General features: G+C 46.7%; 4 protein-coding genes across 4 annotated transcripts; 3 read left to right on the top strand and 1 right to left on the bottom strand.

Annotated features, from left to right (window-relative positions):
* The first annotated feature begins 11856 nt into the window (after positions 1 to 11856).
* On the top strand, positions 11857 to 12711 carry LOC101778845. Its single transcript, XM_004954782.1, has one exon. It carries the CDS (start codon positions 11857 to 11859, stop codon positions 12709 to 12711), a length of 855 nt encoding a protein of 284 aa, XP_004954839.1.
* Positions 12712 to 32892: 20181 nt separating this feature from the next.
* LOC101778447 lies at positions 32893 to 34636 on the top strand. Its single transcript, XM_022823690.1, has 2 exons — positions 32893 to 33951; positions 34047 to 34636. Exon 1 carries the CDS (start codon positions 32970 to 32972, stop codon positions 33747 to 33749), a length of 780 nt encoding a protein of 259 aa, XP_022679425.1. The 5' UTR covers positions 32893 to 32969; the 3' UTR covers positions 33750 to 33951; positions 34047 to 34636.
* Positions 34637 to 37351: 2715 nt separating this feature from the next.
* On the bottom strand, positions 37352 to 41281 carry LOC101779237. Its single transcript, XM_004952273.2, has 5 exons — positions 40879 to 41281; positions 40554 to 40778; positions 38367 to 38392; positions 38003 to 38289; positions 37352 to 37705 (listed from the first exon to the last, which is right to left on the bottom strand). Exons 1-4 carry the CDS (start codon positions 41236 to 41238, stop codon positions 38064 to 38066), a joined length of 837 nt encoding a protein of 278 aa, XP_004952330.1. The 5' UTR covers positions 41239 to 41281; the 3' UTR covers positions 37352 to 37705; positions 38003 to 38063.
* A 5331-nt stretch (positions 41282 to 46612) lies between these two features.
* Positions 46613 to 48527, top strand: LOC101778828. Its single transcript, XM_004952272.2, has one exon. It carries the CDS (start codon positions 46642 to 46644, stop codon positions 48361 to 48363), a length of 1722 nt encoding a protein of 573 aa, XP_004952329.1. The 5' UTR covers positions 46613 to 46641; the 3' UTR covers positions 48364 to 48527.
* Positions 48528 to 72089: the final 23562 nt, after the last annotated feature.

Here is a 72089-nt window from a genome sequence, read left to right as displayed (position 1 = left end):
CCGATCCGAGATCGTATCGAAAAGTTACGGCTGATTTACCGAAGCATGCGCATACGGCAAAATCCCGACCCTGGCAGTAGATCCCATCTACTATAGCACATCTAATGCGCCTGGCGTATGACCCTGGATCTCGATTTGACCAATCATATTGATCTTCCCTCACTGCAACTGGATTTACGTGTATCACTTAACTCCGATGGCGGAAACCGACCGGTAGGAGTATGTCGTTACACTACCATTGCAGCAAGGGCACGAAATCAGGACATAGATCAAACAGAGAACTCGCATATCTCCATATGCACACATCCCGAATCCAAAACTAAGCAGCTACGGCTCTGATACCACTGTTGGGATACGAGGTAGGCTACGCTAGCGCAAATCAAAATTTTCTACCGCGTATAACCAGGAAGAACTGCCGTATAAGGATCACGGGATTACCACTCGACGCACTACTGGTGCGGAAGATGTAGATATGCGTCGGTGCAGAGAAGACGATCACGTAGTCGTACGTAGTCGATCAACGTAGTCGTACGTAGTCGATCACGTCCAGCAGCTCCTCAGCAGCTCGTCCACGTGCAGCAAGATCGCCTCCGGTACCGCGGCTCGTCGGCGGCTCGTCGGCGGCTCGTCGATGGCTCGTCCAAGTGCTGCAGGCGCAACACCTCCAAGGTATCCACACGTGCAGGGAGGAAGCGTCGCAAGCCGGACTGCTAGATCCGCGAGTTGCAACAAGCGAGGGCGTGGGAGGTGCGGCAAGTGTTTTCAGCCAAAAGGTGTGAAACCCTAGGGCGCCCCCACCCCTCTATTTATAGGGGTTCCTGATGGGCCTCTGGATCCGAGGCCCATTAGTACTCCTAAACCTAATCCAACTCGGATCAGATCCGAATTGGGCTTCCAGCCCCTTAAGTGTGTGACCCTATGGGTTTGGATACGTATAGACATGGCCCGAGTACTCCTACTCGGCCCAATAGTCGGTAGCGGCCTCTAGCAAGACGTGCCAACTCCTATACGCATACGAAGATCATATCAGACGAACCATCACAACATAATATACATGCTATTCCCTTTGCCTCACAATATTTGGTCTAGCTTCAAGCCGACCGCTCTTTCTCGATCCTGTGATTCGGAATCCCTTTGTAGGTTAACTCTTAACCGTACGTAGCATGGCCATGCATTTTCTGATCCGATCACTCGAGGGGCCCAGAGATATCACTCTCAATCAGAGAGGGGCAAATCCCATCTTGATTGACCATGTCTCATAGCATGCTTCTTGACAAACCCGAAAGCTACCTTTATAACTACCCTGTTACGGCGTAGCGTTTGATAGCCCCTAAGTAGGTCGATCCACATCTAGAATACATGCGACAATCTCAGGTCTAAGGACAAAGCGTATATGTTGTTTAAAGAGAGAACTACTTCTCGTGTTGGGTCAGTCCTAACACATGTCTCCACATGTGTCCACATTATTAGTTCAACATCTCCATGTTCATGACTTGTGAAACATAGTCATCAACTAATACATGTGCTAGTCTAATATTCATGTGTGTCCTCACATGAACTCCGACTAGGGACAACTTTAGAATAACCATACAAGTAAAGAGTTTCACATACAATTCACATAATTGCAAATCAATTCAAGTAGCCTTTAATGGATATTCAATGAACACAATATACAAATCATGGATACAAATGGAATATCATCATCTCTATGATTGCCTCTAGGGCATACCTCCAACACAGGCAACGGGGGCCTCGCCGCTTTACCCTTCCCTCGAGGCCTCTGGACCACCTCCTCCTCCTCCTCATCGTCCTCAACCCTACGTCGAGGCCTGCCTCGACGCCTCCCTCGACCGCTCCCTGAACATGACCCTGACCCTGAACTAGTCCCTGACGCAGCCAGTCTCTCACAAATCGACGTGAGCTTCCTCATACCGCCCACCATTGCTCAATGACCTGCAATTAAAAAGAGTACACGAGTCAGCATAGGCAAACAAAACATAATGACAAAGATATGCAAATTATAATTAAATTATAAATAAATTAGTACGAATCATACATGTATTAGAAATAATCATCATGATCGGGATTAGCTGGATCATAAGTCTCATCATCACTATCACGCGTGTCGATATAGTCAAGCTCGTGCTCCGAAGAAGGAATGTCGTCATCACTGTCATTAGCTAACTGTAATCGTTGAAGTAATTCTAAGTCCTTCACATTCTGAACCTCATCTCCACCGTCCTCTACAGCAACCCTCTCGTTGTCTACTTCCATTCCGATCGCTTCGGTTAAATCTATCACAAAACTCCCTTCGAGCCCATCTTCTTGGAATAACTCTCCTTCGTACGTGTCGGGGTCTATATTGTAATCTTCATTGTTTGGTACAGGTAGTTTACCGTGTGGCGATACCTTGTACACAACATCCCAACCCTTAAGACGATTGTCGGTTTGGCACGGGTATGACAAATAATAAACTTGTGTGGCCTGTTGAGCCACAATATAGACATCGTCTTCTGGTAACCTGGATGACTGTCGAATTTCGACTAGCCCAAGGTTAGGGGCCCGTCTCACGACAGATGGATCAAACCAATGGCATTTGAATATAACTGGATTAAGAGGTTTGCACCCATGAAAAGTGAGTTCGTATATTTCTTCAATTCTTCCATACTACTCGACCCCATCGGAGCCTGGCGTGAAAACTCCGGTATTTGTGGTTCTTCGATTGGGCCGACTCTGCTCGTGCCTTGTTGTGTGAAACCTATATCCGTTGATGTCATAATCGGCAAACGACCTGACCCTATAGTCACAGCCATCGGCAACCTGTCTCAACTCGACATTCATAAACGCATCGGTTCGGCCCTGCAAGTTCAAACAGGGCGGTTCGTTATATTAATCGTATGTACGAGAACGAGAATGTTCGAAGAAATGAAATTGTACCTTCTGTTTGAACCAAGAAATGAAATCGGGCATTCCATTTCCCGCACCCTCTTTAAGAAGAGTCTCAGCTTTGTGCGGGTACGGTTGCCTTGATTTACGCCAGAATTGACGATGAAATTGCCTATAGCAACGAGAAAGATACGTTTAGGCAAGAGATACCAAGACTACGTCGAAACAAGTTTGTGAGAACTTACATCATGTACGGCTCCACCTCAGATAGGTTGGTCAACACATACAGCATGATAGAGAGCCACTCTTCATGGTTTAGGGTCTTGCGGGTCGCACCACTTGCACTTCCGAGTTGCCCTCAGAAAATGCTAAGGCTTAATTCATCTTCGCTGGCATTGTAACGAGGAGGTGGATTATGCACGCTAGGAAGGTTGTCAGCATAGTATTTCGATGTGAAGCTTGACACCTCCTCCAGAATGTATGCCTCTGCAATGGATGCTTCAATTTTGCACTTATTCTTACATTTAGTTCGAAGAACCTTTTGACATCTCTCAATTGAGTAGCACCAACGACCCTGCACAGGCCCCCCCATTCGTGCTTCATACGGGAGGTGTAGAATCATATGCTGCATTGGATTGAAGAAGCCTGGAGGAAAGATCTTCTCCAACTTACAGAGCAACACAGGCGCCATTGTTTCCATTTCTGCAACCACGGTACGAGATAACTCCTTCGCACAAAGCCGGCGGAAGAAATTGCTCAACTCCGCTAGCACCTGCCACACATGCTCAGGGACATAGCCTCGAACCATCACCGGAAGTAGACGCTCAAGCCATATATGGTAATCATGACTCTTGAGCCCGTTGATTCGCATAGTTGCTAAATTCACTCCCCTCTTCAAGTTCGCTGCATAGCCATCAGGGAACATTAACCTTTGGAACCATTCTAGAACCTCCCTCCTTTGGGCCCTCATCAGAACGAAATCGGCCTTAGGCTTCCTCCACGACTTGCCAGCTCTTGGAGGTGCCATGTTTAGCTGTGGTCTGTTGCACAATGTCGCTTGATCCACTCTAGCCTTAACGTTATCCTTTGTTTTGTCAGGAATGTCCATTATTGTACAAAAATTGCCTCGGCGATATTTTTTTCCGTGTGCATTACATCAATGTTATGTGGAACAAGAAGATCATCAAAATAGGGAAGCTTCCACAAGCACGACTTCTGCGTCCAAGCATGTTGCTCGCCATATCCCAAAAAACCACCTTCTTCATTATTGACCTCGAGAGCGTCTAACTGAGCACGAACTGTGGCCCCTGTCATCATCGGCGGTGCGGGGGCTGTAACTACAACATCTTTGGTAAATTTCTTGATGTCTCGTCTAAATGGATGGTCAGGAGGGAGGAATTGTCGATGTTTGTCGAATGAAGAATATTTGCCACCTTTCGACAACCAAATGAACTTCAAAGATGCTTTACATACTGGGCATGGGAACTTCCCGTGAACACACTATCCGGAGAAAATCCCATATGCCGGCAAGTCATGCAGTGAGTACTGGTACCAAACATGCATCTTGAAGTTTGTCTTTGTGGATCGGTCATATGTCCATACCCCTTCCTCCCAAGCACGGAGCAAATCATCAATCAGAGGCTGCATGTACACACTCATATTATTCCCCGGATGCTCTGGAATTATCAACGACAAGAATATATTATGTCGTTGAAATAGGACGTCGGGGGGGGGGGGGAGATTCAGGGGGATAACGAAAAATGGGCCAACAGGTGTACGAGGCGGCCGCCATTCCATAAGGATTGAACCCATCAGTTGCCAACGCAACGCGTACATTACGGGCCTCTAGAGCTCTTGCAGGATAAATCGCATCAAAGCTTTTCCAGGCTTCAGCATCGGATGGGTGTACCAGCTTCTCAGGATTATAGCGACGGCCATTTTTGTGCCATGTCATCTGTTCCGCGGATTCTTCAGTCATGAAAAGCCGTTGGATCCTCGGTATGAAAGGAAGATATCGTAGAACCTTCACAGGAATTGCGAGCTGCTTTTTCTGACCGTCACCACAATCTACCTCCAGAAACCTAGACGATTCGCACTTCACACAGTATTTTGCTTCTGCATACTCTTTCCTAAATAAGATGCATCCCTTCGGGCAAGCATGTATATGCTCGTATGGCATCTTAAGTGCACGAAGGAGTTTCTGTGCCTCATACATGCTCTTTGGCAAGATGTGACCAACCGGGAGCAGGCTTCCAAAAACTGTCATTTTTTTTTATTTTGCCGAGTGCTCACGATTGACACTCGGCAAACATGCATGTTTGTCGAGTGCCCCAAGTTGACACTTGGCAAACGGGCATGTATGCCGAGTGCCCCAAGTTGACACTCGGCAAACGGGCATGTTTGCCGAGTGTCCCCCTTCGGCACTCGGCAAACATTTAACGTCCGTCACGGCCTCCCGTGACGCCGCATGTGCAGTGCACGTGCTCGAGAGTTTGCCGAGTGGATTTTGTTTGCCAAGTGTTTTATGGGAGTTTGCCGAGTGTTTTATGGGAGCTTCGCCGAGTGCCCGCAAAAATACACTCGGCGAATAAATTACACTCGGCGACTTGACTGTTTCCCGTAGTGTAAGCGTGTAGATAAATTTAGGATACCTAGCTAACCAAAATTGCTTGTCTTTATTCTCTCTAATTTGTTTTTATTCTGCATTATATTTTATCAAAAAAAAGTTTAAATTACTCCCCTCAAGTACCACCAAAGTCCATATATAGCCATTTAAATTATTTTTTATTTCATTTTACTCCCACAAACAATTGGAGTAATTTACCACTTAATAGATTTGTCTTTTTTTCCATGCATAAGTGGAGTTTTAAATTTAAATTTTACAAGGTGGTAGTAGATATCATAACTTATTCTTAAAAAAATACACGGTGCTTTTTCATCATTATTTTTTGTACGATTTTGTGTCCTAAGGATTAATTTATTATTAGATGTCCTAGCCTAGCAAAATAATGGTGGAAAATTCACATAATATTTTGAACATATGATATGATATCTGCTATCACCCTATAAAATTTAACTTAAAAATCTACTTCTGCGTGGAGAAAAAAAAGATCTTGTTAAAGAGTAACTGGACGAATTGACATTGTTGGTAAAGTGGATTGAAAAAAAAACAGTTTAGGGAGTTATCCATACTTTTATCAAACTTGGAGTAATTTGAACGCTTTCCAGTTGTGAAAGACTTTAGTTTACCAACTACTCTATGCATTTTCAATTCATCTATATTCATATTTTTTCACTTCATATTACATCTGCTTGATATGTGTTTAATACGTGTTTAACATAGACATTTTGTATGCCCTCATTTTCTGCATGCATGTCCATGTGGTTTGCATGATGACACATTTCTCCGCTATGCATATATATCTCGAGTTAGTTTTCTTTCAATATCAACAATTTCAGGAGTCAGTAATTTAGACACATGCTTCCTTCATTGCAAAATCTAAGTTTGTTTTAGTTTTTCCTAAGACAAACTTCTCAAAGTTGATCAAGATTATTGAAAAATATATTAACGTCTATAATACTAAATAAAAGCACAATCAATACATGTTTCACGGTGGACTTAACAAAACTAGTTTTTATGTTATACATATTGATTCTTTTTCCATAAACTTAATCAAAGTTAGAGATGTTTGACTTAGACAAAATTAAAATATCTTATACTTTTAGAACGAAGGGGGTGCATATAAGAGTATTTATTATTTTTTATTATATTAGAGAGAGGTAGGCAATTTAGATGTAGATTTAAAAGTATTTGATAATAGTTTTTAAGTATGTAATTTCGACCAAGACTTAATGTTTTACTTAAAACAAATAACCCTTATGGTATAAGTGGGTAGTGTAGGCACTCCTTTAGGTGTTTACTTTTTACTATTTTTTTATATTGACAAATAGAGGTGTCTATATGGAATGACCATTATTATTAATGATTATTTTTGAAGGGCACAATTGTTAATGGTCATTGGAGTCTACATAATTGATAGCTACTTCCTTCGTCCCCAAAACAAGTCAAGGATAGATTAATAAGGAGTTAAAATGACCTTGCTTACCTGTATAACAGCCATATTTTTCACTAATTGATTGCCCACATGCACATACCAAAAAAGAGGAAAAATGACTAGTTTTTTTTTGACAAATTTGGAGTCTCAGAACGACTTACTTTTGAGTAAATACTTATTTTTGTGATGACTAGGGTTTAGTCTTTTTCTAGCCCATCTTGTGAGGATTACATGAAGAGGCTTCTATGAGTCCCTAATCAGTAACAATAAGATAATATTTAATTTCCATAAAGTATGCAACTTTTCTTTTTGTTTCCTCTGTTAGTTCTCGTACCTAGGAACAAGGTAGCGATCAGAGGAGGTTTGGTGGCAGCAAAACAGTTACTACAGCATACTCTTGGCAAAAACAGCAAACAGTAGCGAAGCGAGGTAACGAAATAGCATCTGCATAATTTTTAGGCGAGGCATTATTCTCAGAGTAAAATCCATGAATGAACATTATACTTGTTAGCGTATATCAGTTTGGCCACCTTACTTAGAAAATTGAAATTTGTGACCATTAAACTCACTCAACTACAATAATATAGTCATTGGCTCATTAATTGTACATTTTGGATGATATGGAGTAGGTTTGATGAATCATAGTTCCAGTATGGACAAATCACATCAGATGCCCTTCCATTCACTTTTTCTTCATTTATCTCCTCTTCATCTCCTGATTCTATTTTATCGATACCATTCATTTCTAGCCCCCTTTTGTTTATTTTGTGGATAGGAGCACACGAGGTTTTTGTTGGAGGCAGCGATGGGCGATGAGTGAAACAGGAGGTGCTCATCCATGTTGGTGCAAGGCGAGGGAAATTTTAGTCCATGCTGACCACTGCTCTAGTCCGGCGGTACGGTGAAGCTCACTTGCATCTCACCACCGCCAAAGAGGCTCAACCTGTTCCCACCAGTGAAGCTCACATGCATCTCGCCCCCTGGCGGAGCAGCTCTCAACCTTGTCTTGCCACTTGCCAGTAGATGACCTCATCCATATCTCGTCACCGCTAGAGTAGCACAAGCTCGTGGAGGCAGTGGAGCTTGTCGCATATACCCACTCTCCAAATCCATTGATGCAGCTCGAGCTCCTTAGCTTGCCCTACTAGAGTATGTATAGTTGTATATGTGTTCTACTCATGTTTCTTGTATACCAAGCCTATAGCTATATAGGCTATATAATGAAAGGTCACCCCCCTCCAAGAGTGTGTGATGTTTTCGTATTCCTCTATATGATATCACGAGTCCGGGTTTTTGTGCTGGAACACCTCGGATTAACTTGGCTAAAGCACGTTTAAGTCGCCAAACATGCGATCATATGCTTTAATCAAGTTAACTCGACGATCCGTCGGATTTCATCCGATAAAACCACTTATACAGGACCGAGTTAGCATAGCTCACACGAAGGTGAGTGGTTCCAGAGAATACAACAGATCATCCAAGTTAACCACATTTAACAATTTATTCCAACATTGGTTCGAAAATCAGAGTTTTACAAGGTTCAAAGCAGCGGAAAAGGTAAATATAGCGGAAGCTAGCGCCGGGGTCGGATGTTCCTAATGAGGCCAAACAGGACATCAGTGATCCCACTCCTCGCCGTCCGAGGAGGGATCCCACTCGACCGTCCATCTAGGAGGAAGCTGGGGCGGCCAAGTGCCAACAGCAGCGAACTCAGAAGCTTCAACTTCACCTGAAAGAGATGCCACAAGCAAGGCTGAGCTGCTAAGCTCAACAAGACTTAACCGACTAGTGGGGAACTACTCCACCAACATCTAGACATGCAAGGGTCTTTGGCTGAGGGGTTTATTTTTGCCAAAAGCGACTACAGGAGGTCCTTACTTTCAATATTTTAGCTCAGGTTCTAAGTTCATTAACCGGTCTACATTAGCAACTTCGGCTAAACAAATATAGTTTCCAACAACAATGTGTAGAACAAGCATCGAGTTCATCTCATCATCATGTTCCATCTTTACTCAGTGTAGCATAGCGATCAAGCAGTCTCAAACTGTGAGAGGCAGACGAATCGATTCGAGTTTCTTAACCATGCATGGTGAACCTAATCTCACGACATCCGCGCACCACAAAAGGATCGCTTCCTGTGTCGGCCATCCCCATCAATTCCCAGGTACGTGTCAGGTCCAAACTTCCCTTGGCATGCAATGCTCCACAGTCCCGACCTCTTATCGTACTGTGGCCGCACTTGCACCCACATGATGCACCATGGGAACCTCGTTCCAGGGACAGCAGGGGTATAAGCCACGCCCTAGTTCAATCAAGTACTAGGCTTTCCCATCCCATACTAGGTATGAGATTAGTACTTTCAAACACTTGATCACGAACACCAACACTTTTCGACCTTAAGCAACTTCATATAGACAAACGGGGCGATCCACCGACCACCAAAAGAGTTCACCAGGCCCTGCCCCGTCCACCGTCCTTATAGTTGTAACCAGAAGGAGAACAACCAACTACTATAACTCGCGAGTGACAGGAAATCACTCGACTTTCACTGAGTCCTATTAAGCAATGCAACTACTCGGACTTATCAAACTAGTGTTCAGATCAAGGAAACTAAGTCATGCATCTATTGTTTCAAACAACTCCTGTAACGTAATGCACATACAAATGATGGAAGGCATGTGTAAATTTAGAAAGTGGGGTCATGCTCCGGGGCTTGCCTTCGAGCGGGGTGGAGGCAAACTGATCTTCGGCGCACTCGGTTTCAGCTCCTGCAGTCGGCAGCTCAGCTACTGCTCCGTCTTCGGGCACCGGATGCAGCTCGTAGGTGCCGTCGGTGAGATTTAGTTCTACACAAATGCAAATGCAGGGGTTAACACTTAGACGGTTATTTCAACAACACTTGCAAACTTTAGCCTAGAAACTTGTAGCAAACTACGAGGAAGGTGTGGGAATCCCTGCTTCTGTTGATAGAGAACAAGACAAAAGGGTCGGATTGGGAGAAACTTATGATCTGACTCTTAGACCTAAGGAATAACTGTACCGGGATCCTCAGACTTAACACAGAGAAGTCCCCGAAATTTTACACAGATACCCTCGGGTCAAAGAAAAAGGTACAGCCGAGCCCTCGGGCGAGGCGGATAAGGGTCGGCGAAACAGACAGGGTCGAGCGAGACGGAAAAAGGGGTCAGGCGAAACAGACAGGGTCGGGCGAGATAGAAAAAGGGGTCGGGCGAACCAGACAGGGTGTCAGCAGCTTACCTTTAGGCCTACTGGTGAAGTCTTGGGGTCGGGAAGGAACAGGCTCAGGCGGAGCGATGAAAGGTGCTAAGGTTCGGGCGGCGGCGAGGTCCAGCGGTGCTCCGGCGGCGGCGGTGCTTCTTGTTTACACAAGTAAGCTCTAGCACTGTGCGGAGGAAACAAGCGGCTGGTGGGTTGGGAAAAGGAGGAAGTTGAGCGGAGAGGGGAGTTCCTCAAGAGCTTAGGTGGTAGCGCTTGGGCACAAAACAGGGGAAGATGTGGCAAGGCAACAGTGGCAAAGGGAACTCTAGTAGGGGCTCTGGTACTCCTTTTTATAGCTGTGCGGAAGAGAGAGAGTCTGGGCAGTGCGAGGATCAGGTCGAACAGGATGGAGTTCTCTGCCGTGGCGGCGATTGGGCGACGATTGGGCGGCGCTTCCATTGACCGGCGAAGCGGAGCTTCAGGGATAGGGTCTTTGGTCATTGGGCACTGAAGACAGAGCTTATGCAGGCGCGGTTTTGCCGGAGGGAAGGATTGGCAATGGCGAGCGCGGGTCTGGTCGCATCCAGCGGCGGATTAGGGGCGGCTATTCGGCTAGCGTGTGGCAGGAAAGAAGGAAGGGGGCACTGCAGGCGAAAGCGCTGCAGGCGAGGTGACAGGGCGAGCGGTGACACTAGCAAGCGCAGAATAGCGGCTTTGCTGGGGCATGCTACTGGCGAGGTGGGAAAAGGAGTTGTCACTGCTGGATCCGTGGTTGGCGAAGGCGGTATCGTCATGGAGCGCGCGCGTGGGCGGCGCGACTGTGGGGGAGACGGAAAAGCCGGAAGGCATTGGGGCGTGCGGCCGAGGATCCAGATGAGATGATGAGCGCGAGAGGCGGTCTAGCGCGGCAGCAACCAATCTCTAGTCGCAGCGGCGACAGGGGGCCTTGGCACGGCCGGTGAGGGTGCGAGCGAGACGAGGTGAGGCAGAAAGGACTGCAGGGGCTATCGCGCGGGATTGGGAAGGAGGCGTGCTGATTTGTCTGGTCGTGGCCAGCGACTGGGCGAGGCGGGGCTCGTCGGGGAGCTTAAGCCACGCGGCGGAAAGGCTCTAAAGTAGGGCGCACGCTTGCTCTGGCGCACTTGACCCGAGAGATCCGTGGGATCTAGTTGTGGGCCCATCTTCTAGTCTCTGGCTCTTCCACAGCTCCACAGTTTGGAGGAACACTGGCTTTTGGGACTTAGAGAGAAACAACGGGTTGTTGGGTGTCAGGGGTCGGGGCTGATTAGAACTGCAGATTTGGGAGCTTGTCTTAAGATTAACTCGGCTGATGAACCTGAGTCATTACAGTTTTCCTTTCGCAACCCTAATCCTATCCTACACGAGCCGAGCATCCTCCTGCACCACCGCCATGTTCTCCCCGTGCACCGCGCCTGCGTCACACGTCCACACCACCCCGCGGAACCTCTCTCTCGCGTCCTCTCCCTACCGCACATCCCTGGAGTCCTCCTGTGCTGCCATATTCTCCTGGCTTCTGCTCTCCTGTTGCTGTCCAGACGTATTCTCCCGGCGTCTGCTCTCCCACTGTATTCTCCCGTATGCTCTCTTGTTGCTGTCCGGTGATATTCTTAGAGTCTGGCGCATGTCCCTGGAGGTTCCATCTACTCCCACGTGCCGCTAACTCCAACCAGCAGCCATGTCCACCCTGTCCACCTCCACTTCCTCCTCCAATGGGCCTCAACCTCCCGGCGCCATGGGAGAATCTGTCGGCCCCATCTTCGTCAACCCCTACGCCACGGTCGCCGTCAAGTCGCACATCCCCATGACGCTCGAGCTGAAGAACTCCAACTTCAGCAAGTGGTCCTCATTCTTCCGCGCCATGTGCGGCAAGTTCGGCTTGCTAGCACACGTCAACGGCACTGCTCCTCCCCGCTGCACCGACCCGGCATGGGAGCAAGCGGACTGCTGCATCCGTAGCTGGTTGTTTGGCTCCATCTTCGATGCCGTCCTTGACCTCGCCATGGACGGCATCGACCAAATGGCCCGTCAACTCTGGGTAGCCATCGACAACCTGTTCCAAGCGAACAAGGCCCCCCGTGCTATCTTCCTGAGCCATGAATTCCATTCAATGACTCAGGGCGACTTGTCCATTGATGACTACTACCACCGCATGAAGACCACCATCGACGCCCTCCGCAACATCGGTCAGCCTGTCTCAGAGCCTACACTAGTGCTGAACCTGCTGCGTGGCCTCACCAAGCCCTACTCCACCACCGCGGACAACATCGCCGCCAACTCCGACCTCACATTCGCCGCTGCACGGAATCAACTTCTCCTGAAGGAGCTGCACCTGAAGAATGCAGAGAATGTCACAGCTGCTTCTGCCCTCGTTGCCAGCTTTGCACCATCCTGTGGCCACTCCAGCTACCGCTCCTCATCTTCGCAAGGTGTTAGGCAGCAGCAACAGCAGCGTAATGATGGCCAGCGGCATAACAAGCCCTACGGCGGTGGCGGCTATAGCACCAATGGTGGGACTGGTGGTGGTGGCTAGCAGTATCACCACCAGGCTACTTCGTCTGGCCCACCACCCGGCCCTGGGTCTGCATCTCTCTGTGGGCCAGTCAGCAAGGCGGGCAGGGCTCCTCTAGTGGCCAATCTTAGGGTGGCCAGGCCTGGTGCAACCAAGGCATGCTGGGCTCGGCGCCTTAGGCCCACACTGCCTTTTCACCTGTCCAAGTCTCCCCTCCCGGTCAGAGCTAGGACCAGGCCGGCCTGATTGCGGCCCTGTAGCAGATGTCCATGCAAGGCACATCCCCCTGGATCATGGATATTGGCGCTTCCTTGCACATGTCATCATCCGATGGTATACTCCTACAGCGCCTTCCCCTATCCACATCCTCTATTATAGTAGGCAATGGCACTAGTATACCCGTCACATCTAGAGGTCATTCCGTCCTTTCCAGCAACACGTCTAATTTTGCCCTCAACAACGTCCTTGTCGTTCCATCCATCATTCGTAATTTACTTTTAGTTCGTCAATTCACCCACGACAATAGTTATTCCATCGAGTTTGATGCTTTTGGTTTTTCTATCAAGGACCTTTAGACGCAATGCGTGATTCTTCATTGCAATAGCGACGGGGATCTATACACCTTGCCAACCTCTCCACTAGCTGCCGCCCTACACTCCTAGCTGTGTCATCCACCCTGTGGCATCAACGTCTTGGACACCCGTTTCCTGCAGCTCTTGATGCCCTAAATAAGAACAATTCTATCTCTTGTAATAAAGTAGATCGCTCCATTTGCCACTCTTGTCAGCTAGGCAAGCATATGCGTCTACCCTTTAGCTCATCAAGTTCACACATGGTTGTTCCCTTTGAACTTCTTCATTGCGATGTCTGGACCTTGCCTGTCACTAGCATTTCTGGTTTCTCTTATTACTTGGTGATTTTTGATGATTACACACACTACTGTTGGACATTCCCTCTCAAACGCAAGTCTAAAGTCCATCAGTGTATGGTTAGTTTATTGCTTATGCGAATACACATTTGATCTTCCCATCAAGTGCTTTCAGGCTGATAATGGCATGAAATTTGTGAATAACGCCACCACATCCTTCTTCGCTGCCCATGGCATTCTTTTGCGCCTGTCCTGCCCCTACACCTCCCCGCAAAACGGCGAGGCTGAACGTGTCCTTCGTATGCTCAATAACTCCGTGCGCACGCTTATGCTCCACGCATCCATGCCGCCATCATATTGGGTGGAAGCCCTCGCTGCCGCATTCTATCTTCTGAACAGGCACCCCTCTTCTTTTGTTGGCAATGAGTTCCCTATACTCATCTCCACGGCAAGCCGCCGCAGTATGACCACCTTTGTGTCTTCGGGTGTCTTTACTATCCCAACTTGCATGTGACCTCTGCGCATAAGCTCGCTCCTCGATCAACGACATGCATTTTCTTAGGATACCCCTCCTCCCATAAGGGCTATCGATGCCTCGACCTCTCCACTCGCCGCATCATCATCTCTCACCACGTTATTTTCGATGAGTTGACTTTTCCCTTTGCTTCCATCGTACCTGCCTCCACCGATTCCACCTTGGACTTCCTCTTAGACATTGATGAGGTTACGGTGCATTGTCCTACTAACCCTGCAGTTGGATGTGGCTCTGCTCCGGTGGCTGCTCCGCCCATTCAGGATGTTGAGCACCCGCCTGACACCTAGACAACTTCTGGACCGGGCGGGCGTGGCTTCGTGCCCCTGCCAGGACCAGCTCCCACCGCTCCTTCCACTCCGGGCGGCCATGGCCCTGTGCCCCCATCAAGATTGGTGCCATCTTCAATTTTGGGTGGGCGTGGCCCCGTGCCCTCACCAGGATCGCCGCCATCTTTGATTCCGGGTGGGCGTGGCCACGTGCCCCCACCAGGATTGCCACCCTCTTCATCTCCGAGTAGGCGTGGCCTCGTGCCCCTGTCTGGATCGCCGTTTGCTGCTCCCCTCGCTCCAGGCGGGCGTTATTTTATGCCCCCACCAAGAACGCCACTTGGGCGGACTTTTTAGCACACGTACGCCTGGCGCTTGCATGCGCCCGTACATCACCATCGCCAGCCCGTGCTCCCGATGCCCTCTCCCCTGCCCGGTGCTCGCCCCCTGCAGGCTCCACTGCGCGTACGCGTGCCACGACCACCTCCAGCGCCTGATCCCATGGTCACCAGGCTTAGGCTCTCTCAAGTCGGTTCATCCCATGAACCTGTCCGCCATCAGTGCGACGGCATCTCCTGTTCTAGCCAACTATCATAGCGCTGTAGTGGATCCTAGCTGGAGGGCAGCAATGGCAGATGAGTACAGGCTCTCATTGATAATGGCACATGGAAGCTCGTTCCCGATCCATCAGGTGCAAATGTGGTGTCAGGCAAGTGGATTTTTAAACACAAATTTCACTCAGATGGCACTCTGGCTCGGCACAAGGCGCACTGGGTAGTCTGTGGATTCTCTCAACAGTACAGGATTGACTATGATGAGACATTCAGCCCGGTCATGAAACCTGCCACCATACGGACTGTTCTGAGCATTGTTGTCTCTCGTCAGTGGCCGATTCATCAGCTGATAAATGCATAAAAGGATTAAGGGTGCGAGTACTTACCCTCCAACTTTAGGTGCAATGACCTACAAAAACTTGCCTTTCAATTCGAAAGGAGTCAACAGCATCTTCATACTTCTTATGGAAGTCGGCAGTGCGGCGGCATTCATCAATGATGTCTTTCTCCAATTGCGCCACACGTCGTGCAGCTTCACTCCACTCCTATACAATTTGGCTATTCTTGTAGGATTTCTCATATAAGTCCTGCACAATCAAGCAATTAGTACTCTTCACGAGTGCAAATGGTGCCAAACTACAAAAATAAGTACTCAGATATGGTGTTAAGACTCACCCGGATAGGGGCTCCCAAAAACCTTGACCTTTTGCGATAATCCTGGAACTTCACCCATCACACCAGCCTTCACACTCGGCACAAGAATGAGTTGCTGAGTAAATGAGGCACCGGTCTTAGACACATCCTTGCCCATTGCTAGCTCAGTTACCATGGCCTCAGACGCGGGAGGAGGGTTATCATTCATAATCTCGGGGGCTAGCGGCGCCGGACTCTCAAGTGAGCTGATCACATCTTGCAATATGGCGGCTGTAAAACTTACTGCACTCGTGCCATCGGCTTGTGGTGGATCTTCAGTTGTCAAGTCAACAACAGGCACGACATCAGAATTCATGACCGACAGATCTGCAGCCAGATCTGTGCTTACCACATCTAAAGCAATGTTCTTGAAAGTCCTGATATCAAACACGATTCAAGATTACAAAATTGACTATTGATTATAAAATCAATGATCAAATTCAAATGCAATAGAGTACTCACTGGGCGGACTGGGGAGGAACCCGGTGACGTTTCTTCGCTACAAGGACCGGCTGCACACTTGGGGCTGGCTCATTCCTCGGTGCAGGTGGCAATCCTCGTTATTTTCATCGAGACCTGAAAGAATCAATTCAGAGACTACGTACGCGTGACTACTACCAATACTCGCGTACTCACCACTAGCAAGGACTTCAGCCAGCGTGGCGTCAGAAACTACCTTCGGTGTCTCCACAGCATCAGCCATGGTAGTCTTCGACGACTCCTCCACTCTACCAAGTTCAACGACTACTGGAGTAGTAGTCGTCTCAGGCGTTATGGCCACGTCTTCAGCAGATGTCTCCCCCAAAGAAACCACACTAGCAGCCGCGTCTTTAGCTATCGCGACTACATCATCAGAAGTAGTCTCGGCAGTATCGTACACTATATCCGCGGCATCCTCAATGTCTTCACCCGCGTCATCAATAATCTACAAAAACAAATGTCAAAACAAGTCAATTCGACTACTCAAGGAAGCTATATAAGTACTCATACTTTAGCACATTGCTCTTCTGCAAAGGTAATTACCGGCGATGGAGCTTTGAAAGTCTCCAAGTGCTTGCTGACTGATTGCTTACACACTATGATCCATCTTTTCTTCATCATTGGAGCCTGGATCTCTTCATCACCAACATCCTCCGTTGGATGCTTCGAGGTGTCGGTTGCAAATTTATACCCTTTGAGAACTCGAGACTGCATAGAAACATGATCAGATAACTCGGAGTTCGACTCAGAGTCCCCATCATCATCATCATCCTCTAAGGGATCATCAGCCAAGCACACGTAGTGCACAGGTTCACGTTTTTTGCGCCATTAGCATCATGGGGAGGAGGAGAGAAGTATAAAAAGACATCTTCCTACATAAGGAATTACTAGTTGGCAAACATAACGACTAATAATTATGGGTACTCAAAAAGAAAGCAAGTTACCTCTCTGGGCTTATGCCACTTGTCAAACTCCTAGATGGATTCATCGACTTCGAGCACCCCTTGGAAATTCTTGAAGAATTTGCCCAACAATTTCTCAACAATTTCCCACGAGGAGCCTTGTACGGACTCACACAAAGGACGTACTCAGTCACATATCAGGACATGAAGACTACTACACAAGGAACGTAGACTACATGGACTCCTGAAGAACTAGTCGGAAGGCAGTAGGACTACTCTACCGAGTTAGAGTAGGAATCTCTAGTCGCATACGACTAGTACTCTTGTACAAAAGACTACCCTGTAACTTTACTCCCCCAATATATAAGGGCGGGCAAGGACCCCTCAAAAACAAGTTCAATCGAATACAAGCATACAACACACAGGACGTAGGGTATTACGCAATCTAGCGGCCCAAACCAGTCTAAATCGTGTTGCTGCGTCATCATCGACTCCTTGATTTCGGTGACACCCACCAACCAAAACACTATCTCGGGTACTCCCTTGATAGGTTGCCTGGTTAAAACACCAACAGTCTCGTCGGGGAGCCCGACGAAGGACCAACGAACACCTACCCGGGAGGGACCCCGTCGGGACAAGCACACCTTGGTTTGCACTAGGCTCAGCATGCCAACTAGGGCACCTCCTCGTGCCATGGAGACAAAAGAAGAACAACACATGAGTTGGAAAAGTAGGGTAAAGATGAAGAAAGGTCAAAAGGATAAAAGTATTTATAGGAAGGGAAGGTCTTGCCCCATTAGGAGTCAAAACCCCAACAAATACGGTGTAAAAATATAACTCCTAACTTGGTTTACACAGACTAAACCAGTTTGACCGTCCTGGCAAACCGGTCTGACTAGTTTTCCTTGGTGAAAATCTTTCTGAGGCCATAACTCCCTCATCCAAACTCCAAATCAGACGTTCTACATATGCACTTTGATGGTCTCGATGAGAGCGACTATGGTGAAGTCCAAATTGCATATTGAGAACTTTTCCCAAATCGGCTTGACCGGTTTTGAGACCAGTTCACCCAGACCTGCCAATTTTGATCATCAGCAACTATCTAAATTATTGTACTCCCTAGATAAATCTTGTTTGTGCCAACTATTGTTAGCTTCCACATTGACAGCCAAGCCCTTGGCCTTTTTTCTAATTAAGAAGTCTGAAGTTATATTACTAGACATCTGTTTGATGATCAAAATAAGAAAAGTCCAAATTACTACCCTTAAGTATAGCCAAAGTTTGGATAACCTTCTAAGCTATTTTTTTTTCAAGTTACCCCCAAGACTATGCAATATAGTTCAATTTACCCTTAAAAATTTTTATCTTTTTATTTCTCCATAAACAAGTTGATTTTCAATTTCAAAATTTTGTATGATGGTAGTAGACATCACAATGTATGTCAACAAAATATATCATGAACTTTTATCATTATTTTCATATAATTTTGTATCCCAAGAACTAATTTATTGTTAAATGTCATACCCTATCAAAATAATGATAAAATTCATGACAAATTGCGTTAGGTGGTAAATTGACCAAAGTGGCATAGTTTAGCGGGTAAACTGAACCCAAAAAAATTTTAGGGAGTTGTTCAGACTTTGCCTATACTTGAGGTGAGTAATTTGGACTTTACCTCATTATACTTTTTTACCAGGTCATAGAAATCCTCTCTCTCTCTCCCTCCCTCCCTCCCTCCCTCCCTCTTTCTCTCTCTTGGTAGTAGGGTTAAAACTAAACAACTTTGGTTTATGCATCTCATTAATACCAAAGTTCTACCCTAGACAATGATTTAACTTTTGTAAAGGGATATTAGTAATGTGAACTAGTGGAAATCTTAAATTATTTAATGAGTTTAGTCATTCTTAAAGCAATATCAATATAGGCACGCCTTCATACAGCCTGTTAGAAGCGTCTTTGTATGGACAGTGTCATGTCTTGTAGAGTCGAATGCTTTAAGTGTTTCTGTGAAAGAAAGAGAAATTTCATAGACTTCATATGGACCGTGTCAGACCTTGTAGAGATGAACTATTTAAGCGTTTCTATGAAAGAAAGATATTTCATAGACACATTAGATGCATATCTACACATATTGATACAATTTTGTAGACATATGTATAAAATGTGTCTAGTGTAGTTACGTAGTATAGTAACGCTTCATTGCATGTTAATAAATATAGAGACAATCTTGTAGGTACATATACACATATATAAAACAAGCCTACTAATATAGGCACATTTTGTAATGACACATTGTTGTGCAGTAAGTAGTATAGAGATGATTTAATAGATACATTTATATTACGTGTTTTACATGCTAGGCAGCATGGCAGGTGATATGGCATGTGATATATTTTCTAGTAACACCTAACTGCGTGTTAACTACGGATATAGGCACGTTTTATAGTAATGTAACTAAGTATAGTTAAAAAACCTCATGAAAGTCATGCTAGAAAAGCACAAGACTAAATTTTTTTATTGGCTAATGATGCAAGAAGGACATGCATGTTGACCATATATATGAAACAATTTAAAAAAGAAACATACCAGGTTGTTTCAGGTTTGAATCCGTAGATTTCTTCACCTCCAATGAGGCACGGGGTTAGATGAATAACACAATTTGAAGATATTACAAAAACTGTAGGGTAATATTTGAATGAAAAAAACTTACATGTGAACTTGAGGAATAACATAGCCAACAGCATTAGTTTATGAATCTTAAAAATTGGTCTAGGTATCAGCTCATCTCCTTTATTTCTACTGGCAATATTTTCAATACCTTCAACATAAACCTCAACGTATTCCCTTCCAAGCATGGTTTCTCCGATCTCTCATTTGGCACCAGTGGTCATTAACTTTGCTTTAGCCATAACTCTTCCTTTGTTTCTTAGTGAATAAGATAAACTGGATCCGAACTCTACAATTTTGCATACCGATTTTGACCGGTTCATTCTTTTTTTTGGGGGGGGTTCTTTAACTCTTCGAGTCCTCTAGAATAGGAAGAATTTATATTAATCAAAACATAGCATTGCTCAAGCAAGTTCACTCATTATAAACAATATTGCAATAAAAGACATACCACGTTGCTAAGTATAGGATCAGGTGAAAAATTTGTGTCTGCATTACCATTATTCATGAATAGAACTCTGAATATGTGCCTCCTACAGCATGTAGCTTAGTTTACATCAGAGTTAACAAAAAAAAATACTACACAGCAGCTGTAGCAGTCACTAAAGCAGGTGCACAACCTTGCACCTAGCGAGCCAGCCAACCAAACAAGAGGTGTTGTGCTGTGCACATGAAAACAACAGCCTATTCTTTTTATAAAGTAGGTATACAGATAAGTGTGGGAGGTTGTCTACTTTATTATGCTAGTCAACCAGTATGCTTTGAATAACACAAGCATACCTTGGTAATTATTTGCTCACTAGGTAAATATGTATGGCCAGTGCATGCTGCAATGTGTCATCAACCATATTATATAAGACATTTTTTTGAAGGGCAAACATTGGGTGAGTTCCCCACAGTACTTCAATTTTATATTAATCAAAGCAGGAAGAAAACTATACAAAGGAGGCAGAATACTTACATAGGGGTGAAAAGGGAGATCTGGGAGTTAAATCATTTATAGACTCTAGCCATTGTACTAAAACCGGTCTACTCTCCTCCCTAACACGCACTAGATATTATGAAGGTGTTTTAGGAGGAGTGCATTATGCACCTCCAGATTGATCACTGTCAATCCTCCTTTATTTTCTTGGTTTCAAGACCATTGGCCAAGCAGCTAAATATTATTATTGTACCTATGTGCATTAGAAATAAAGTATGCACACTATTACATGCACATCATTTGTTGGAGAGTGCACATTACTAATTGAGTGTTCAAGGCTGTTATTAGTATCACTTTCTGTTCCCATAAGACCGTCCTTCAAAAAAACTAAACAATTCGAAGAGGGATAGGTTACTAAGTGCTGGCCAAACGTGACTTGGCCACCATTGCCATACCTTTATTATCCTTTGCTTGGGCATATGACATCTGGGCCAACCATGTGTTGCCATCCATGCCCATCTTTCTCTTATCCCTCCAACCAAACAACATGCTGGGACCATTCCATCCTTCAAACCAAACATCTAGTGGGATCAAAAGAGGCTTGACCCTTCCCGTCCCACTTTAACTCCCAACCATACACACCCTTTGTGTCCTAGTTTAGGTGAAGGCTCAACTCCTCATTCCGCGTCTCCCCTGGCCCACCAGGCTCAAGTGTCATCCAACGTTGAGTATGTTTGAGTATGTGACAGACAACCTAGTTTTGCCCATCGGTAACCAATGTTGTGTTGGAAGTAATGGACCAAGTCCATTTAATTTTCAGAATTTTAAATAAATTTCAAAGACCATTTGGATACAAGGAAATGGTGAAAATAGTGCAAACCTTTAGTCCCACATTAGTGGTAGAGGTGAAGCATGACTAACATAAATATGGAGGTTGTCTCCACTCCACCAAGCTATGTGTCTGAGAGAGAAGAAAAGCCCACATTTGTGCACTGACCTTGCCTCGCGAAGGCGAAAGGCACGCGGCACCTGTGTGAATAGTCTACCTAAAGCCTCATTCCCTCCCATGCAGGGGCGTAGCTTCCTTTTGCAGTTTTAATTTTTAGTTACTTGGCATTTAAGTCCACCTATACCATCTAATTTTGTTCACCACGAACTCATCCGCCATCGAGCTTGTTCACCCGAACAACATCAAGCAAGGACGGAGGTGGAGACCTGCACTGCTGCACACGATTGCGGCTAGGACAAGGAGCAGGTGGAGGTGACGGTGGTGGGGAGACAAAGGGAGTGTGTTGGCACTGGATTTTGGTCAGCAAAATCTTATAGAAGATGACAAGTCTAATTGGAGGAGGTCAGCCGATGAAGCTGATGGAGCCGATAGGGTTGCAGTATGTGTTGGTGGAGTTCTAGTGCAAAGATGGGCTTCGTTTGATTGGTCAGCAAGAAAAGAATATTTAAAGAAGGGAAGGTTAGCTTCAAAAAGGAAGGGCCAGCACGTGTAGGCAAAAGTGATTAGAATATAGAAGGCATGGATTTTGATCTATTTTGCATACCACACGTGGGAGAAGTCCAGATTAAATCACAAATATGGATTGGTCTTTGCACGGATGGGTCGGAGGAAGCTTTATTGGCAAGGACTCTACGTAAGGGAAAATTAGAGTTCATATATCTTAATATTTCCTTTTATTTAGATATTTATTGTTAGGCAAGTCATTATCGTAGCTAGTCAAGAGTCATTAGTCTAGGATATAAATATGTATCCCCTGGCCATTATAGAAGATTTATCTCTTGATCAATACACAAACACATTTATCTTTTTCGGCCTAGTGCCACCCTTAAGAGTAGGAGTAACATAGTTTCTCAACGAGTTTCTTCTAGCAAGTGGGGCTGCATCGACTTCGATCTCCGGCAAGCTCTAAGATCCATCTCTACCGGTGACTTCTTCGACGAACATTGCTGCATCACATCAATCTTTGGTTCGTCTGCAAGCGTCACCATTACCAGGTGTTCTAGGCTTTAATTACCGGGCGCATCGCTGTGATTTCGTCTAAATTCACCTACCAATTATCGATTCTCATCATATCTTGTAAGGACCTCCTGTTACATGTGGTAGAACCAAAGTTATCTTGCCTTGATTAAGATCTATCGGCTAGCTTATCTTCTAGATCTGTTACATTGCTTTAATTGTCATATTATTAAGAGATCAATAGAGCATGCTTCAATAGCCAGTAATTTGCTAGTTCTTGGATCCTTAACGTCAAAACACTACCATTGAGAGTTGATACATCGGCTGGGTATCATCTATATCTCTCAGAACGAAGCGTGATGACGTCATTGAGCCGATAGTTATGCATACGAGGCCTTGCTGCCGCAAGCTAGTATGTTAAATTAGTGGGCTGAAGTTAATGTCCTCTCAGCTGTGTTGCCTTGTCTAAGTTCTATACACGTCTTATGACATTAATTAGATCTGCTAGCTTAATAAGCTTGTAAATGGTAGGCAAGAAGTTTTGTTGTTGTGCTCTAGTCTTTTATATTAATAGGTTGTGGTTAATGCCCTCTCTGCCATGTTGCCTTGTTTAAGTTCAATACATGTCTCATGACATTAATCAAGATCTGTTAGTTTTGACATGTGCATGGTGAGCAAAGGCTCTATTAATAGCTGCTGTTATTAATTCTTGCATCAACCATCGGTCGTCGGCTCATTACACTTCAATACTATCATCTAGCCGACAGGCCGTCATACATCTTATTTGACCAAGTGTTGTATGGACTTAGCATCGTGATTCTATTAACTGGCCGATACAACATCGTCACATACCTTATTAGTTGAATGGTCAAACTGGCACGCCCCAAACCTCAAGAAGCTTAGGACCTACACTGGAGTTAAGCAAATCTCCCAGGCCTTCGTATGCGACGCGCGAGGGATCGCCGGCCGATTTTTTGCATCAACGGAGTGGGAGGGCACGTCAGCATTGTATCGGGTTTCAAAGACGGCGAGCGTGTGCTACACGTCCGGTGGCTGCGTGGTAACAGCAGATTGGCGGACCAAGGCCAAAAAAATGGAGGTCTAAAGAAATTACATACTCCCTCCATCCCAAATTACTATTCGTTTTGATTTTTTTCAGGTACATAGATGCACCTAGATGTATACCATGTAATTAAAAAGCTAAAACGAATAGTAATTTCGGAAGGAGGGAGTAAATATCAAAGGAGAAAAATACATGAGCTTCTATTAAGTTGGAATCAGCCTCGGTCCTAGCCAGTTCCTCGGACCGCGCCCTCTCTCTTGCTGCTCCCGTTGTGTAGAGTCCGCCGCTGGAAGATGCACCACCAGGTACATCGAGGTGAGCCAATTGGATGTGATTGGAAGAGGCGAGGGAGAGGGAGCGTGGGGAGCTGCACACTGTGATTGCTCGCGCGCCTCTCTTGTTTGTGTCTTTGCTCAAAGCAATGGTCGTGAACTCGTGGTGTACAACGCTTGATCGACAAAATGATTCAAACATCAACTGCTGTGCATTTTGCTTCTAATTCTTTTCATCAAATATGCGGAATGACTATGATGATTTTGTTTTTTTTCATAGGACAATATAATGATTTCGTAAGAATGGTAAGTGTCTTTAGAGCTGAGAATTAATGACTTATGCAGCCTTGAGACAGAGAGAGTGAGTTCAACTTCAAGAATATGGGAGGTGATAGAATTTAAGTTCACCGTAACAAAGAAGAGGAGACCATATCTAAAAAAGTTAAACAAAACGCAATCTTTACAAAGCTAATTAAGCAAAGCTATCTGGCGCACCAAATAAACACCAGTGAATCGCATTGCACAAGAGAGAATTGTGCTGGCCTTGGTTAGGTTCAAGCCTGGATGTGGCTTTAGTACCGGTCGGTAACCTCCCTTTAGTACCGGTTGTACAGGCAATTTAGTACTAGAGGGGGGCTAACAGGTACTAAAGGGTATTAAAAAAATTTAAAAAAATGAAATGCCCCGTTGGCCCTGCACCCCTGCCACCCTCCGCACCCGTGCCGCCCCACCGTCGCCACTGCCGCTCCCACCGTCGTTGCCACGCGCCGATGGCCACCGCTCGCCGTCGCCTAAAGCCACTCCCGTCATCGCCGCTGCACCCCAATGACTGCCGCCGCCGCGCCTCGCCCCGCCGCCGCTCCTCGCCTCAGGCACGAGGTGAGGGGCGAGCAGAGGGGGGAGGAGAGGGGAGGCTAGGGAGGGAGGGAGGAGGCCGGTGGAGGAGGGAGAGAGTGAGGGAGGCGGAGGAGCTGAGGGAGAGAGGGGGCCGGGTGAGCTGAGGGAGGCGGAGGAGCTGAGGGGGAGAGAGAGAGGGCGGATGGATAAGGAGGGAGGCGAAGGAGCTGAGGGAGAGAGAGGGCAGATGGATAAGGAGGGAGGTGGAGGAGCTGAGGGCCAGAGGGAGCGGCGGAGGAAACTATTAAGGCCAGCTTTTGCGCGCCTCGAGGGAACCCTTTAGTATCCTTTAGTACCGGGTGGAGCCGGTCACGGGGGCCTCCTCGGGGACTATCCATGAGGCCCGGTACTAATGCTCACATTAGTACCGGGCCAAAAAGTGACCAGTACTAAGCCTCGGGACGAGAGGTCCATGGTGGAAAATTGACCTTTAGTCCCGGTTTGAGAGGCTCAAATCTCTCTAAAAGCCATCCGGGATAAAGCAATCAAGACGAAAGGGGGGAGTCTTTAGTCCCGGGTCATCCACCCGGGACAAAAAAATTTCAAAAAAAAATAAAAAAAGCCCCCACACCCCGCACGCGCCTCGGCCGCGCCGTCGCCGCCACTATGCCGCCACCACCACGCCGCGGCCACCACCACGCCCGCCGCCACCACCACGCCGCCTGCAACCATCGCGCTGCCACCACCACGCCGCCACCGCCACGCCCACTGCCACCACACCGCCCGCTCAGCCTGCCGCCACTACCACCACCACCTGTGCAAAAAAAAAGAAAAAAGAGGGAGAGGAAGGGAGATGGGGGGAGAGCACATACCAAGCACGCCCGCTGCCCCATCACCGCCGGACGCCGCTCCTCCGCACGCCACTGCGCTGCCCTGCACCTCGCCCCGCTGCCACTCCTCACTGCCAGCGAGGGGTGAGCAGAGGGGAAGGGGAAGGGCAGCAAGGAGGGGGCGGCGGCAGGAGGGAGGGGAGGGGGCGGCGGTAGAAGGGATGGGCTAGCAGCGGTGCAAGGAGAGGATGGAGGCAGAGAGGAGGAAAGAGGGAGGAAGAGAAGGAGAGAGGCAGGCCGCTCCAAGAGAGAGAAAGGAGGTGGAGGGGGGCGCGGGACGAGAAGGACCCTTTAGTCCCTTTCCAACCGGGACTAAAGAGGGACCCTTTAGTCATGGGGGCCTTTAGTCTCGGTTGGTGTTTCCAACCGGGAGGAAAAGGCCCCTTATGACCACTGAACCTTTAATCACGGGTCAAAAATTAACCGGAACAAAAGGGGATGGATGGAAGGTGAGTTTTCTACTAGTGGTCCATTCCCCTGTAGTGGCTAGTCCTAGACCAAAACAACCAATCAACCATGCATAGAGGCCTGCCTATGACTATCGAAGACACATTAGAGCAATGCTGCTTGAACGTACGGTTGGAGATGTAGCAGCTAGCTAGTGAATTTGAATACAACGGTGGCAACATGGACGAATGTGGATACAATATCTTAAAACACTCCCTGACCTCTGTATGGCAGAATGAAATTGGAGGCTGAAGATGATTGTTCACTGAGTTTGTGTTCTGATCACAAATATACATAGATGACAGAACACCTCAATAGATAAACATAGTAGCAACGCACCATATGTTCTACGTTCTTGGTAGTCACGGGCTACTTGCTTACTGAAGGTCCAGCATCGCCATTATGTTTCTTATTCTCCTGGGTACAGGTACCGTTCATGATGGGGGCATAAAGTTGAGCCCTCTCAAACCTCAGCTTGTCCAACTTTTCCTTAATCGTCAGCAGTCCTGTTGTGCCGACATTTCTCTGCGCAGCTTGCTCGAGCTTCTTGATTTTGTTGTCAATCGAAATGATCTGGAGAGCAACAACCAAATGAGCGGCACTGGAATACATATACATCAATTATATTACATTTACCTAAATATGCAAACGTTTCCAATTAATGTGTAAGCGTAACACACCTTGCGACCTGGCCAGCGGTTCGTGTTGTTCTTGCGGCAGAGCCGCTTGAGAGATGTGGATGAGATATTCAACTTTTTGGCAGCATCTTTCTTGCTCATGTGCAAGCATTTAAGTATATCTTCCATGGCCACATCGGAGTTTCTTTTGCGTTCCTTTTCTAGCAAACTATAGTCTGCAGCACTGGCACTGGACACTCCATCTTGAACAGCAATTTGACAAGATTCCAGTATTGCAGGACTAAGCCCAGCCCCAGGCCAATTAGCAGCGTCAAACAAAATGTCATCAGCATTGATGTTTTCTTCTGCCCGCGTGGCCGGTTGGGCACCTTCAGGAGCAAATTGAGGTCCTACTGCTTCAGCTGCTCATGCAATAACGTTATCATTACAAGTTCAGAATTCCATGATCAGGTGTGTGCCTAAATTAGTAACTGTTTACTGCCACATGTGCATTATTTAAACAGATGAGTAATTGTTTATAGCATTCTTACTTGGAGCAGTAGGTGAGGAGAATATCTTTCTCAGCATATCCATCTCGAGCTCTCTGTGTGCGTCGTCATTATTTGCGGGCATGCTAATATTCGTGCAAACCGCTGCGGAGAATGTAGAACAAGAGTCCTTCAACTGCCCACTAGTGTCGTTCTTAAGCATTTCCACTCTGTTGTCGATGAAGTTCTGCACCCACTCGTGCGTGCGCTGGCGGAGACTGTAAAAAGAAATTCATGAGGGAGTTGGCATGGGCATCTCTCCTGTGTGTGTGTGTGTGTGTGTGTGTGTGTGTGTGTGTGTGTGTGTGTGTGTGTGTGTGTGTTGCACACTTTTTCTGCAGCATTCAGAGTCGATCACTTACTCAAAATACACCTTCTCGTTCAATATGGTTTCTCCATTGGCATCGATGTAGGTGCGATCAAAAATCGCGTGTTGGAATGTTCCAAGCTCCACGACATGCACATCAAAATGTAGCTTGTGGTTCGCTGCACAAGTGAATTCATTTCCGTTCCGAAAAAATGCACAAGAAATATTCAAGGTAAACTTTACTTAGTAGCAGCCAGGCAGTAGATTATTTGCAAATTACGAGTAAATTGAGTGTGCTATTATAGGGTAATGTGTTTACCACCCTCATGTAGCATCTCCCGGACCGATCGGCAGTTGGAGCAGTCCAGTTCGCCAAGAACGAAGGGCACAAAGTTCATGTCCTCGACGCGGGGCACGGTGTGCTCAGCGATCGCGCTGCCCATATTAGTGTGGCCGGCGTCGTCCTCAATGCTCCTGATGAAAGCTTCAAACTCGTCTTCGTCCCCGTCATCATCCATGAACTGATCACCATGCAGTGACATGGCTCCTAGGTTCGAAAGGACGATGTCGTCGTCGAACAAAGTCTCGAACGAGGGCATGGGATCATTACTGGCCATCACTGACGGTACTGGATCGTCAGGGAAGCCGTAAGCCTGCGGCGGTTGCTCATCCATAACCAGCGCCTGGTTGTTCTCGACGTCGTCGGTGGTCTGCGCCGGGAAGCCGAACGCCAGATCCGGGTTCGGCGGCGGCGGTAGCCTCTCTAGCGCCATGTCCATCTGAACGGCCGGCACATCCTGCGGCGCCACGATGACATGCGATGCCACGTCCGTGGCCAGCGCCTGGTGGTTCTCGATGTCGGTGGTCGGCGCCGGGAAGCCGAACGCCGGGTCCGGGTTCAGCGACGGTGTCTGCAGGGCCATGCCCATCTGAACGGCCGCCGGCGCATCCTGTGGCGCCCCGACGTGCGATGCCACGGGCACATCGGAAGGCCCCGCGAGAAGGTGAGACTCGGGCGGCAGTACTATCTGCAGGAAGCGGATGACGTCGCCGTCGGAGTCGTACGCCTCGTCGGACATGGCAGCGGTAACTGCCGGGATCGGAGTAGTGTGATGGCTACGCAGAGGTTGCGAGGACTGGCCGGAGAAGCGTCTGTATTTGTGCACTGGCGGCGTCGCGGCGAAGGTGTGGTACTGCGCACTGCGCGAAGGGATGGCGGTTGGAGTTACGCGTGCGCGCGACCGGACGCGACGGTTGAGGCAGGAGGCGGCTGTGGTTTTGCCTTCCTGCCTGTGTTTTCTGTCAGCACGTGTTGGTTCCTGGGGGAAGGCAGTAATATCGTTCGAGCTGTGACGGCCCGCATAAATAGATGAATATAGCTTAATACTCCCTCCGTTCCAAATTATAGATCGTTTTAGTTTTTTCCGGTGCATAGTTTTTGCTATGTATCTAGATATATACTACGTCTAAATACATGACAACACCTATAAACTTAGAAAAGTCAAAACTACTTCCAATTTGAAATGAAGTGAGTACTTTTATTAAGCCGTCTACTTTCACTCCGTACTAAAAAAACATAGATGCTTGCGGGTTGTAACATCACTAGTTTTTGTTCTAAAAATATTTGAAAAAGAACGCTCAAGCACCTCGCATGCACAAAGTTAAATTGCTTACCATCTCACATGAACAATCTAATAGCAATGTCATTTTCTTTCTTTGTGCCTTGTTATCCGAAAGTTTAGATAAGGGGTAGATAACTGCTCAGATTTAGACATTTAAAGGACTTCGAGTGACAAGGTTTTTAGCTATAAAGTTGTAGTCCAAAGTGATGTTTCTTTCATCTGATTTTGTATGAATGTTCTATGAATTTCGAATCTCTCACTGCAATTGTGAAATATACACACCTGATCAAAAAAAAATGATTAACGTATTGCATATGAAATGTATGAAAAAATTGTGATACTACACCTGATCATCTCTACGGATATATTTAGACTATAATATATGTTGTTTTTAAGTTGGTTCATGCCTAAAGCATGAACGCATAGCCTTTGTTCGTAATTTATGTGGAACGTGAAAAATTAAAAATATTCATGCACGGATGAAAAAAATCCTATATAAGAATTGTTGTTTTTCACAACATCTGCAACTTTATTTTAGTTGAACTTCTATATTTGTAGTCATTCTTATGTCTAAATAATCATCTAAAACTTTGGCAAACAAGGGAGAAAGGGGAACATCACACCGTTGTCATAAACGAAGCATGGGTCAAAAATATTTGTTTACTTTTTAGGTCATGTTTAGTTACCTCTAACTCCCAACTTTGACACTATGCAAAAAGAAGATTCCCCATTACATCAAACTTGCGGTACATGCATGGAGTACTAAATATAGATGAAATTAAAAACTAATTGCACAGTTTTGTTGTACTTTGCGAGACGAATCTTTTGAGCCTAATTAGTCAATATTTGGACAATAATTCACAAATACAAACGAAACGCTATAGTATGCTACAGTGCTGGAACAGGAATTTTGCATCTCCCAAATTGGCCAACTAAACAAGACCTTAGTGTTTAAGTTCTAATTTTTCCACAACTAATACATCTATATTTTTTGCCACTAGTACATCAATTTTGCCACAAGTGTCTATTTTTTTCAAAAAGTATTTGTATTATCTGTTCGTGGCTAGAAGTGACAGTTAAAGTCAATTTTGTAGTTTAGCTCCGAAACCATTGTGATGCTGATTTTCACGAACACAAGTTTACAGTTGAGTCAAAAGCTGACTATACAAATAGTTATGAACCTGAAAATAGAGCAAACATAACTCTAGTACATCTATGCCAGAACTACAACGTATGAAAAGCACGGTCATTCCATTCCATTCACTTGCAGACACATAATAATGACATTGATGTAGAACTTGAAGTGGCAAGTATGGCCGCCCTCAAGGTTTCAGCATAGATCTGCAGTAATAGAAATTCATAAATGTCTAAAGTATAGTAACTTGTGTGGAGATGATAATGCATTTTATGATGTCGAGTGGATTCTACATGATCCCAATGAATATATCGCATTAACTAATAAGGTCATGTATGAATATATCGTATTAATTAATGATTATAGTGCAAACTACATGTCACATTATGCTTTGTTCGCTATATGTTCAAGGATAAAAAAATCCTAAGGGCACGTACAACGCATTGACGGCTGCCGTCTTCGCATCCTACGTGTACACAGTTGAATGCGAAGAGAGAATGCTGCTATCGTCTCGTGAGACGACGGCCGCGGTCCGTTCTCCCAGAATCAATCGCTGGCTCGACGCGCGTTGTATGGTTCGTCTCGAGCCGATGATGTCTGCGACTGATCCGTTGCGGCGAGAGTGTTTTGGTGGGAAGAAATCACTGGTGGCGCCAAAAATCCGACCCCAATATGTTGTGCAGCACCATGCGGCAAAAACAGCCAGCGACGGCGGCGGCGGAGACGCGAAAGTTGCTCGATGCGGTGGCGGCACCGGAGCAGAAGGCCGCAGCCGTGAAGCTACGGCACCGGTGCGCACGAGCACTAACCTGCCTCCTGCGCTGCCCGCTTCTCGCCCGCCGCTGGCTAAGCCGCGCCGGCCGCCGAGCGTTGAGCCATGCGCTGCCCGTCGACCCTGCGCCGCGCTCGGCGGCTGCCGGCCAACGCACGAGGCCCCCACCCGTCGAGCCGCATGATCTACTGAGTCCGTCAGGACCCGGGAGAGATCGAGACGAAAGAGAGAGATCGAGATCGAGTAATCGAGAGGGGGACAGAGCTGTAAGCCAAGGAAGTCACGGCCTCAAGGTCACGGGATGTATTGCAAATATCAATTATTATAAATATATATTATATTTATACTTCTATGTTAAATTCATGTGTCAATGATTAAACCCAAATTGCATTCTATCATATAAGCAATAAAATGGCTACACATATCAAATTTACACTTGATCACCATGATTTATGTGCCCATGAATGGATTAAATACTTCGCAGACAACCTAAAAGACAGATCTCTGTACAGATTGTCTGTTTCACTGTCTGTATGCAACATGTCATGGTTCTGCAGACGGTAGCCGTCTAAACTGTTGAACGTGCCCTAAAGGTGTGTGGATAGTTGGGCTTTGGAGTCATATAGGTAATGAAGAAGCTTGGTTATTTCAATCATGACATGAATGAGTTCTTGGGTCTCACAATGCCATGGCATTTAATTTAGGGGTTGTTTGGATACTAGGTGCTAAACTTTAGCAGTGTCACATCGGATGTTCAAATGCTAATTAGGAGGACTAAACATGAGCTAATTATAAAACTAATTACAGAACCCTGTGCTAATTCGCGAGATGAATCTATTAAGCCTAATTAATCCATCATTAACAAATGGTTACTGTAGCACCACATTATCAAATCATGGACTAATTAGGCTTAATAGATTCGTGTCGTGAATTAGACTCGATCTGTGCAATTAGTTTTGTAATTAGCCTATGTTTAATACTTCTAATTAGCATCCAAATATCCTATGTAACAGGTGCTAAACTTTAGCAGGAAATATCCAAACGGAACCTTAGTTGGTACTCCATTGTGTTGGGTCAAATTGTTACCACTTTCAACGCATCACTATGCCAGTGTTCCATCGTAACAGTTTGTTTTTTTTTCACACCAAGTTCACTAAAATCCATCCGTTATTGTATAACCAACACCTTCATCATGGCACAAACCTTCACGTAGGAAGAGAAAGCGGTACATCGAGAAAGCAGTACATCGATACATAGGTCATCTATTGTTTGGATACAGAACCTTGGTCGTCGTGTATCGAGAACAACAAAAATGCATTCACTTTCTCCCTTCTAAATTATAGGCTGTTTCTCTCCATTCTATAAATTGTTCTAAATACGTAGATCTTGCTATGTATATAGAAATAATCTATATTTAAGTGCATAAAAAATTATGCATCTAAAATTCTAAAATAACCTACAATTTGAAACTGATGGAATGGAGTGTTCTTAACGTAACCCACCTCTCATAAAAATACATTATGTATTATTAATTTATTATGTACAGTTATAGTGACCACACCTTTACCACTGTCACCCTGTTCAGATGATCGATGATCCCACTAGGCGATTTCAAAATTCAAACTTCAAACAAGAATATCTTCGAGCCGCAAGTTTCTCTAGGAAGAAAAAGGATATGTACTCCGTCAAAACTCGAAAGGCCTCAGGCCATCAGTCTTCCCGTGGAAGCCAATCCGTGCTGCCGATCGGTTTCCAAAGACACCAATCTTCCACCGGAAGGAGCCCAAGGCACAAAATCAAACCGCCCCCGCACTAACGTTAACCCCCACCAATCTCGCCACCTCATCGCCTCCTCTTCTCCCCACTCCCGATCTCCCCTCGTCCCCTCCCTTCCGCAGGAGGAACTCATCGCCGCCATGTCGTGGCACCAGTACCACTCCACCTCCTCCGCGGCCTCCACCTACGGCCGCTACGTCCACTCCTACGACCCCTACTTCGACGACGACGACGGCGACGTCAAGCCGGCAGTGGTGGAGCACTGGCGCCGCGACCAGCAGGCCGCCTACAGCTTTCCCGGCGTGGTGGAGGAGGACGTCAAGCCTGTGAAGCCCGCGAAGCAGCCTCGGCCACCTGGCGGGGGAGGAGCGGGAGGCCGCCGCATCCACGACGGAGACGACGGGACCGCGCTCTCCTGGCCCGCGGCGGAGCAGTTCCGCTCCACGCTACGCACGCAGGAGTCCCTCGCCGGCCTCCGCGCCAGGTACGGCGTCCCCGAGGGGTTCGGCCTGATCCCCGCGGGCGCCTCCCAGTCCGCGTGCGACCCGCCGCCGCAGCCCAGGGGCCGGGGCGGAGCCGCCGCGTCCGCGGTGCCGATCTGCGTGCACGCGCAGGCGTTCGCGGCGGGGATGCGCCTACCGCTGCACCCCTTCGTCGCCGGCGCGCTCGCGCACTACGGCATCGCGCCGTCGCAGCTGGCGCCCAACGGCTGGCGCGTCCTCGTCGCCTTCGCCGTGCTCTGCCACTTCCGCGGCGCGGGGGCGCCGTCGCTGCCCGTGTTCCGCCACTTCTTCGCCCTGGCGCCGCTGCCCAAGGCCAAGGGCTGGTACTCCTTCCGCGGCAGGGAGAGCGTGCCGGCGCTCTTCACGGGGCTCCCCAACTCCACCAAGACGTGGAAGGAGGAGTTCCTGCTCGTGTAGTCGCCGCCCGGCGCGCCGTGGCGCTGCCCCGTGCGCTGGGGTGCGCCGTCCAAGGAGGCCACCAGCGACCCGGCGCTCACCGAGGCGGAGGCGGCCGTGCCGCGCCGCCTTGCGCAGGGCCACGGCGTCGTCGACCTCAAGACGTACCTGTCCGAGAGCAACCTCGTCGCCGCCAAGATCAGCCGCGTACCAGCGTGTTCCGGTACGTACTAGTCCATGTACAGGCACATTCGGGGAACAGAAATTTTGCAGTACAGATCTAGAAATGGTTGCTTGTTTTGTACGCGCACTGTGCAGGGACGGAGGCATCTCGTGTCCATCCATCGCCCCCAGCCAAGAAGAAAAAAGCGGCGGCAACGGCGTCTGCTGCTGCTAGTGGTGGACCGAGCGGAGAAGCACTTCGTTCAAAGCTTCAGGCGAAGGAGAGAGCTCTCGCGCAGGCCAAGGGCAAGATCAGTAAGTTGGAGGAGGAGCTGGGCAAGGCTAAGGCGAGGGAACTCGCCGAGGCACGGCAGGCATTGGCGTACGAGAGGAAGCTCGGGACGCAGGTGATCAAGGCTGAAGGCGGCAATGGCGCCGGGGCTTGCAAGCGTCGCCGTAGCGCCCAGTGATCCACATCGTCCGCACGCCGCAGCCCGCAGCTCCACGCGAGCCGGCGAACCGAGCGCGACAACGTTTTCCTCCTTTCGTAGCATTTCGGCATGGTCTTTTTAGTTTTTATAGGAGTCCGCTACAGGTTTCTGCGTAACCTGCATTGACGACGATGTCTGATTTCGTTGAGTCAGTGTTGCAACGAAGAAGTGATGAGTGACGAACAAGTAGCCAGTAGTACATCTGCTTGTTGAAATGTTATCTATCCGTTCTCGCATTGCTAAATGCTAGTTGAACACCTGAAATTGCTTACAATCTGCTTCTCTGGACATGCTTTGTTAGCTGATCAATCAAGTTTCGGCTTTCTACGATGATATATGTGCTGCCCATGCCTGATTGGAGTGCATGTGCCATTCTACCATTTACTCTGCTGGTGGTGTTTATTTGCAACACAATGCGCCATTCTCAAATCTGAATCTGAAATTGAACGAGGTTTTTGTTTGCGTGGTTCTTGGAATTTCAGAATTCAAGGAGCTGCTCTAATAGAGTTCGTGTAGGCTACGGGCCTGTTTGGATACCCTGTGTTAAAATTTAACATTCTCAAATAGAGTGCTAAAGTTTAACACATTAGGGTGTTTATTTGATGTGTTAAACTTTAACATCTTTGGTGGGAAATGACTTCATTGCCCCCTCATTTATGGCCGGCGGAGAGAGAGGGAGGAGAGAGAAGGGGTAACCTGGGAAAAAGTGGAGAGGGGGACCACTTTTAACACTTTTAGCAAGTTTTAACATCCTCTCCATGTGTTTATGAAAAATGGGGTGTTAAACTTTAACACCTTACTTTTAACGTAAGTGTTTGGATAGGAAATTGTTAAAAAGTGTTAAAAGAAAGGCCTACGTTGTACTCAGGGCACGTACAACGCCATTAAATGCCTCGCATGTTTACGACCACGTTTAGCTTACGTGTACCAAAGTAAATGAAGACAGAGAGAGTTGCCGTCGCCTGGCTAGGTGACGGACGGGGCTCGTGCTCCCAAACCAAAAATCCACAAGGCGAGGGCCGTTGTACGGGGTACTCCCAACCAACGACGGGTCGGTTTGATCTGCTGCGGCATCTTCGTTTTGGCGGGGGCAATTCCACTGATGGCGGCAAAATCAACTTCCACGCATGCCATTCCAGAGCTGTTCCATCCCCTTTCCCCTCCGGATTCCATTGCAGAGACATGAGTAGCGGCGGCGGCGCGATGCTAGATGCGGCGGCAGTGCCGGATGGAAGGCCTCGGCCGCGTAGGGGCGGGAAGGGTGCGGCCATGACACGGAAGCGCGGCGGCGGCTAGCGTAGGGACTCGATCTGCAGCTGGCGGTGCCCTGATGGTAGCGGCTAGCTCGGGGCCTCGATCTGCCTTTGGCGATGCCCCTGATGGTGGCGTCCTCAAGATTCAGATGTAGCAGGATGGTAACACTTCATTCCCTTTTTTGAAACGAAAGACTTCAGTCCCTTCATTTATGTCTCTTCAAGCTTTGGTTCTTGAACTAATTGTACGAAGAAATTAACTTTCATGAGTTTGACCTTACTAGCTTCTGTATTTACTTGGACGTTGCTCGTGCTACCTTTGTTGTATGTCAATTGGTTCAGGAAGAACCACCAATACAAGACCCCCATGATTTTTTGACACTCATAAAATAGTTGGATAACGTCAGTTTTCATATACATGGTTAATCTTTTGTTTCATGCATCAATGTTGCCCAAAAACATAGTTTTGCTTGCAGCTAGAAATCTGCCTATTATTTATCAGTGTCGCGTACCACAGAAGTCCAGATAAGTCTCAGCGTATACTAAATTTTGGATTAGATTTGTAGTGACAGCAAGTTGTTTTCAGGTTTATAGAAGGGACATTTTCTGTAACCAATGTTGTGGGTTCAGTAAGCAATCTGCTACTTCTCTTAATTAATCTCTGATATTAATGATCATACTGTATCATGCCATATCTGTCAAATGTTTCTGATACATATATAGAGCACCAGGGATTCAGTAGAAATGTGTCAAATGCAGTAGATTGTAGTTGTTTCAAGTCTGATCACATACACGAGGAAAATGCTTTCACTTGATGGTTGATTGCTGGTCCATAGGTTCTTCAAGCTGTCATTCTAATTTCCAGGATGATTGCACACATGAATTGTTTTTCACTGTCGGCTAGCTGTTTACTAAATGTTTCCTAACATGTTAATTGTTTGTCATTGTTGCTTTGTTCAGACGAAGGATGGTGTTAGCTAAGGCTCTGCATGGCAGCTTCAAACTATTTTAACTAGTGTCATGGTGTAGCTGCTCTCTATTGCAATTAGTTTAACTAAATTTGTATTGTTCATGTTATGTATGTATTCCGAGTATCTGTTGCTATAAATATATATTATACTTATGCTTCTAAAAATTTCAAGTGACTTGTTTGAATACATTGTGTTTTCTAAAAAGCAACAAAATAGCATACAAAGATCAAATTATACTTCATCACCTGCCCATACACGAATTAAATATTACACAGACAGCCTTATAGACAAGCCACTGTATAAGTTGTTTGTTTTGTTGTCTGTGCATGATCTCTAAAGCACTTGCAGACGGTAGCTATCTAAACTGTTGAACATGCCCTCGTATACTATGCATGAAGGATAGTATAATGTCTGCAAGCCATGCTATCTAATCCTGATCCGCAATTAATGGCTGAGATAATCAAGATGTAAAATACTTCATTAGAACAACCCTTGTCTTCAATATGCAGTTAACCAACAGATTTTTTTTTCTTGAACAGTTAATGGTCCTGTTTGGATACGCTTCTCCAAGCCACGCTTGGATTATAATTTAAACGAAGATTTTCTCTTTTCGCTTCTCGTAGTTCAAATATCTGAAGCAGCTTACCACATAAGCGAGAATCGGTGAAAATAAGCAAAACGTTTAGTGAGATTCTCACTTATTTCCACAATAAGCCGCTTATAAGCGGAAACAAACGGGGCCAATATTTGTCTACGATTTAGCCACTGGAGGGAAACATAGACATTTCCTCCTTTATTGTTCTACTGAAAAATGATTAAAAATCCAAAGAAACCTCTTTGTTCATAGTGAGAATAAATGTGCAAAATATACAGCAGAAGATTTATAAAATGTTAAACAAATGACTACTCTACTTGAAGCCTTTTTATTGTGGCACCAAGTGATGAACAGAGAGCCTCCAGCTTGCAAATGGATGAGGATTGATACACCTGAATACTGGAAGAAACTAAGCCCAGTTGCCTGATAGCTCTAGCAGCCTTGTGGGGCACACGAACCACTTCGCAACACCAGCTTTGCTTGACAGCTCCTGTTATCCATACACCTATGAATATTTGGAAGACAGCACCGTAAGTTTTTAAAGAGAGATTCTAACAGCAAGGAAGTGTGATAATGTAACGTTGTTAGAAACATTTCCTACAAAAAAGTCCTAACCCCTGAAGTAAAGATGGCCAGTGGGGATCAGAAATCTTGCAGAGAATGTAACAAGTACTACTTTGCAAGTCAGATCAAAATGTTGGAGTTTCATTTAATATCTTATTACTAGCCTAATTGTGACTTTTTAATTGAGATTGCATCCGCAACTATGTTCTATCTCAAGATGGGAAAAAGGAATGCTTACAATGATTGTCCAATTATATGTACCCTCAGGTTTTCGCTATTGCATTGCACGGCCAACTCTGCTACTCTGCTGAGTTTTTACTCTTGTCAGATATCTGCTGCAAGTCACTACTAGCTGATTCACTGTTACTTGTGTTTGATTGTTCGCTAATCTTCCCTGTAGAGGAGCTATTGGAGTCATCATCCATGATAGATTGGAAAGTGAGTTGGAGGGAATACAAAATCAACCCCACTGCATTGATTCCAAAGACAGAAGTTGCTAGGTAGCAAAGCCCAGTGATAATTGTTCTGAAAAAAGAGCAACATTTTTAGAGCAAGGAATGGCAAGCCAGTGAGAACAAATAGCAAAATAGATGGATTCACACCTTATTGTGATTGTTATCTGACGAACCTGAAAAAATATAATATTGGATTGTATTAGATAATGCGTGATATAGCTATAACAAACCCTACACTTTAGTTATGCTATAACCATACTGAAAATAACAGCTTACAAACAAAATACATTGCACTGTATCATGTATGGTGCACATGATTGTAAGAGAGAAAGGACAGTACTAGTTTCAAAAGCCAAAAACCTCACTGAAACTGACACATGTCTAATGTTAGATGATATCCACATACAATATTTAACTTCAGAGACCTCGTACAAACATACAATGTATCAACAGGATGACCTGAGACATATGTTTAAGGGTCTGTTTGGTAGAGCTTCACCTGGAAGTGATTCTCTGCTCTAAGGAAGAAGTGAATCAGGAGAAGGTGGCTTCTTTTAGCTCCCAGCATTTTAGTTAATTTCAGGGAATTACTCCAGCAGAATCACCCTGCAAACTGCCATTTGGCAGAGCTCCCCCTGGAATCACTTTGGGACTGCTCCGGGAGCTCCGCCAAACAGGCCCTCACGGTACTACGCTAGGTAGATGGCATCTGAATACATACTTCAATAGACGGCATCTGAATACATACTTCAGTCATCTCTTAAGAACATATACCATATTAACATGACAGTACAGTTCAAGCAATCATAGTGACCTCACCAGTTCCTACACCTACAATGAGACATTTTTTCAAGCATCAAGATTCATTGACTTTTGGTTGTTTTCAGCAGTGGATGCCGAACACATCAAACCATAACTCTACAAACAACATTTCCCCTATTAAACAGCAACCAGTACCAAAACTGGTTGTTCTATTGCACAGAAAGAGTTGAAGCATTTTCACTACCCCAAAAAAAAAACATACACTTTGCAGAAAGAACCGTCAATTTGAATTCTCAACTTATAAACTATACATTTTCACAAAAAGAAACAAAGCTTTCTTCTAACTCGATACCATTATGTTGTCTTTTTGGCCCACGAGATGAGATGATTTTATCCAATATGGAAAACTGCAAAGCATGCATGGTTGAGTCCCGCATTTCCTAGGCATGTGGTAGAGAGCACTTTATAAGGTGGACTTTCTTGTCGAACATCAAAGCAAGAAACTCATGGCATGCAAAGACTTGGTTGAAAGAACCCATGTCCATATCTGTGTTTTGTTGCATTAAAATCACATGACTTGTAACTTCATGCGGAGCTGCTAATCCAACTTGATGTTTCTAACCATATTTATCTTTCTGTTGAATCAGTCCAAGGGGTGTTTAAGACTGAATATTCAGTTCGGTTACTTTTTAACTAGGTTTCATTGACAGTTACTAGAGGAAATTGCAGCGTCCCTAAAAGGATATGGAGACATCCAGGCCAAGAAGATCAAATTCCTTCTTTCCTCCATCCTTCTTTCTTGTTTTAAACATCTGTATCCTGGTGTAGTGCTGAACTCTGCCAGCTCTTCTCCCCAACGTGGTTAGCTTAGAAAATATATAGGATATTTTTTAAATGCTAAGTATCGTAGCCACCATGTTTCTTGACAGTGGAGGCCTGGAAAGCCTTCTAGTGCTTGGCATGTGTTCAAATTAGGCCAACCAAGGTAAATGGCACTTTACAAAACGAAGACCAAGTAACTATGGGTGTTCCATAAATTTCCACTCCTAGCTATGTATATATGTTCATCATGATGGCACATACGTATCAAACTCATTTCAGGTAAATGCTTAAAATTGTATTTAATTTTACAGGCATGTGGAGTCAGCTCTGAAATTCAGTGACACAAATAAAATTGAAGCATCCAAAATTGGACTATGCCTATGAGATGGCATGACACAGCCCTTCGCAGCTTCAGTGACTCCACTAGTAATCAAATACTAAAACTGGTGCTCACTGCTCAGGTAGGGTAACAACGGAAACATATTAAGTAAAGGATATTCAAAATGCTTAACTCCAAAACATCCAAAGTCAGGCACAAATAATAAAGTGCGCTTATCCTATCTAACAATTAGTTGAATTGTCTTTCTCACTGAATATTGGTTGGCATTCTTACTTAATTTCTTATTCTAACAAAACAAACTATCACAAGCACGGTACAATCCAATTTGACATTAAAATCGCCAATGATAATGGCAATGAAAGCACTCAACGAACAAAGAAGCGACAAGAAGAAGATTATGAAGAGCTGACCGAGAAGCTGTCGGAAATGGTCTGCCGGTTGAGCGAGGCCTCTATGGTGGTAGTGAACTTGTAGAGGATGAGCGCGATGACCCCCGCCGCAATCCCACCGAGCAGGGCCTGGATGGGTGACGGCGGCTTCTCGGTCTCGATCGGCGAGGCGCTCATCATCCTGAGCCCCTCCAGGGCCTCCTCGGTCAGATTGTTGGGCTTCTTCACTCCGCTCGACCGCACCCTCTGCGGCAACGAATCAACCACGCCAAGAAACGCGTCGGCTTCTGTTGGAGAGCGCGTGCGGAGGGATAGAGAGGGAGGAGGGAATCGATGGAGGCATTACCAGCTCCTTGGCGCGGCGGGCGCGGCGGCGGAGGGAGCGGAAGAGGAAGACGGAGATGGCGCCGGTGAGGAGGAGGCTTGTGGCGGTCTGGAGCGGGGTGGGATTGTCGTCGGTGGAGAAGAGCGTCGGGGCGCGGAGCTCCACGGGGCCCTCGCCTTCGGCGTCGACGGCGCCGGAGTCGGGGGGCTCTGGCTCCGCTGCGGAGGAAGGCGGCGGCGGCGGCGCATCAGGCTCGGCGTGGATAGCGGTGGAGCGGCGGAGGCGGCGGCGGGGAAGAGGGAAAGAAGAGGCGAGGGGGAGGCGGCGAGTTGGTGAGAGGCGGTGGAGATGAACGCGCGGGGAGCAGTGGAGGAGCAGCATGGTGGCAGTGGAGTGTACGGGCTGCGCAGCGGGAGCTCTCTGGTGTTTGGTAGCGAGGATAATGGAGCGGGATTTTTTTCGATAGAAAAATGCAAAAAAAAAACTCCCGAAACTGAATTTTTCCTGCTTTATCGATTACGTTTTCTTTTTACCTGAGCTTTACCCCTTTTTTCCACTGACGTCTGTATCTCATTTGAACAATAGAAAACAAAATGTTAAAACCTGTAATTTGCAGTTTATGATTGCACGCGCGTTCAATTATGAGGGAAAGTCATAAACAGGTTCCACCAAAATTGATTGAGATAAAGTTATAAACACGTATTCGAAGATGGTTGTCTCCGTTGAGTTGAGATAGCTCAAGCTTCACTTTGGAGAGAGAGTGACCCCGTACCTCCAATCCATTACAGGTTTGTTTGGCATGGACACTAGACATCTCAAAAAGGAAGCAAATTTATCGGACTGGAGTTAAAAAAATCCCCTCGCCAGCCCAAGCCAAGGTTCAGAAATTTTCTTGACTCGTGATCAAGGTCGTCTTCTACCTTAATTACAAACAATGCCTTCGGAGAGGTCATTCCCAACGGGTCAAGTTTTTTTTATTTCCCACTAGAATCCATTTGTATTGGTACAGATAGAAATGGTAGGAAAGAAACAAAGTTCTTTGTCAACTCATGTTAAACATAGACAAAACGAAAGAATCATGTCATAAGGAAGAACCATAGTAAGGAGGTGAAGCTCAAACTTATTTTTTATATATTTTTTTATTCTATAGGTGAGTTTAATTTGCTCCCACATAAAGTTAAACCAGAACCTGCTTCATGCTATTTGGCTAGGCTAGAGGCACTTTCGCGAGGGAGGAGCATTTTATGTTGCATATAGCTACATATGTAAAAAGGATGTAGTACTTCTTTTCCATAAAATTGCAATCCTTTATTCACCGTTGGTGGGTCAAAAATTGCACTTGAAATGAAATCTCATACACTCTATGAAACAAATTAATGCTATGAGATTCAAAGATTAAACTCCGAGCAATAGCATTGAGGTGCAATTTTTTTTCATCGGCCTTCATGGGGTTGTTTTGATGAGTTAGGGATTTCGTCCCTTCTTTCATCTTCCAAACATATGAGCATTTCACCTCTAGAAAATATGACATGCAAACATGCAAATAGGGGTAGTTAGCACTGTCAAAATGTGGAGGCCTAGCGAGATCACTAACCTCTTCGGATGTCATTTTGATCAATGGCGATGAAGCCAAGGGTCAAAATACGAGCCACGAGCTCTAATACCAATTAAAGGGACATGTTACCTAAATGGGGTGAATTGGGTGTTCTAGAAACTATGGTTCCAAGCACATATAAAAATATAGTCCAAAATATTTTCAAAATGTACATAGGTTTTTCTATGTGTTGCTATCTCTACCCAAACGAGTTTTGCATCCTAGGATTCTAATTCTATAAACTACACATGGCAATTTTAGGAAAGTTAAACATGGAATGTAAGTGCAATAAGAAATCTGGAAGGTAAAAGGGGTAGAGATTGCAAACTCCCGACACATCAATTTTTACCGAGGTATTAGAAAATAAATCTTTCCACTAGTCCTTGTTGTGGGAACCCCTCTCCAAGGAATACCCGCGTAAGGGCATATGCTCCCCGGTTAAGTAACTCCATAGGATAGCCGACGGACCTTCCCTATGCGTAAGTGTGTCTCCATCTTGCCTCTCTCGGATGCTCCCCGCCGCTCTTCACATGGTAGAGTTTAGGAAAAATGCCAAGGGCCTCTCCTCCCTTTCACATGTATCGGTGGACACTCCGCAAACGCGGTTGGAGGGTCTCGCAAGACTTAAAAGTCTTGGATTTACAACTCTTGGTGTCGGTGTTTCGTACCGCCGACTAGTGATTGTATGCCGCGCTCTCCTCACTTCCAATGGCTAGCACACAAGAGATAAGGAATTATAGTGGTTCGGGAAGATCCCTACGTTCAGTTTCGGCAGGAGTCGTGTTCCTTGGATCGAGTGCACTAGGCTTACAACGGGGTGCTTGCAAGCAAGCATTCGTGCATTGCGTGGGTGTGTGTGAATGAAATTGCGAGAGAGAGAGAGAGAAGGAAGGCCCGGTTCCCTTTATATAGGCCAGGGACCGGGTGATAATGTTGAGAAATGGAGGGGGTCTCCGACCTCAAAGGTCGGGAGTCGTGGCGTGTTCGGGGCGGCCTTGCACCAAAGGACTTCCTTGTCCTGTCCTCTTGGCCCGTCGTGGACTTGGTACTCCCTGTATGATGGCTCTTGTGTTGTGTGGGCCACTTACGCATGGCCTGGCCTGCTCCATGGTGTGTCCCTGTCCTGTCTACGAACCTCAGCAGTGAACGGGACGGGAGCTGCTGCTGACGTTCGTACCGGATATGAGTTGGCGAGCCTTGGTCAGCGGCTTAGATGGAGCATGTCGCTTCTCCCAGCTTTCCCCGACCTCTTTAAGCAACCTACATCTTGACAACCACAAGATTAACATAACGTTTAGCTGCTCCCACACACTCTCAGTTCACAGGAAAAATTTCCAAGAGCTTTGGGTAGAATTTTCCATTCCTATGTTTCATACACGAAGGGGAGCTGTTCCTCTGGAATGGAAACTAAAGTTCCTTCATTCCAAACACAAAATTAAGTAACCTTTCCAAAGGAATGCATTCCTTTGGAATTCATAGAATCCAAACGGGGCCTAAAAGGTTGTTGAGAATGAAAGGAGAAAGGATTGACCATAGTGTGGGACACTATAGGGGTCCAAAAATTGAGTGTTGAAGGCTCAAAGAAACACCGTGTGTCCGTGTTCCCCACCTTAAATCATGGAACCATAAGACCATCTCCAGCAGATTGATTTTCCCCTTTCCTCTTTATCACTCTACAGGGGAATCCCCTTTCACAATTTAGATTTTTGGGAAGAGGTGTTGTAGCAGATCCCTTTTCCTCTTTCCCCTTTCTTTTCTTCTGACACATGGGATCCACCCAAGGCCTTCTTCTTCATTCTCCCTTTCTTTCTTCTCCCTTCCTCCTCCCTGTGTTCTTCTTCTCCATTGGTGCCTGATCGGCCGAACGACGACTGGGCACACGAGGCGCAGCAGCGGCCTGGCCAAGCCCCCCACCCCGCAGGGCAGACAGGGATGGCGGCAACGGGGGCAGTGCTTGCCGACGCTAGCAGACGCGCGGGCGGACGGCGAAGGTCGGGGTGGCAAGGCCCGCCAGCACGAGTGGATGGCTGGGATAGGGACGGATGGCATCGGTGGCTAGGGCACGGCCCGCGGGCGAGCAAGCGAACAGCGGCGAACAGGGCAAGGTGAGCCACACATGGGCTATACCCGGTGGTCGGCGCACAGCGATGCTCAGGGCTAGCCAGGCGAGCGGTGCACGAACGACCAAATGTGTTGGTGGCCTTGAGATCGTGCGGTTGGAGAGAAAGGGAAGGAAAGGGAGATGGGTGAATTCCCCTTTGTAAAGGGAAGATGGAGGGGAAGAAAGGGAATTGAGATAAAATAAATTGGAAAGAGCATCACCAGTAGATCCACTTTCCTCTTTTCAGTCATAAAGGGGATTTAGTGGAGAAAACTCTGCTCGAGCAGTTTCCCTTTCAATTCCCCTTTCCATTTTTTTAATCCCTGTTATCCCTCCCCCTCCCTCTCTTCCCTCTTCCCTTTATAGAGGGGAATCCACACTTCTCCCTTTCCTTCTTCCTTTCTTCCATTTTCTTTCCAACCGTGCGATCTCTTGTTCATATCCGTCCGATGTGCGGCCTTGCACCGCCGCCCACCTGTCCCAGCTCGTCGCGCAGCCGCCTCCGCCAACGCGGCAGCCATTCCTAAGCTCCACGGCGCCCGCCTATACCGGCTCGTCGCACCGCCACCTCTGCCAACGCGGGCCGTTCCTGGGCTCTGCGCTGCCAGTGCTCGCTTGGGCTGCCCTCTACACTGCCACGGACCTCGTCGTCCCGTCCGCCCGCGATGGCAGGACCTGCCATGGCCGCTGCCATCCCCGTCCACCCACGCTGGCGAGACCTACCCCGGGCGCCGCCGCCCCCATTCGCCTGCACACGGCATGCTCTACACCCGGCGCTGTCATCCTCATCCACCTACCTGCGGAGGGCCCTACTCCAAGTGCCGGCCTCTCGTCCCCCCGCCCACGGCGAGCCCTGATTGGGGTGCCGCCGTTCCCGTCAACCCGCGCTGGGCCTTGCCTCGGCCATGCCGTTGTTGTGCCCCAGGCGCTGGCGCAAGAAAACAGAGAGAGAGGAGGGAGAGGAGAGAAAGGAAGAAGAATAGCCTTTTACCCATTGACATGTGGGTCCCACGTGTCAGGAGAAAAGAAAGGGGAAAGGGGATCTGCTGCAGCACCTCTCCCCAATAAATTAAAATTGTGAAAGGGGATTCCCCTATCAAAGGATAAAGTGGAAAGGGAAAGATCAATCTGCTGGAGATGCTCTAAGGAGTTTTGTCCAGTAGCCTTTGACTGCAATTTTGCAAGACCGATCTCATCTACTACTCCATCCGCTCCAAATTGTAGGTTATTTTGATTTTTATAGATTCATAGATATTATTATGCATCTAGACATACATTATATGTAGATGCATAATAATATCATGAATAAAAAACTAAAATAACCTACAATTTGGGAAGGAGGGAGTAATCCTCCAAACATTACACAGAGAAGCAATGGCATTTTGAGTTTTTTTAACTGTTGGCGTTCATTTGTACGGCCCACTTTATCTTTCCAAATGAAAAACTAGATAAAACTTCTCAAAAGCAGCCTACTCCAAATATTTTTTGGCAATGTTTTTTTTTCAACATGAAAAGTACCATAGAAACAAGGCGCCAGTTCAAAGTTAATCCAAAATCTCAAGCGTATGCCCATTCAAAATAAAGAACATGTGAAATCTCTACTGATAAAGCTGTGCGGCTAATTGCTCGGTACAACAAACACCCATGCACCCGTGCATGAAGAACAAGTGCACCCGTGCCGTGCGGTGGCGGTGTGTCCACAGCACGACTCTACGTTGCATTTCTACCGCACTAGTCTAGGTCCATGAAGAACAAGTGTACGCTACATAACACAGACATGGCAGTAACCGAAAGCAAAAGCACAGTACACAGCTGGAGCAGGGGATAAGCGCAAGACAGTGCATCAACAAAATACGGAGTATCTGAGAATTCTCCCGCCAAAACGGAAGATACCAGAGCACCAGAGGGGCATTTCCGTCATATTGATCTACTTGCTGGCCAAGAACCCGGAGGGGCATTTCGGCCCGTTTGGACGTCCGGGCACGGCACCGTCAGCAGCGGCGCTCCGGCCATTTATAACCCCACCACCCATTCCGTTTCGGCAGCTGCCTTTGCCACCCCGCACATCCGCCTCTCCTCGCCTGGAGCCATGGCTGCTCCGGCGTTCCACCTCCCCCTCTCCCTCCTCCTCGCCTCTCTGCTCCTCTCCACCGCAGCCGCAGCCGCCGCCTCCCACAACCACCACGGCGTGCCGGGGACCCATGCCCACCTCCTCCACCACCACGGCCACGGCCATGGCCACCACCACCGCTCCCCGTCCACGATGACGGCCACCGCCCGCTTCGACACCGCGCCGTCCATGCACCAGAACCGCGTCGAGTCGGAGTCGGAGGAGAACCGCCAGTCGCTGCGCGTCCTCGAGCCCTTCTTCACCCCGGCGGCAGCCCAGGCGCCCTCCGGCGAGGAGGCCATGGCGGCGCTGGGCGCGGCCGCGGCGGACGCGGAACCGAAGACGCCGCTCGACCTGCCCCAGCCGCCCTCGCCGCCTCCTTCCTTCGTCGCCGCTGCGGATCTGCCTCCCCTCGCGCCGCAAGCGGGGGACGCGAGGTGGTCCGCGCCTGAGGCCGTCGCCGCTCCTCCACCCGTCGACGAGCCCACCGCCACCACGACGACGACCCTTCCGCTCCCCAGCCCGTACCCCGAGGCGGCGAGCCCTCCGCCTCCCGTCCACGGCGCCGCGGCGGGGATGGCGTCCTCGGGCGACGACCTCGGCCTGCAGCAGCTCGCCAAGGTGCTCGCGTCGCTGGGGTACAACGAGATGGCGTCGGCGGCCACGCTCCTCGCCGATTCGCCGTCTGTCGCGACCTGGCCCGGCGCGATCACCGTCTTCGCGGCCCCCGACATCTTCCTCCAGGCCGCCTGTCCCGGGTGCTCGCGCCGCCACCTCCTCCTCGACCACATGGCCCTGGGCTACTTCCCCTACGCCGAGCTCACCGCCGCGCCCACCGTGAAGCTCCCGTCGGCCTCCGTCGGCTTCTGCCTCGACGTCGCTGCCGAGCACCGGCCCTTCTCCGTCCACCACGCCAGCCTGTACGTCGACGGCGTCGAGATCTCGCACCCTGAGCTCTACGACGACGGCCGCTACGTCGTGCACGGCCTCCGCGGCTTCGTCCCGCCGCTCTCCCACGCCTCCTGCATAGAGGGCACGCACCACCACCACCACCAGGTCCAAGTCCACCACCACAGCCGCCGCCACCACCACCTAAGCGCCAAATCGGCCGCCGCCTCCGCCGCAACCGCCGCCTCCATCGTGCGCATCATGATCCGCGACGCCATATCCCGCCTGCGCGACAGCGGCTTCGGCTTCGTGGCGCTGGCCATGCGCGTCAAGTTCGCCGAACTGGAGAAGCTGGCGAACCTGACGGTGTTCGCGCTCGATGACCAGGCCATCTTCACCGGCGGAGGCCACGGCTACGTCTCGGCGGTGCGGTTCCACATCGTCCCCGGGCACCGCCTCACCCGCGCCGACCTCCTGCGCCTCCGCCCCGGCTCCATCCTCCCCACCCTGGACGGCGAGGACCAGAAGCTCGTCATCACCAGCGGCGCCGGATCCGCCACCGACGAGGTCCGGATCAACTACATACCCGTGAAGGAACCTGACGCGGTGATCAACTCCCGCGTCGCCGTGCACGGCATCTACGTCCCGTTCCCCCGCCTTCACCTCGCCAACCTCGCCGCCTCGGTGGCCGTTGCCTCCGCCATCCAGGTGAATGGCAGCTGCGACATCGGGGAACCCTTCGGCGACTGCGCCTCTACAGCGATGACCTCTGCAACGATCCCGGCTGCTCAGGGCTACGGCGGAGGGCAGTGATGCGTGAGCCCGTTCGTTTTCTTCTTCTGAGTTTCTTAGTAACTAGTAGGATTTTCAGCTTGCGGTTTCATTGTTAGATGAGAGATGGGTTTTTGGTGATGAAATGTACCGCACTCGGCACTTGTGCATGGTGAATGAAATCTTGATGGAACTTCTGTTGGTGATGATGTTTTGCTTCGGGAATTAGCATGTTCAGTTCTGTTCCGTTTTGCATCTGTCTGCTCTGTTCTCTGACTCTGCTGTTTGCCCTGTTCCATGTCGTGTCGTTGCATGTGTGGTCTCTGCATTGCTGCTAGCAGCCTGTTGATTTACTCGCTTGTGTGATCGATGACTGTGAATCGATAGATCCCAACTGATCATGATTTTCTTGGAACATTCAGTTCAAATGGTGAAGTGCTTATATCCTGAAGTATGTTCAGCAGTAAGATCAGTAATTATGTGATTTACCCTTCCCCATTGCTGATTGTGATTATATCTCAATTGCTTGTGGTTTGCTTGGATCCCTGGAGTCCTTTGATCAATGCTAAAATTTGCAACGAGGTGCATTGTTGGGGATTTGGGAATCAGGATTAGGTTGATCTCAATTGATCATGATTTTTCTTGGAACATTCAAGTTCAAATGGTGGAGTGCTCATATCCTGAAGTATGTTGAGAAGTAAAATCAGTAATCATGTATTCATGTGATTTACCCTTTGCCATTGCCGATTGTGATTATATCTCAATTGCTTATGTTTTTTTGCTTGGATCTCCAGAGTCCTTTGCTCAATGCTAAAGTTTGTAGTGAGGTGCATTGTTGGGATTTGGGAATCAGGTACATGATGCATATGTGCAATGTCGTATTAGATGGTTATGAACTTGGATCGAGTGTTGGCTATTGCGCGATGAACGAAGCCTTCGTTGAAATTTGAATTGTGATGCCGTTTTCTTTCTGAAATAACTATGGTTTGTTCTGTTTTCCATCTTTGTGCGTATCAACCTTCTTTGCTCATCCATGCGTGCTCTCTGAAGTCCATGTGTTAGACCACCAATGGATGAACACATGGAAAGAAATTAACAATTGGACGAGCATGGCATTTTTTTTCCCTCTGTAGGGCTAGACTAAGATGTTCTCTTCACTGAGATGCTCTATTTTTTGACATTGTCTCCAAGCTCCCAGTTCCTGAATCTCTTCCTTTCTACTGGAACAAAAACTCTAAAATCTGAACACAAAATTGGAGTCATTGGCTTCTCCGAATTATGTGTTTCGGGACACGGGTGGTTCGGGACCGGAAACAGAAACACAAATGATGAGCTGGGGTCCGGCGGTGCTCACGCGCAAAGCTTTCCAGGGCACCGGACGCACTCAAGAAGGGTGCACGATCTGGGATCTGCAGTGCATGCAAGGTTCAGACGGCACGACAGAGCGCGCACGCAGTCGGGTCTCCTCGGCAGGGGAAGCCGACGACGGACGCCTGAACACGTGACAGCCCGGTGGTGAACCGGGGATGGCACGCACGCAGCGGAAGGGCCCCTGTCTCGCCCTATTGTGCGACGGCTGTTCCTGGGCCGCTGGGCGATTGGGCTCCGATCCGCTCGTGTGTGGAGACACACATAGACACAGACGGACGAGAGACACGACTCAGAATGGCTTCGGCTATGGACTAGGCTGGATTCACTACTGCGGTACTGCCGCGCTTCACTAGGAGGCCTGCACGCGCCGCTCCAAGTTTTTCCTTTTTCTGGTAGCTCGTCAGTCGTCATACATGTCATCCAAACAACGTGGCAGTAAGAAACGGTCCAACCTGAATTCTCTAGAGACTAGACGAAAGAAACTTTAAATGTAGATTCACCTATAACCCTTAGATTAACATTCTAGATTCACCTATAGCCCTTAGGATTAACATTCACTATACATTGTATCAGCTGATAAGATTCTTTAGGTGGAATCTATCCCTCGACTCGGCATAAGCTCATATTTAAAAAATTTAAAATAAATTGACGCTATTCTTTCAATGGTAGGCGTCATGTCCGTCGACGGCAGGTACTAGCGGTGACTTCGTCAATCTTAGATTTGCTAACTAGGTCTCTCAGAGGTGCTCATAAGGTTAGATTTATGTGCGTGTATTCATAGAGGTGAGTGTGCGTGCGTATATGTCTATCATTGTCAAGATTAGCGGATCAAGACTACGGTTAGTAAATTTCTTTTATGCGCGTAAGGCTTCGGATGGTGGCGTGGGAAGACATGGGGTTAGACTGGTTCGGGCAAGGAGAGCCCTACGTCCAGTACGGGGAGCTGCTCGTGTTGCCCACGCGGGGTCTGTAGTAGGGGTTACAGATGGGCGAGAGAGGGAACCTGTCCCAAGTCTCTTGGGTGTGCACTGATGCTCTAAGGATGAGTGTGTGTGTTCTGTTGGCTTGAGAGTCCTCTGTCTCAGGGCTCCCGGTTCTCCTTTTATAGCGCAAGGAGAGCTCAGGGTTACAGATGAGCCAGGCGTGAGGAGAAGTAAAAAGAGATAAGCTAAGTAAAGTAAAATACAAGGAGAAGGACCAAGTCCCCGGGTCACCGCCCCCTGCTCTGGCCTTCGGCTCCTGTCAGCGCGTCCACCGGGGGAGGGCGGCCATCTTCGGATCCTGTCGACGATCCTCCTGGCGACCGCTCCGCCAGGCATGATGATAGTGTTCGGGCATGGCAACTGCGCACGTTGAGGGGAGACAGCTGACCCTGTTGTTCTGCTTATGGCCCGTGGAACACGGACGTCGCGTCCCTGTCGCCGGATATGCGGGGCGCGAGAACGGGCGGAGCTCCCTCCTGTGCCGGGCGGCGCAAGCCATGAGTGCCCTATGGCGAATCAGGAGGAGCCGCGGCCACTGTAGCCCGTGCGGTCGCGGCTACAGTGCTCTGCACGGGTACTTGCGGCGGGTCACGTCGAGGGATGCGGGCGCCTTTCTGTGCGCCAGAGCCGCGGCGCATTTATGCCGAAATTGGAGGGGCCCCACGAGGTCCGCGCCCCTCATCTCCCATTCCGTGCCCGAGGCGGATACTTGTCCTGTGGGCCTAGATGAGTCCGACCCCCTACGCCCGGGATCGGGCGAGGTGGAGTCTTGCGGCGAGGGGTCGGACGCTCCCGACCTTGGGACCGTGGGTCGGGCGAGGTGGAGTTTTGTCATCGAGGGGTCGGGAGTGTCCGACCCCTGGGCCCTATGTCGGGCGAGACGGGGCGTGATGCGCTCTGCTCATGCTGGGCCGGTGGCAATCGTCTCCACCGCAGGTGGGCCTAGGCCTTCATGATTGTTGTTTCAAGGATCATTAGGAGGTCGTTAATATTTCCCCCAACAATATCAGCATCTACATCTGTACTGCAAACACAAAATTGTGGAAGAAAGAAAAAACTAGTGCCTGGACTCTGAGGATTCATACTCGGAGATCTCAATAGGCCAAGACCATATAGCACATGCAGGAAGAATTGGTCATGTACACGATGCAGTTTGTTTATGTGATTATGTCAACTGCTAAGGCGGAGGCTTTGTATAGCTGCACCAAGAAAAGTGACACTGCCAGCACGACGCATGGCGCATATCCACCGGAGGCAGATTCATCAACTTAGTCAAGACAAACTATTTCGATCAATCTTCGAGAAAAGTTATCTTTAGGGAAGCTAAAGTTGACGTGTATAGATGAACATCCTTACATCCTTTCACCTTTTGTTTTCTTCATGCACTTCGTAACATTTGCTCATGAGCTAGTTCATCTTAGTGGGTGTGTTTAAGTGGGTGTGTTTGGTTGCTGGACTTAGCTTAGCCTCACTATGATTTTAAACTAGGATACAGCATTGCAATCACGTTGTTTGGCTTGATCCTCTAAGAGCATTTCCATGATCTGGAATGGATGAGCCGGTGAGAATAGTCAGGAATGCGAGATTGATATTAAAAATAATTGTTTTGTAGTAGCTTTACACTTTTGTAGTGAACTTACGATCACGTGTTAAACAAAACATGTTAAAGATAGCTTCTACTCCCTCCGTCCCAAATTACTATTCGTTTTGGTCTATAGCTTTTGCTACATATTTAGATCTAAAATATATCCAGGTGCATAGCAAAAGCTACGTATCTAGAAAACTCAAAATGAATAGTAATTTGGGATCTAGGGAGTATAAATTAACTCATAGTAATAAGTTTGTTCCCTAATTTTGTTTGACAATTTATCTCGGGCTGCTATAATATAATAAAACGTATATGATAGGTCAATTATAGTGCTGCTTGCTAGCTCATGTAAGGAGGAAAAGAAGTGATGACTAAGGGCCTGTTTGGCAACTATGTGTTAAAGTTTAACACCCGTCACATCAGATGTTTGGATGCTAATTAGGAGTATTAAACATAAGCTAATTACAAAACTAATTGCACAGATGGAGTGTAATTCGCGAGACGAATCTATTAAGCCTAATTAGTCCATGATTTGACAATGTGGTGCTACAGTAACCATTTGCTAATGATGGATTAATTAGGCTTAATAGATTCATCTCGCGAATTAGCACAGGATTCTGCAATTAGTTTTATAATTAGCTCATGTTTAATTCTCCTAATTAGCATCCGAACATCCGATGTGACACTGTTAAAAATTAACACCTCGTATCCAAACACCCCCTAAGGATCAGTTTGGTAGGGCTCCAGCTCCTCTAAAAGAAGTCGGAGTAGGAGGAGCCACTTTTTTAACTCCAGCTTTTTCATATAAAATAGTTCCAGCTTCTCTAGTGCTCCAGGGATTGAGCTATTTTTGACCAAACCGTTTGGTGGGACTTTAGCTGGAGCCGCTGGAGAAGCCGGAGCTGGAGCCCGCCAAACTGGCTCTAAACGTTCAAGACTGTACCATGCCATGATAAGGTTACAAGTAGTATTGCATGAGTGAAGATTTTACTCACTGTTATATATAAAAGTATAAAATTATGCTATTTTCATGGGACATTAGTATTGGCTACTCGCCTCTGTAAATTTTAGCATATCTGATTTTTCTTGTGATAAGGAGCATATCTGATCGAGGTTTTGTTAAACAAGTGTAGCAAGGTAGCATTAAAAGGACAGGCATGGCCACATTCGATCAATAATCGATTTTAATTAATATTTGAAATAAAAACCATGCGTTTCAAAAGGTTCCTAAGAGATGCTTTCCGTTGATCTGTACCGGGGTTCGTGTTCTTTTGTCTCTAGTGACGGTATTCTTGCTTGTATTTTTCTTTTCCACGTTGTATAGAGCGGGTCTGCCATCCGGACTGAGTGGATGGGACGCAAGTATTTTGTTTTCCGCGTTGTATAGAGCGGGTCTGCAATCCGGACTGAGTGGATGGGACGCAGCTTTGACAGGGACCTAAAGTTACCGTGGGTCCGATGCATAAAGCCTGACAGCCCACTTGCCTGTACTGTTTCCACTGTACATCTTCAATGCATCTATTTCAAAATCTAAGAACTAACCGTTAGCTATTTATGAAACATTCTGTTCGATAAGCATGAACGTTTTATGAAACAGATAGTTCTCAAGTATCCTAAAACCTTGTCAAAAAAAAGAAGAAAAGAAAGAAATAGTTCGCATCAAACGCTTGCAGATGCAGCTGGACGCAATCCAACATCAGAGGGTTGACCTGGGTGGCAGCGTGGTTAGCAACTGCCTTATCCACTCACCAAGCAAATCCTTTCCACAAGCACGACGGTAGGCGGAGCATCATCATGGGTATTGACCCTGCTTTACCGAGAACGGCTCGAGCTCAGCTCGATGGGCGGGCGCCTCGGCATCTTCTCACTACGGCCGCTGTGAGCTTCTGCTCAACCTTAGCAAGATGGGCAGCCGCAACTACCACCGCTCCCTCGCCTGACGTCACCCGACGGCACCGGGCTCCGGGTCGTCCAGTCGTCGAGCCGCGCAGCCGCTGCATCTGCGACCAGGATGCCCATCGTCGTGCAGGCCTGCCCGCAGCTAGGAGCCTCGCGGGTCACGGCTGCCGAGGCCATGCGCCCCCTACCTCACACCGCGCCGTCCGCGGGGAGCTCGTCGGCGGTGCGAGGGTCGCCGTTGGAGCTCCCCGCTCGATCCCTGCAGCGGCACCGAGGCGGCCTCACCACACGCAGCCGCTCCAGCAGCCTCGTCACACGCCGGCGCTCGGGGAGATGGAGGGCGAGGAGCAGATCGGGCCGGCCGCGACGGACTTCGCGGCCGCCGTCGCCGCACCTCCCCTCGCGCACCAGTGGTCCGAGGCCCTCGCGACGCGACGGATTGCCGTGGCCGACCCCAGATCTGGCCGCCCCTGGCAGATCCGCGCGCTGGCGGCCACGCCCAGGCAGCACCGCACCGGATCTGGGCCAGCAGCCTCTGCCGGTGTTTGCCGACGCCCGGGCGCGACACCCGCCGCCGCAGCCGGACCTGGTATCGGCAGCCGGTCCCTCGCCTCGTCGGCCGCCAGATTTGGAGGAGAGAGAGGGTGGAGACGGGAGCGGAGAGAGACGTTCAAATGCATTCGAAATGGTTGGGAAGGGAAGAGACGGTACATTTGTAGTGTATTTTGGTCTTGTTTAGTTGTCCAACTTTGGGATGCCAAAATTACTGTAGTAACACTGTAGCGTTTCATTTGTATTTGTGAATTATTATCCAAACATTGACTAATTAGGCTCAAAAGATTCATCTCGCAAAGTACAACAAAACTGTACAAATAGTTTTTAATTTGGTCTATATTTAATACTCCATGCATGTACCGCAAGTTTGATGTAATGGGGAATCTTCTTTTTGCATAGTGCCAAAGTTGGGATTTGGAGGTGAACTAAACAAGACCTTTTTTCTGCACGAGTACGGTGGACCTCCGCCCCCCACTAACATGTCCCACTGCCCGACGGAGGCGTATGCATCGAAAGAAGTGAAGCGTACGGTATATGTGACCTGGACTACATACGCGAATGCCACATCATTCAAAATATTTTTATTTTTAATTTTTTTAAAAATATTTTAAAAAAAGACCGGTCCACAACTTATTTTGCACTTGGTGACCCTTTTGCTCGTGACAGTACTCGTGACGCGGTAGGAAACCCGCGGCAAAGGTGGCCACGTTGGCGTGGCGTGGGAGGCCGCGCTAGTGCGACGCTGACGTGGCCTGGGGCTTGCCGTGCCAATCCGCCTATCATATAGGCGCGCGCTAGCTTCCCTCCTCCTCTTCTCTTCCTTTCTTCTTCCTCTATTAACCCCGAGCCCGACCGACTCCCTCGCCGTCAGCCGCCGCCACCCCCCAATCCCCTCAAATCCGGTGATTTCGGTTGAGGAAAGTAGTTAGAATTGTTCACCACTTCGTTTGGAAGGTATCCCCCAACTTTTTCCTTTGTTTTACCGTTCCGTTTGGTAGATCGGAGGATATTTAGGTGATCTAGGGTTAGGTTGTTGATTTGAAATTTTATTGAAATGCAATGTTATTATGTGTTGGATGATGCTTAGTTTATACGCACTAGACTCTCTGGCCGCGATATTGACGTGTAGAACTTGTTGCATGCTTCGATTTAGGTAGATATTCATGCAATTGTGCAGTGTACATGACATTGGTAGGTTTTTTTTGCAATATGTCCAATTAATATGTCCAATATGTTTATTTCATAATATACTTGCTATAATTGTTATGGTAAAGTGTTTGTATTTTGTAGATGGATCGTTTAGTTCGTATGTTTGATGGTGGGATTGTGAAAGAGAATGGGGAGTTTGAAAATATGAATGAGGTAGTGGAATTGTTTGATGCTCCTCCAACTTTTAAAGATTTAGTTGACCGTGCAATGAGAAAGTATGGATGTAGAGTGGATGAGATGACATTTAGAGGCCGTTTTGATTGTGGGAAAACTGAAGCTCGTTATGTTGTTATGAACTTGGCATCGGATTCAAATTGGAAGCAATATAAGGATGTAATTCAGCAATCAAATGTTGCATGTTTGGAGGTGGTAGTTGAAATTTTTCGTATGCCTGGTCCAAATGTTCCCATGAGAGTTGAAGTGCCGGTAGTGAATCGTAATGGTGCCCAAGAATTAGAAATTTTGCAGCACAAATTAGGTGAAACACAATCTGATTTTGGCTTGACCATTGCGAATGATGATTTTCCCAATGATACTTTTGAGCAGGATGAAGCAAATATAGATGATGATGATATATTAATAGGTTCCGAAGATGGTGAATTTGAGGATGATGGGGTAGAAGATGTCGATGAAGAGGAAGGAGTCACAATCTCAGAGTGAGGGGCCTGAATGTAAGAGGAGGAGTCACAATCTGAGGAGGATGGGCCGCAGGTCAACACTGCAACCATGCATGATGTAGAAGCCATTAGTCGTATGGACGAATGTTTTTCTTACAACCATAACAAATTGCGGTTGTTGAAAGAATATGATGTCGAACTGCCATCCGTTCCCAATGATAAGGACATAACTATGGTCCACAAAGCTATATGTGAATCTACTATGGTGAATTCCGACGGGATATCCTTTAGTGAGAGTCCAGTGATTAAGAAGGAAATGAAGTTCAAAAGTCTTGAGGAGCTCAAGTTTTTCTTGGCTTGACTACGCAGTAAGGTTATATAGGCCTTTCAACGTAGCTCACTCTGACAAGAACGTAAGGTACGATGTCATGTGCAAGTAAGGATGCCTTTGGCGTGTATCGTCTCAGGTAATTAGAAGCACCGGACAATGGAGGATTTTAAAGGTTGTGCCACCGCATACTTGTCATTCATCACAGCCAAAGCGAGTTCATGCCCAGTGCACAGCCAAGTACCTTGGGCAGCGCATCCTAGGCATTGTCCGTGCCGACAGCAAGACATCGGTACCATCCCTCGTGGAGTCCATATTCGCCTTTAGTGGATACCATGTCAAGTATTCAAAGGCATGGCGGGCGAAGCAACACGCCGTTGCCCTGCTTTGGGGGGACTTGAAGGAGTCCTATGGCATGGTTGCTAGGGTACTCACAGCTATGGCCTACTACAATCCCGAGGTTAAATGGTTCACTGACTCATGCGGCATGACGCAGCCTAACAATGGTGTTTTGAAGCATGTGCTCCAAAGGGTATTTTGGTGCTTCCCTCAATGCGGTTGTCTTTTCAACATTGTCATCCTGTGATACTTGTGGATGATACATTCTTAACCAGGAAGTATAAGGGTACACTAGTAATGGCAGTTGTAGTAGATCTAGAACAATAGCTTGTCCCTCTAGCTTTTGCCTTGGCCGAGAATGAGAACAACGACAGTTGGTCATGGTTCATGAAACTCGTTCGGCGACATGTACTTTGACTATCATGGCAAGTATGTATGATCTCAGATAGGCACCATGGGCTCCTAAATTGTGTGAACGACCGTATGGAAGGGTTTCCACCGCTTGTGCATAGGTGTTGCACGAGGCACTTTGCCGCCAACATGTGGCATCGGCAAAAGAACAAGGACGTGATTGGAAAGTTGAAGACTTTATGCATGGTACATACAGAGACAGAATTTTATGAGAAGTTGGAAGATCTAGTGAACGACTTGAACGATGATGCAAAAAAATGGTTGAAGGTTGAATTAGAGGATAAGGACAAATGGGCACAGGCTTTCGATGAGGGAGGGATGCGTTGGGGTATTATGACCACAAACTACTCGGAATCCCTAAACGCTGTTTTCAAAGGCATCCGAAGTAGGCCCGTATCCGGAATTATTGAGTACTCCTTCCAAAAATGCAATGCCTATTTTGTGGACAGATGGCAAAAGGCACGTGAACTGTTGAATGAAGGTCATAGGACTGGTAAGGTTGCACATGAACATATATCAGAGGCTGAGCTTAGGTCCATTAACCAATTACCAGAACTGTACGGGCCAGAAAGAATGGTATATTCTATAAGAGGTTCCGGTACTACTAACGTTGCCGGTGAGAGCCATGGAGGCTGACACTATAGAGTGGATCTCAACTAAGTTTCGTGCACCTGCAACGTTCCTCAATTATTGCACCTTCCATGTTCACACTTCATTACATCTTGCAAGGCAAGAGGTCTTAATTATGAAAGCCCCTTGTACATGTCACCCTTGAACTCTATGGAGCACACCATTAGAATTTGGGAATTAAGCTTTGAACCTTACCTTGATCCATCACAATTGTCGCCATATGAAGGGGTAGAGTACGTCCCAAACCCCAATTTGAAGAGAAACAAAATAGGTAGGAGGTAGAAGAAGCGTTTGAGAGGCGACATGGACGAGTCGCAAGGGAGGCTTTCAGCAGATTATGGCACTGGTGATTTTGATGTGGACAGGTTGGAAAATCATTGCTCGAAGTGCCACAAGTTCATTAAGAATTGCACATGCCACAAGAAGAAATCTAAGGGCAAGAAATCTAGGGCGAAAAATAGAAGGCAACGTTCTTCGAATATGAGGGTAGTCGCGGAGGTCATATTTTGCATGGTTATCATTATAGCATTTATTGATAGTAAATTTTCATTGTTACTCTACTTATCATGCAATGAATCTTTTTACTAATGAATGTTATTTATTATTTTTTAGGATGGCGGCCCCAGTGTACCCACTTCTTGTGGCCGCGGTGCTGCCGCGTACGACCTGCAGCACCGTGGCCACCTCCTCGCCAACCTCCACGAGGTACTACATATTATATGAATGAGATTATGTGCGGATTTTATGTATATTTACCCTCAAATAAAGTTTGCTAATTATTTGTTTACTGATGTATGAGTATGCTACAATTATAACTTCTAAGCTGATTTTGTCTTTTGACAGTGGTTTACTACATGTGCCTACTATTTGTTTTGCATGGAATTTGCCTTCTAATTACTCAGCATTGGTTTATGAGAGCTTTTGTTTCAGCTTAAAAGATAAGAAAAGCTTGATGCTTCTGACATTGATATATGATTCAGCTCCTTGATCTTCTTAAAAACTGACTTATTCTGAAGCCCTTATTCACCAAACTATGTTGGAAGTTATTTTATAGAAGTTAAGCTCCAAGAACAAGAGTTTAATTTGGCATACATTTCCAAATCATGTGTCCAGAACTTAAGCTTAATTAACAAAGAAAAGATTAACAGTTACTGAAACTTGAGTGGCAGCCTTTACATTTTATTTTTCCATGAAGCTAGAAGTGTAGAAGAATACTGCCCACATTTTCTAAATTGTTTAAGCTCTCAAATGAAATGGTTCGTGCATGAAACCATAGGTAAGTAAAAATAATGAAGTATTAAATCAGAAAAGACAAGATAAGATTTTCAGTTATTGAAATTTGAAATCTAGCCTACACATTTCATTTATTCATATCCTTTTGGTTGAAAAGTGTATGGTATGATGCTCTTTACCAAATGTAGGCTTAGAGGAGAATTTAACAAATGTGATGCTCCTTTCTACAGCTTAGAGGAGAATTTAACAAATGTAAGGATAAAAATTATATGCAGTCTTAATTACCTTTTTGAACTAGCAACACTCCTGTCTCTCAAATGCAACTGGTCATTTACATTTATGTAAGGGAACCCTGTGACATTATAAAATTTTCCATTCACTACCTATTGTTATTTGTAGTTGAATGATTATATACCATTTCATATGAGACCATTGGTTTCCATTTTTTTGCAAAGAACCTTTTTCCATCTGTTTCCATTTCCTTGTATGGTAAGAAATATCTTATTTTAAAATTTTGGTTGTTTTGCAGGAATTGAAGCCATTACGAGCGCGAGTGCACTCTCCACTTAGGTGGGATGAGCGCTACATGCTGTACCTGCAGAGAGTTGGATTTCTGGACATTGTTGTTCAGGTTGTAGCGGGCCTCCCTCTAATAGATGGATCCTTGTTGACCGCTATGGTCAACCGGTGGCGTCCGGAGACTCACATCTCCCACCTCCCGTGTGGTGAGATGATCGTCACCATGCAGGACGTCGCCATGATCCTCGGTCTTCCACTGGAGGGGCTTCCAGTGACAGGGATCATACAGAGTAAGAATTGACATGACATGGTAGAGATGCACATTAGTATTAGACCTCCTGAGCTCGAGGAGGGAGACAACTCGAAGAAGACCTCTGGTGTGAGCTTCGCATGGTTGAGGGAGGTGTTCAGCGTGTGCCATCCGGGAGGAGATGACGAGCTTGTGCAGAGGCACACTCGTGTTTGGCTGTGGCACTTTGTTAGCACCTTCCTCCTACCTGATGCAGTCGGCAACACGGTGTCGTAGATGGTTCTTCCAATTTTGGGTCAGGATTGGGACAACATCCGTTTATACAGTTGGGTCTTAGCGGTGCTCGCCTGGCTGTACAGGCAACTGTGTGATGCTTGCAGACACACTACTACGGATTCAAATCTTGGAGGGTGTGCATTTCTGCTGCAGATCTGGGTTTAGGAGCGAATGCCCGTGGGTCGACCTTGCCGTCTTCGCGTCGAGGTAAGATAGTACAACGACTTCTCGTTTCCGCTTTGCAGTTCTTAAAACTTCTATACCTTGCTAACAATCGGATTCCTTTGAATTTTTAGCCTTGGAAACGACAGGATTGTTTTCCCACATTCGTACATGTGTGGAAGCATGCGCAGCCTGTACGTGGCCCTCCGGAAAGACGCTGCAAGTCCTACACAAACAAGATTGACTGTGTCACGCAAAACCAAGTAATTTGGTCACCATAGTCTTTTTAAGCTCTATTGCATATAATCACCTATCAATTAACTATTGTTTTTACCAAATTTTGAAGGTTGAGAGAGATCATATTTTCACTTATGTGCTACACAGACAGACAGTTGTGGAGGTCCATGACTCCACTGATCTTGTACTACGTCGTTGAGATGCACTTGCCGCATAGGGTGATGCGGCAGTTTGGTAAGATGCAAACGTGCCCTCCCACGGAGTTCTTGACTTCGCAGGCATTGCACAGGTATGCCGGAATCATTACCCACCTCGCTTCTTCAATAGACCTATGGAATATGTTAGGCTAATAACTTGCATAATTTGTAATGCAGGATCGACTGAAAGAAGAGATACAAGGGGAATGTTTGGAGGGTCAAGCATGCTGAGTATCTGCATTGGTGGGATAACAGGCAAAGATGTGATCCCAATGAAGGACTGTACTGGTGTGCAGGACCACACAGGTGTTGGAGGTATGCCCTAGAGGCAATCATAGAGATGATGATATTCCATTTGTATCCATGATTTATATTGTGTTCCTTGAATATCCATTAAAGGCTACTTGAATTGATTTGCAATTATGTGAATTGTATGTGAAACTCTTTACCTGTATGGTTATTATAAAGTTGTCCCTAGTCGGAGTTCATGTGAGGACACACATGAATATTAGACTAGCACATGTATTAGTTGATGACTATGTTTCACGAGTCATGGACATGGGGATGTTAAACTAATAATGTAGGCACATGTGGAGATATGTGCTAGGACTGACCCAACACGAGAAGTAGTTCTCTCTTCACACAACATGTACACTTTGTCCTTAGACTTGAGATTGTCGCATGTACTCAAGATGTGGATCGACTTACTTAGGGGCTATCAAACGCTACATCGTGGCAGGGTAGTTAAAAAGGTAGCTTTCGAGTTTTTCAAGAAGTATGCTATGAGGCATGGTCAATCAAGATGGGATTTGCCCCTCTCTGATTGAGAGTGATATCTCTGGGGCCCTCGAGTGATCGGATCTGAAAATGCATGGCCATGCTACGTACGGTTAAGAGTTAACCTACAAAGGGATTCCAAATCACAGGATCGAGAAAGAGTGGTCGGCTTGGAGCTAGACCAAATATCGTGAGGCAAAGGGAATAACATGTACGTGACGTTGTGACGGTTCGTCTGATATGATCTTCGTGTGCGTATAGGAGTTAGCACGTCTTGCTAGAGGCCGCTACCGACTATTGGGCCGAGTAGGAGTACTCGGGCCATGTCTATACGTATCCAAACCCATAGGGTCACACACTTAAGGGGCTGGAAGCCCAATTCGGATGTGATCCAAGTTGGATTAAATTTAGAAGTACTAATGGGCCTCAAACCCAGAAGCCCGTTAGGAACCTCTATAAATAGAGGGGTGGGGGCGCCCTAGGGTTAACACCTTTTGGCGAATCACATCTGCCGCGCCTCCCACGCCCTCGCCTGTTGCAACTCGCGGACCTAGCAGTCCGGCTTGTGACGCTTCCTCCCTGCACGTGTGGATACCTTGGAGGTGTTGCGCTTGTAGCACTTGGATGATCAGCCGACGAGCCACGGCGAGCCAACGACGAGCCGCGGCACGAGGACGATCTTGCTGCACTTGGACGATTTGCTGAGGAGCTGCTCGACGTCGACGTGATCGACTACGTGTTCGACTATGCTGATCGACTTCGCTGCATCGACGCGAATCTACATCTTCCGCACCAGTGCGTCGAGTGGTAGTCCCATGATCCATATATGGCAGTTTTCCTGGTTTACATGGTAGAAATTTTGATTTGCGCTAGCGTAGCCTACCTCGTATCCCTACAGTGGTATCAGAGCCGTAGCTATTTTATTTTGGATTCGGGATATGTGCATATGGAGATATGTGAGTTTTCAGTTTGATCTATGTCCTATTTTCGTGTTCTTGCTGCAATGGTTGTGTAACAACATACTCCTACCGGTTGAATTTTCACCATCGGAGTTAAGTGATACACGTAATGCCAGTTGCAGCGAGCGAAGATCAATGTGATTGGTCGAATCGAAATCCAGGTTCATACGCCAGGCGCATGAGATGGACAATAGTAGATTGGATCTACTGCCGTGTCGGAATTTCGCCGTGTGCATGTGCTTCGGTAAAACAGCCGTAACTTTTTGGTACGATCTCGGATCGGGGTGAATTTTAGATGAAAATTGATCTACAGAAAATGTTACACATGAAATTCAAAGGCTTTGCCGTTTTCGGCAAAATTAGATTTTCCAAATTCGGCTTGGAAGATGGAGTTTTGGGCCTTTGAAGTTTGGAACGTTAGAACGCCTAACTCTATTTTTCAGGATGTGTGTATCTTGTGATCAGTATGGCCCTTTATGTATGTGATGCATGTGTGTAACTCATTCGTGACCTGCGTGTCGCGCGTACGGCAACACGGCTGGAGCCATATGTGTTGTCACTTTAATGTATTTAATGGTCTGCGTACCAATCTGTGATGATCCAAGCAACTATGTAATCTTCATTACTGGCTATTAGACGTCATACCATGTTCTAGTTCTTGGAGGACTCATCACCAGGACGATGGCGCACATGGAACATGGAGATGGAGATCACCATGGTGAATAGGTTCTGTGGAGATGGAGATCGCCATAAGAAAACGGGCCATACCGTGTCACAACTGTGTCCATGTTATTCTTTATATTTTACTTTCTACATGGTGTGATGTTAGAAGTAGAATGATCACTCACAAAGTTTAAGTTAGTATGCCCTCCCAACTAAAACTTGCACTGTCCCATGTCTTGTACAATTGGTGGTGGGTCTATGAAATTAGGGTGCCACTAGTGTTTCTTGACAAGACGGGTTTGTGTCGGACACTTCTACGCATAAGGGTTGGTTTGCTTAACAAGGTTATCTTAATGGTTAAGGACCTTGGGGCATAAAGGTTGGGAGCCGAGACATAGAGATGTCACCCAACAACAGAAGTCATATGTGATATGATTAGCAAAGAGTTGCTTACCGATCTACCTTGTTTGCTAGCGGTGATGCTAAAGCTCACTAGTAGACTTGTTAGTTGTGGATCCTGAATCACTAAGTATCAATAGAGGGATATTGATTTTAGTGGGAGTAGATTCTGTTAAATAGTTTAATGTCATTTGCTCTATTAAGGATACGTTTGTCTTAGTGTATTTTGCATTACTTTTGTTGTAGATTAAATGGCACCTAGCAGCACCACACCGTTTGCTTTGCGTTCGGTCCTTGAGAAGGACAAGTTGAATGGAACAAATTACTCATATTGGATTTGTAACCTGAGAATAGTTCTCAGGGCTGAGAAAAAGGAACATGTTCTTGACAACCCATTACCAGAAGAACCTGCTGATGATACAGCTGCTGCTGTTAAAAATGCTTACAAGAAAGCATGTGATGCTAACCTCGAAGTAAGCTGCCTCATGCTTGCTTGCATGGAACCCGAGCTGCAGATGCAGTTCGAAACAAACCATGAGGCGCACGATATGATCGTGGCGCTTAGAGACATGTTCCAAACACAGGCCAGGACTGAAATGTTCAATGTGTCTAAGGCTTTTGTAGAGAGCAAACTAGCAGAAGGCGCACCAGTAGGACCACACGTAATCAAGATGGTTGGTTACACTCAACGGTTGGAGAAGCTGGGCTTCATACTGGGCCAAGAGTTGGCCACTGATTTCATTCTTTCATCTCTTCCATCCAGCTATCGGAACTTCATCTCGAACTACCATATGGATGGGACGGAGAAGGGTCTGAATGAGCTGTGTGGCATGCTTAAAACAGCAGAGGCTGACATTAAGAAAAGTGCTAGTAGTAGCCATGTGATGGCTATACAGAACAAGCCTAGCTTTAAGAAGGAGGGCAATTCTTGGAAGAAGAAGGGCAAGGCTGGAACGTCCAAGCCAAACCCAGCGCCCAAGGTTAAAGCTGAACCTGGACCTGCTCCAGACAAAGAGTGCTTTGACTGTCATGAACTTGGTCACTCGAAGAGAAACTACAAGCAGTACCTAGCTTCGTTGAAGAATGGTGGAAGTAAGAGTACTTCCACCTCAAGTACGCTTGTTATTAACGTTATAGACAACATATTTCTCGCTGATACAATTATTAATTCTTGGGTATTTGATACCGGATCGTTTGCTCATATTTACAATTTGATGCAGGGAATGATAAGAAGTAGAAGCTTGGAAAGAGGAGAAGTTGATTTCCGCGTGGGCAATAATGCAAGAGTTGCTGCGTTGACCGTTGGGACGATGCAACTCCACCTCCCGTCAGGATTTATTATGGAGTTGAATAATTGTTATTTTGTTCCTAGTTTAAGTCGAAACATTTTGTCTCCTTCATGCTTGATGAAGGATGGTTATTCATTTGCGAGTGAAAACAATGGTTGTGTGATCTCTAAGAATGATATGTTTATGGCTTTTGCACCCATTGTGAATGGATTGTTTGTTTTAAATCCTTATGAGGCACATGTCTGTAACGTAAGTGCTAAAAGGCCTCGGCCTAATGATTTGAGTCATACCTACTTGTGACATTGTCGTTTGGGTCATATAAGTGAAAAGCGCATGAAGAAGCTCCATTCTGATGGACTTCTAACTTCGTTTGATTTTGAATGATACGAGACATGTGAGGCTTGCTTGCTAGGCAAGATGACCAAGACGCCTTTCACAGGTTTTCCTGAGAGAGCAGTAGACTTGTTGGAACTCGTACATAGCGATGTATGCGGACCAATGAGCACGACGGCTAGAGGAGGATTCCAATACTTCATAACTTTCACTGATGATTTTAGTAGATATGGCTATGTCTACTTGATGAGGCACAAGTCTGAAACCTTTGAAAAGATCAAGGAATTTCAGAATAAAGTTGAAAATAAACGTGGCAAGAAAATTAAGGCCTTACGATCTCATCGTGGAGGCGAGTATTTGAGCCACGAGTTTAACAATCATCTAAAGAGTTGCAGAATTGTTCCACAACTTACGCCGCCTGGAACACCTCAGAGAAACGGTGTATCCGAGCGACGTAATCGAACTTTGTTAGACATGGTTCGATCAATGATGAGCCAATCGGACCTACCGTTATCGTTTTGGGATATGCTCTGGAAACAACAGCTTTCACACTTAATAGGGTGCCATCTAAATCCGTAGTTAAGACACCATATGAGATGTGGACCAGAAAAGTTCCCAGTTTGTCTTTTCTAAAGATTTGGGGATGTGAAGTGTTTGTCAAGCGACTTCAGTCGGACAAGATCACACCTAAGTCGGATAAGTGCATTTTCGTGGGATATTTTCAAAGGAAAGTTTAGGATATTATTTCTACAACCGATCAGAAGGCAAAGTGTTTGTCGCTCGGTACGGGGTTTTCCTAGAGAAAGAGTTTCTCAAAGGAGAAAAGAATGGAAAGATAGTGCATCTTGAAGAAGTTCAAGATGAGCCGATCGGGCAATAATCAATGAGGGATGCTAACGTAGCAGAACAAGTTGAGATACCCATGGCAAGAGAAGCACCGCCACAACCACGAAGGTCGACAAGGCTCCGCGAAATGCGGGAAATATTATTGTTGGACAATGATGAGTCTGCGACATATGCAGAAGCAATGATGGACCCAGACTCCGAAAAATAGCAGAGTGCCATGCAATCCGAAATAGAGTCCATGGGAGACAATCAAGTTTAGAACTTGGTTGACCCGCCTAATGGTGTTAAAGCCATAGAGTGCAAGTGGATCTATAAGAAGAAAAAGGACATGGATGGAAATGTTCACATCTATAAAGCACGACTTATCGCAAAAGGTTTTTGACAAGTTCAAGGAGTTGACTACGACAAGACCTTCTTGCCCGTAGTGATGCTTAAGTCCATTCGGATTATTCTAGCTATAGCTGCATATTTCGATTGTGAGATATGGCAGATGGATGTCAAGACAGCTTTCCTGAATGGAAACCTAGCTGAGGATGTGTATATGATACAGCCCGAGGGTTTTGTCGATTCGAAAAATGCTGGAAAAGTATGCAAGCTTCAGAGATCCATTTATGGATTGAAGCAAGCATCTAGGAGTTGGAACATTCGTTTTGATGAAGTGGTCAAAGGGTTTGACTTCACCAAGAACGAAGAAGAGTCTTGTGTTTACAAGAAGTTTAGTGGGAGCTCTATAGTATTTCTAATCTTATATGTGGATGACATATTGCTGATTGGAAATAACATTCCTATGCTTGAGTCCGTAAAGACTTCCCTGAAAAATAGTTTTTCGATGAAGGACTTAGGAGAAGCAGCATATATTCTGGGCATTAAGATCTATAGAGATAGATCGAGAAGACTTATAGGATTAAACCAAGATACTTACATTGACAAAGTGTTGAAGCGGTTCAGCATGGAAGAGGCAAAGAAAGGGTTCTTGCCTATGTCACATGGCATACATCTCAACAAGACTTAGTGTCCTTCGACTGCTGATGAGCGGGATCACATGAGTAGAGTGCCATATGCCTCGGCTATTGGATCTATCATGTATGCAATGGTGTTCACGCTAACTAACTCTCACCTGGATCAGATTGGTGTCTGCTTGTCATACTTAGCGCATATGAAACATCTGGGCGAGTACTTATCATTGCATACTTATCTAGAGCGTATCCCCAAAATGACAACGGTAGGTCCGACTGGCTCATCATTGATCGAACCATGTCTAACAAAGTTCGATTACATCGCTCGGATACACCGTTTCTCTGAGGTGTTCCAGGCGGCGTAAGTTGTGGAACAATTCCGCAACTCTTTAGATGATTGCTAAACTCGTGGCTCAAATATTCGCCTCCACGATCAGATCGTAAGGCCTTAATTTTCTTGCCACGCTGATTTTCAACTTCATTCTGAAATTCTTGAACTTTTCAAAGGTTTCAGACTTGTGCCTCATCAAGTAGACATAGCCATATCTACTAAAATCATCAGTGAAAGTTATGAAAAATATTGGAATCCTCCTCTAGTCGTCGTGCTCATTGGTCCGCATACATCGCTATGTACGAGTTCCAACAAGTCTACTGCTCTCTCAGTAAAACCTGTGAAAGGCGTCTTGGTCATCTTGCCTAGCAAGCAAGCCTCACATGTCTCGTATGATTCAAAATCAAACGAAGTTAGAAGTCCATCAGAATGGAGCTTCTTCATGCGCTTTTCACTTATCTGACCCAAACAACAATGCCACAAGTAGGTAGGACTCAAATCATTAGGCCGAGGCCTTTTAGCACTTACGTTACAGACAGGTGAACCATCAAGATTTAAAACAAATAATCCATTCACAATGGGTGCAAAAGCCATAAACATATTATTCTTAGAGATCACACAACCATTGTTTTCACTCGCAAATGAATAACCATCCTTCATCAAGCATGAAGGAGACAAAATGTTTCGACTTAAACTAGGAACGAAATAACAATTATTCAACTCCATAATAAATCCTGACGGGAGGTGGAGTTGCATCGTTCCGACGGTCAACGCAGCAACTCTTGCATTATTGCCCACGCGGAAATCAACTTCTCCTCTTTCCACGCTTCTACTTCTTATCATTCCCTGCATCGAATTGCAAATATGAGCAATCGATCCGGTATCAAATACCCAAGAATTAATAATTGTATCAGCGAGAAAAATGTTGTCTATAACATTAACAACAAGCGTACCTGAGGTAGAAGTACTCTTACTTCCACCATTCTTCAACAAAGCTAGGTACTGCTTGCAGTTTCTCTTCGAGTGACCAAGTTCATGACAGTAAAAACACTCTTTGTCTGGAGCAGGTCCAGGTCCAGCTTTAACCTTGGGCGCTGGGTTTGGCTTGGACGTTCCAGCCTTGCCCTTATTTTCCAAGAATTGCCCTTCTTCTTAAAGCTAGGCTTGTTCTGTATAGCCATCACATGGTTGGTACTAGCGCTTTTCTTGATGTCTGCCTCTGATATTTTAAGCATGCCACACAGCTCATTCAGACCCTTCTCCGTCCCATGCATATGGTAGTTCGAGATGAAGTTCCCATAGCTAGGCGGAAGAGACGAAAGAATGAAATCATTGGCCAACTCTTGGCCCAGTGGGAAGCCCAGCTTCTCCAACCGTTGAGTGTAACCAACCATCTTGATTACGTGTGGTCCTACTGCTGCGCCTTCTGCTAGCTTTCTCTCCACAAAGGCCTTAGACACATTGAACCTTTCAGTCCTGGCCTGTGTTTGGAACATGTCTCTAAGCGCCACGATCATATCGTGCGCCTCATGGTTTGTTTCGAACTGCATCTGTAGCTCGGGTTCCATGCAAGGAAGCATAAGGCAACTTACTTCGAGGTTAGCATCACATGCTTTCTTGTAAGCATTCTTAGCAGCAGCGGGTGCATCATCAGCAGGTTCTTCTGGTAGTGGGTTGTCTAGAACATCTTCCTTTTTCTCAGCCCTGAGAACATTTCTCAGGTTACGGATCCAATCCAAGTAATTTGTTCCATTCAACTTGTCCTTCTCAAGGACCAAACGCAAAGCAAATGGTGTAGTGCTGCTAGGTGCCATTTAATCTACAACAAAAGTAATGCAAAATACACTAAGACAAACGTATCCATGATAGAGCAAATCACATTAAACTATTTTAACAGAATCTACTCCCACTAAAATCAATATCCCTCTATTGAAACTTAGTGATTCAGGATCCACAACTAACAAGTCTACTAGTGAGCTTTAGCATCACCGCTAGGAAACAAGGTAGATCGGTAAGCAACTTTTGCTAATCATATCACATATGACTCCTGTTGTTGGGTGACATCTCCATGTCTTAGCGCCCAACCTTTATGCCCCAAGGTACTTAACCGTTAAGATAACCTTGTTAAGCAAACCAACCCTTATGCGTGTAAGTGTCCGACACAAACCCGTCTAGTCAAGGAAAACTAGTGGTACCCTAATTTCATAGACCCACCACTAATTGTACAAGACATGGGACAATGCAAGTTTTAGTTGGGAGGGCATACTAACTTAAACTTTGTGAGGGATCGTTCTACTTTTAACATCACAGCATGCAGAAAGTAAAACATAAACAGAATAGCATTCACACAGTTGTGAGACAGTATGGCCTGTTTTCATATGGTGATCTCCATCTCCATAGAACCTGTTCACCATGGTGATCTCCATCTCCATGTTCCATGTGCGCCATCCTCCTGGTGATGAGTTCTCCAAGAACTAGAACATGCTATTACGCCTAATAGCTAGTAAAAAACTACTAATGAAGATTACATAGTTGCTTGGATCATCACATATTGGTACGCAGACCATTAAATACAATAAAGTGACAACACATATGGCTCCTGCCGTGTTGCCGTACACGCGACACGCAAGTCACGAATGAGTTACACACATGCATCACATACACAAAGGGCCATACTGATCACAAGATACATACATCCTGCAAAACAGAGTTAAGCGTCCTAACGTTCCAAACTTCGGATGCCCGAAACTCCATCTTCCAAGCTGAATTTGGGAAATCTAATTTCTCTGAAAACGGCAAAGCGGTTGAATTTCATGTGTAACTTTTTCTGCAGATCAATTTTCATATAAAATTCGCCCCGATCCGAGATCGTACCGAAAAGTTACGGCTGATTTACCGAAGCATATGCATACGGCAAAAATCCCGACCCCGGTAGTAGATCCCATCTACTATTGCACATCTAATGCGCCTGGCGTATGACCCTGGATTTTGATTCGACCAATCATATTGATCTTCGCTCATTGCAACTGGAATTACGTGTATCACTTAACTCCGATGGCGGAAACCGACCGGTAGGAGTATGTCGTTACACTACCATTGCAGCAAGAGCACGAAACCAGGACATAGATCAAGCTGAAAACTCGCATATCTCCATATGCACACATCCCGAATCCAAAACTAAATAGCTACGGCTCTGATACCACTGTTGGGATACGAGGTAGGCTACACTAGCGTAAATCAAAATTTCTACCGCGTAAAACCAGTAAGAACTGCTGTATAAGGATCACGGGATTACCACTCAACGCACTACTGGTGCGGAAGATGTAGATTTGCGTCGATGCAGCGAAGACGATCAACGTAGTCGTACACGTCAACGTCTAGCAGCTCCTCAACAGCTCGTCCACATGCAGCAAGATCGCCCTCGTGCCGCGGCTCGTCATGGCTCGTCCAAGTGCTGCAGGCGCAACACCTCCAAGGTATCCACACGTGCAGGGAGGAAGCGTCGCAAGCCGGACTGCTAGATCCGGGAGTTGCAACAGGCGAGGGCGTGGGAGGCGCGGCAGATGTGTTTCGCCAAAAGGTGTCAACCCTAGGGCGCCCCCACCCCTCTATTTATAGAGGTTCCTAATGGGCCTCTGGGTCCGAGGCCCATTAGTACTTCTAAACCTAATCCAACTCGGATCACATCCGAATTGGGCTTCCAGCCCCTTAAGTGTGTGACCCTATGGGTTCGGATACGTATAGACATGGCCCGAGTACTCCTACTCGGCCCAATAGTCGGTAGCGGCCTATAGCAAGACGTGCCAACTCCTATACGCACACGAAGATCATATCAGACGAACCATCACAACATAATATACATGTTATTCCCTTTGCCTCACGATATTTGGTCTAGCCTCAAGCCGACCGCTCTTTCTCGATCCTGTGATTCGGAATCCCTTTGTAGGTTAACTCTTAACCGTACGTAGCATGGCCATGCATTTTCGGATCCGATCACTCGAGGGGCACAGAGATATCACTCTCAATCAGAGAGGGGCAAATCCCATCTTGATTGACCATGTCTCATAGCATGCTTCTTGACAAACCCGAAAGCTACCTTTATAACTACCCTGTTACGGTGTAGCGTTTGATTGCCCCTAAGTAGGTCGATCCACTTTTTGAATACATGCGACAATCTCAGGTCTAAGGACAAAGCGTATATGTTGTTTAAAGAGAGAACTACTTCTCGTGTTGGGTCAGTCCTAGCACATGTCTCCACATGTGTCCACATTATTAGTTCAACATCTCCATGTCCATGACTTGTGAAACATAGTCATCAACTAATACATGTGCTAGTCTAATATTCATGTGTGTCCTCACATGAACTCCGACTAGGGACAACTTTAGAATAACCATACAAGTAAAGAGTTTC

Source organism: Setaria italica, chromosome I (genome assembly GCF_000263155.2).
Source record: "Setaria italica strain Yugu1 chromosome I, Setaria_italica_v2.0, whole genome shotgun sequence".
Classification (NCBI taxonomy): domain Eukaryota; kingdom Viridiplantae; phylum Streptophyta; class Magnoliopsida; order Poales; family Poaceae; genus Setaria; species Setaria italica.
The sequence above is the reverse complement of the archived record's forward strand: the minus strand, read 5'-3'. Positions and strand labels throughout refer to the sequence as shown.

Excerpts from the sequence above, each read along its gene's own strand:
- LOC101778845 (XM_004954782.1), top strand. The coding sequence starts at position 11,857 with ATGTCCACCCTGTCCACCTCCACTTCCTCCTCCAATGGGCCTCAACCT.
- LOC101778447 (XM_022823690.1), top strand. The coding sequence starts at position 32,970 with ATGTCGTGGCACCAGTACCACTCCACCTCCTCCGCGGCCTCCACCTAC.
- LOC101779237 (XM_004952273.2), bottom strand. The coding sequence starts at position 41,238 with ATGCTGCTCCTCCACTGCTCCCCGCGCGTTCATCTCCACCGCCTCTCA. Across the intron at positions 40,779-40,878 it reads CCCGCCGCGCCAAGGAGCTG|AGGGTGCGGTCGAGCGGAGT; the intron begins GTAATGCCTCCA and ends TCGTTGCCGCAG. Across the intron at positions 38,393-40,553 it reads CCATTTCCGACAGCTTCTCG|GTTCGTCAGATAACAATCAC; the intron begins GTCAGCTCTTCA and ends ATATTTTTTCAG.
- LOC101778828 (XM_004952272.2), top strand. The coding sequence starts at position 46,642 with ATGGCTGCTCCGGCGTTCCACCTCCCCCTCTCCCTCCTCCTCGCCTCT.